At 43.6% G+C, this 50,798-nt stretch overlaps 1 protein-coding gene across 1 annotated transcript; it reads right to left on the reverse strand.

The window, feature by feature from the left end:
* Nucleotides 1-22,008: 22,008 nt before the first annotated feature.
* Nucleotides 22,009-47,550, reverse strand: mrc2 (mannose receptor, C type 2). Its single transcript, XM_061090314.1, has 29 exons — nucleotides 47,430-47,550; nucleotides 41,028-41,435; nucleotides 37,953-38,126; nucleotides 37,631-37,795; nucleotides 36,562-36,675; nucleotides 36,235-36,378; nucleotides 35,949-36,140; nucleotides 34,959-35,113; nucleotides 34,724-34,828; nucleotides 30,122-30,237; nucleotides 29,801-29,943; nucleotides 28,406-28,623; nucleotides 28,145-28,287; nucleotides 27,958-28,054; nucleotides 27,715-27,844; nucleotides 27,488-27,520; nucleotides 27,200-27,366; nucleotides 26,711-26,879; nucleotides 26,477-26,619; nucleotides 26,232-26,340; nucleotides 25,889-26,055; nucleotides 25,679-25,787; nucleotides 25,348-25,586; nucleotides 25,080-25,242; nucleotides 24,811-24,960; nucleotides 24,430-24,543; nucleotides 23,802-23,981; nucleotides 22,327-22,350; nucleotides 22,009-22,229 (listed from the first exon to the last, which is right to left on the reverse strand). The coding sequence occupies exons 1-29, from the start codon at nucleotides 47,548-47,550 to the stop codon at nucleotides 22,009-22,011; spliced, it is 4,413 nt and encodes a 1,470-aa protein (XP_060946297.1).
* Between the last annotated feature and the right edge of the window lie 3,248 nt (nucleotides 47,551-50,798).

Consider the following 50,798-nt stretch of genomic DNA (forward strand, 5'->3'; position numbering starts at 1 on the left):
ATGTGAGTGTGCGGTTCAGGCCCCGGCATGCAGGCACTCCGCACCGCAAGGCTCAGCTTGGCTGCTCTCAAGTTTTGAGGTTGTGGTCCAACACCCGGTTGAAAGCCTTCTGGACTTTGACGAATGGACCTCGACCGTCTCCTACCTAATCACTCAGTGTGTGAGAGGACTGCTTGGACATTCTGAGAGTGTGGGTTTCGAAACTTACAAGGCTCTGGGAATTACCCACCCCAGAGTGAGAGCACGAAAGCACCCAGAGAGAAGCTCCTAATGCAGTTGGAAGTGTAGTGGGTTTGTTTGTGACTGCAAAGTGCCAGTGGTGCAGCATCTGGTTCAAATCCTCTAATCCTCTAGTGCTTTGAAAATACTAGCTTGGCAGGGATATCCTAATGCTTTATTTACTTCTTCCAATGCTTCGAAAACCCTGAGTGGAATACATGGGCAGCAGAAGCAATGGCAGCCATGCTGGGTTTCCAGATGGCGTTGATGGCCTACATGTGTACTCAAAGGACACAAGATGAGGGGGTGGAACACTGATGGGCCACACCCTGGAGACACAGGCGTTGTTACACCTGGGCGTCCGAGGCTACATCCCCAAATGTTTTATGGATAGTCACAGATCAAGAGATAGAGAGAAAGGAGGGAGCACACAAGATACTTGTCAGTGTTGGCATTTGGTGGAAGCTAATTCTTGGGTATGAATGGAAGAGGCTTTTCAAAAAGAAAAGGGGAAGAAGACATTGTTGCACAAGAGGAGGTGGAGAAAGAGTGTTCTCCTGTTGCCGTGGCAGCTGATGAGTCACGACGTGAGAGAGGTTGGCGAAGAAGAAGAAGAAGAGGGCTCTGTGGCAGGCCAGTCTGGCTCGGTGATGTTGTTGGCACAGGGCATTGATGAGGTTAGATGACATTTTAGAAGACACATGATATTGGAGGACAGAATCCACTGATTACACTGCGGTAAATCATAAAAGTGCAGATTTATGATTAACTTTTGCTGCATTTTGTTTGCTGCAATATTGCATATGGAATAATGAGCACCTATGGGATCTGATCATGCATAAATAGTCAGATTATTCCTGATACAATGATACATACAATGCATGTCGGGACAGAGATCATTTAAAACAATCGTTGGCATAGCCTGATATTAATTTCCTCTGAAATACTGGATGACAAGATTTCTGGGCTGGGCTACGCCAAGGTTTTAATATTTACAACACCTCTGTTTGGAGAGATGAGGTGTGAGAATAAAATCAAATTAGCTAAAAAAACAACAAGGCAGACACATCTAAAGCAACTGGCAAACAGACAAAGTGATTCCCACTGGTCCTCCTGAGAGGAAGGGCCAGGCCTTCTCTCTCCATGTGTCCACAACACAACCAAGCCAGACCCGAGGACTTCAAAGCAGCCACACAAACGCCACACACTGGGTCTGTCTGAGACATCTCCGGTCATGTGACTCCACACCAGGTGCACTCCGACCGGGTCGCTGGCAAAGCAGCGTGGTCGCTGCCCCTGTCAGTTTGGACCGGCAGCCAATCAGGGGCTCTCCGTCCTTAGAGGGGGGGCGTTTCGGGGGCTCAGGCCACCTCCCAGATTGGCTGAGCACCTGCTGCTCTCCAATATGCCCACCCGCTCCCCACGGCGTCACAACAGGCCTCTCATTCACACTCCCTCAAGCACCCCCTCCCCATCCACTTCCCCCTGCCAGGTGGGAGCAAACACATGCCTGCTGTCCAACAAACACCAGGACGTGCCAGCGTGGCTCAGTTAGCTAAGAGGAGTCCAGAGAGGCGTCAAACTATCACAAAGACTCGTGCCGGAGCCAAACTGCTCAGGGAGGAGCCAAAGAGCTGACGTGCAGAACAAATCCCCCAAAACTTTAAAACACAACAGCAGAAAAACCTGTGGACAGACAAGCAGCAGGCACACACACACACACACACACACACACACACACACACACACACACACACACACACACACACACACACACACACACACACACACACACACACACACACACACACACACACACACACACACACACACACACACACACACACACACACACACACACACACACACACACACACACACACACACACACAATGAATCAGATGATTGGAATAACAACGCAGCAGTTGCAAAGAAAGACAGAGAAATGGCCAACAATCTGCAAAGCAAAGACCTAATAAAAGATTTTCAGCTTGAATAAACACGATACAGAAACTCTCCAGACCATATTTATAAGCGGGATGAAGGGAGGGAAGGGCAAATGAGAAATTGCCTTTCCCCCTTTGTTCGTTCATTTCCTGCAAAGAGGCAATGATGACCAATATGTCTGCTCATCAAACCATAGCACCCTCCTGAAAACGGCCATGTGATGTGGGCAGGGGCGGCGGCATTAGGAGCTGCAGCGGAGCCCCAGGCCGGCTGATAGAGCCAGAGCGCCCCCCCCCCCCCCCCCCCCCCCCAATGATGACAGACACGGGGGAAATCAAGCCAATCATTCACTCCTTCACATGCCTCTCTCTCTCTCCCTCCCTCCTTTTACCTCTCAATAACCACACTCCCCCACTTTTCTCTTCTCTCTGTCGGTATCACTCTCTCAGCCTCGTCGTCCGCCATCCATCTATTAACCCGTCCCTCACAGCAGAGCTGGGGCAATCTCAGCCATGCAGAACCTGATCGTGTAATGCTCCCCACTTCAGCTAAGCTCCAACTGGAACTCTTGAGCTGGAAATGACATTTCCCCAGTTTACTAACACTGAATTAATGACAATTATAATGGGTGTTTGAGCCGAAGATGCGGCTAAAACAGCCACTTTAAGCCGAATGAGCCAAACGTCAATATGACTCCAGCTACATTTTTGTCAGCTGTAAATTGCATTCAGAGCAAAGTCTGAAATTCCATCTCACCTTTTCCCTCCCCTGTGTCTTCTCAACCATCTGAAGTGGTGTCAGATATAATTAGAAAATATAGAAAAGGGACATCGTGGCAATAAGGAGACATCATCAGCATAAATGTATAAATGACAGAGTTCAAAGAGTGAGGAGAGGGCCGAGGACGACTGACGAGCAGAGTCACAGAGCTCTCCTGAGTCTGGTGGAGAGATTCGAATAAATGGAGAGAAAATAACGGCACTTGGGATGGAAGTTAATAGTGATAAAGTACTGTGCTGGAACAAAGTCCCCTCCAATCCATATAGCTGAGGCTGTGTGACTGCCTCAGACAGAGAGGGGGGGGGGACTAAACAGTTATTTTTCCAGAGTTGACAGATTTGCAGTTTTTTGTAAATGTTCCATGAGTGTTAACTATTTACACACAGGCACACACACAGGCACCCACACAGGCACACACACACACACACGCACACACACACAGCATCTTATGTTTACCTAAGTGTATCTGGAACTATTAAAATGTTGGACAGGATTTACAAAACTGCAAATCGAATCTGGACACGTTCAAGCTAATTTTATTCTCGTATTTTACGAGGCAATATTTTGATTATGGTACTGTGATAACTATAAACAGTACCAGTCAAAAGATTGGACACACCTTCTCATTCAATGGTTTTTCTTTCTTTTTCTTTCTTTCTACATTACAGATGAATATTGAAGACATCCAAACTATGAAGGAGCACATATGAAAGGATGTGGTAAACAAAAAAAATGCTCAACAAACCAGAATATGTTTTACATTTTAGATTCTTCATAGTAGCCACCTTTTGCTTCGATGGCAGCTTTGCACACTCTTGGGCCTTCTTTCATGCTGTAAGTCACATTATTTTCATTTTAACCCACAGTGAGAACATTGTCCTTGTAATATTGGTTTTAAAAAAAAGTCATTCGTGTTCAAGCAGTTCTCCTGTGTGATGTGTAGCTGAAATTAGAACTGAAATATCACACATTGTGTCGTCGAGTGTTGCCCAATTCCACATGATGATCACACCTGTCATTGACACCATCTGGAGCCGCCACGTTCTGCTGCTCAGATTCACGCTCGCTCGCTCTCATCCCTCTCCCCGGCTCGCATCTCGCCACGTCCACAGCCTTTACCTTCACTAGTTGTGTGTGTGTGTGTGTGTGTGTGCGCGCTTTTGATATATCATTTATAAACCAAGTCAAGCAGGTCAGGCATCATAGCCTGCTCTGATGATGGAGACGCTGCATATCTCTCCTGAATTGCAATAGAGCAGATATTGGCGTTGCTATGCAGCGCTAAAGTTGCTGTCGATGTTTGCAAAGAAACGGCCTTCAAATCCAGATTACCTTACCTGTCATGTACTTTAATGTCATTATTAAGATTAAGATTAAGATACATTTATTTGTCCCACACACATGCACAGGCACACTCATGCAAGGGGAAATTTAACCTCTGCTTTTAACCCATCTGGTGCAGGACACACAGAGCAGTGAGCAGCCATGTACGGCGCCCGGGGAGCAGATGTTAGAGGAGTAAGGTGCCTTGCTCAGGGGCACTAGACAGGGTAGGGAGAATCCTCTTGGATTTTTGGACAGATCAATCCAGGTTTGTCTTTTTGTTGTTTCTCCGTGGAGTCGAACCAGAGACGGACCAGAGACCTTTTCTGCCCATAGTCCAAGTTTCTGCCACTAGTCCACCGCCTCTCCAATTATGCGTTTTATTATGCGTGTGTATACATTTGTTTGAAACGCACTGATAGAGAATCAGAGTGGGGGAGAGAAACCCCGGGCCCTGATGTGTGACGGCTCATCTCTGTAGGGCCGTGTCGTGGATGTACACAGCTCATTAAAATGAGTAGCGATAATGGGGACAAGCTTGATTATCTGGCTAATGGCATGTTGTCTCGTAAAGAGGGAGCTACAGCAGATGGATGAGTGTACAACACAGCGCAGAAATTTATATTTCAGACTCGCCTCTCGGATCTTAATTGTTTGGCTGTGGACAGATGAGCTCTTCTAATAAACGGTGTTTTGTAAACAAGAGCCAGGGGTCACAGTGTCACCTCTGCCAAATGATCTAAGAGTGGATTTTCTAACAAGTGGTATCCAGTCATGCAAACAGTCTTTAGCAAAAAGAAGAACTACAGGGTTCTCTCTCATGCAAGCTTTGGGCTAATTGTGAGATTTTGCCGTAGCCTGCACGCGGCGCAATAACAGGTTTCTGCAGAAGGTTCCTGTTGCAGCGAGCACAACACTCGCCTATTGACTGAGAGGCTTCCGTGGGCCAGTGGCCGTCTGCCCAGGAGCAGAGGGATGTTTTTTGGGTGAGTGTGTGTGCCCATTTGCTCTCTTCCCCACACAGAACCTCTATTGTGATGTTTCTTGGCGCTCTGCAGCAGCATTTGACCAGGGGAGGTTGGGCTCTGCCAGTTCCCTCGACTGCCTCTGTCTTGGGATTTAAAGAAGACAGACAGGTGAAGAATCACATACTGAACTGCTTCTCCTATGAAGAGTGTGAATCAGAGTGGGGGAGGGCGAAGGATTTGCGGTTGGTATACTCATCAGACATCAGATTTTTCCTCTATATGTGCAGCCTCCGGACATCTTAAATATCAGATTATTCTGTTTGATTTTAAATTGAGGAGCTATAAGGTCTCATTATCTTCACATCTCCGGTGCGATAGAGCTGTTGACATTTGGGATGTTTCAGCCGTCAGACTCTTCTTTGAGACCACCGAGCTGTGGGATCTAGAGTCAGCGCAGGTAACCCTCTCTCCTTTCCTCCCAGTGGTTCACCCATCTCCTGCCCCTGTCAGTCAACCCCTCTCCCGCTGAGTGATGGCTCTGTCAGCTAGTGGCGAGAAAGGCAGGACTGAGCGGGTCCAGTCACATCTGTTGTCTTACAGGCGGCCTGTTTTCAGCCCCCGGGATCTCATTATAACCTGGGCCTGTCGAGAGAAGCGCTCATGAAGCGTTCAGCCAGACAACGATACACAGACGCAAAACAAGACGGCCATGCTTTAAGACTAAAATACAGCCATACGATGCTCGCGTTCCCTCAATGTAAGACATGCCAGTTTAACCAAAAAGCTTAACAATGCAGGCGATAAGAAGGGATAAATGAGGAATGAATGACAAAGCAAAAGAGAAATTGCGCCTCAGTGCAGCACACGCCATGCAAAACAATGAGTGACACCTCTCAGTATTCACTGCTTGTAGGCTGCTGTCAATGTGGAATTAAACGTTGCCTGCGAACAGACACCTAAGGTGAGCGTTCAAAGTCAGAAAGGCAGCGGTCAGGAGGCGGAGCTGCTGCTGCTGCTGCTTCCGACCGACCTCTCGCTCAACGTCACTTCTCCATGAGCCCATGTTGGCTGATTGGCGTCACATCGCTGAGACTCACCGGAGTGACGGGCACAGGGGTCCATGCAAATCAGCCGCGTCTGCTGTGTGTGAGAGTGAGTGGAGAGGAGGTGTGAAGGATATCATGGATAAAACCAGCGTGCATGCTGGGATATGCATGTTGATGCAAGTCATTGTGTCACTCTGGTTTTCTGGGGATGGAGGCTACACATTAACCCCCCACTAGTTATTACATTAAGCACACACACACACAAAATATGCAAATCTACTGTCCGATGGGCTTTTCATGTAAATAAAATCCTATGAACATATAAACAGATGATTTTTGTTTCTTATTTTCAATTTTCTGTCACACTCAAAGTAACTGCTGAGAATTGGGAACATGGCAGAATATTTATAAGTAAGATGGAGCAGTAAATAAAAGCTTTCAGTTGATAGGTCACTTTGTAAGAAACATTTTAACATTTTAACCTGATTATCTATCACTTTATTTTCAAAGAAAAACCAAATGTAATTTACATAATCGTAAATATGAATCCCTCACAACTACAGGAGTTTGTTTTCTCCTCCAAATAAGTTTGACTAAGTCACAAGATTTTCTGACAAGGTTTCCCATACACAGATCTTTGTAAATTATTCATGACTGTATCTGTGTTATTTCCTCCACTGAGGAGCTTAATTGTTTGTTTGTTGGTTTGTATGTTTTTTTGTAAGATTAGGGATAAACTGCTGGATGCTTTACCTCGAAAGCTCCAGGAATTTTACTTCACCATATTTTAAAATAGCTGTTTTTTGATATTTTCCCTGGGAATAATTCATGGCTCTTGAAGGAAAAAAAGCCTGGTGCCTGTAGGGAACTGATATTTTAAGCGTGTGCAATTTGGTGCAGTTTCAAGGAACTATTGGGTCTTGCCTTTTGTTCGAGGTATGCGTTCCAATTATCCTTTAAGTGAAAACCTAATGTGAATCTTGTATAAGCTAAACTCTGTCACACTTTGTCTAGAGACAAATTCAAATCAGATGATATTCTTATGAAGGAAAATATTCAATATCATATTCAACACACACGGTCCATTTTCTTTGAATTCTGATTCCCACCTTATTCGCCACTCTACCTCTCAATGTCCGTTTAATAATTCAGCACCCTCATCGCTTTTAGTGAACACCACTGACCCATGCTCCCATGTGCCGCAGGGTTTTCGACGATACATCATGCGCACGCTGGTAAAGTACATATTTTAGCCTTTGAGATTTTCAATCTGGTTGGTCAGAAGGGTTAAATAAAAATTCACAAAGGAGCGCATCAAATCCAAAGGCATGTCAGGAGCGGAGAGAGAAGATATGAGTCGATAAACGCGGCAGCCTCGGGTCAACACACTCAAGACAACCTGCCCCGGGCCAAAGCTGGGCCACTGTCATCTCAGTCAACTCACCTGGGCTCGCCGGCGGCATTTATGTCGGCACAGTCAAGCCGAACTACCTCCCAGAAGGGCCTGGAATAAAACATCACATCTCCCAGTATTTAAGCCTATCTAGTTACTCAGAATGGCACTGAGCTGCAAACTGCTTCATTAAGACAAATAGGTTCTGATGGTCCTTGTGATGCAGCTGCAGCATATCGACCTGCTTGTCCGAGTGGAGAGGAAAATAAACTTTCAACAGACTAAAACTCTGCTTTAAAAGAATCCCAATGTGCAAACTAAATTGTGTACAGGCAGAAACTGCCCTCGATCTGATGCATGGCTGCAAGGCAAGCTCCTCCACAGTTTCCAATTTATAATTTAATCACTCGCCAAAGGCTACACACCAACTTAGACAATCCTTTTTAACCAGCTTTTTATCCAGCCACTTGTCCACCCTGCAACACTCATTTAAAGACTCTTTACTCCTCTCAGCAGGAATTAGCTGCTTGTTTATAGTTTTAAGGCTGATAATTGCTCTTTAGAGATATAATTACTTCCATTTATGAGGATATCCTAGCTTTGGTCCGGACCATAGACAATATACAAATATCTTTACAGCGTATGGTCAGAACGATTTATTTTTTTGCACAATTTAAAATATTGAAAATCTTGTTAGGTATCAGGCATAATCTGAGCCAAATGATTATGGCCTGTTGAAGGATTGGCCTCTGGGAGCAATGAGCAATTGGCTCCTGGTGTACACAGCAGAAATCTGGGCCAAGACTCTGTTTGCAATACACTGTTTACAGTCCGACTAGTTTCTTTTATCACAGGAGCGAACGTTTCTCCACACAAAACACAAACAGTGAGAGTATTGTAGGGATTTTAGGTCCAGATGCCATTTTGGCAAGTCTCTATTGACAGCCAAATGAATGCTCGAATGTGATTGGTCAAACTACTGTTAGAAACGGAAACCAGAATTTCCGCCCCTAAAATCTTGTGCCTTGCCAACAGTTCTTTCCTGGAAAACAAGTTTCAGGTCCACACACACACAGTTGTTATATAAACATGACTACACTGTATATAAAAGTGAAGATTTTAAAAAAATGCACAAAAGAAGGCATTGATAAGAGAATTACAAAGATGCAATAATACATCTGTAGTAATTTAAGAACAATCTAAATAAAACTAGTGTGAATCCTTTTACTTTCCAGAAAATTATCTATGTTTTATATATCCTGACACAGTTTATGTCATTATTCTAGATAATATGTACATTGCTTGTTTACTTGGATATGAGTGTTGCTGGCTGTTGACTTAAATATCTCCAGATGGAGGAGACAGATTTACATAAAATGTGACAGTGTATGCATCATCATCTCAGTGTAAATCAACCGTGACGGAGAGAAAATATGGCAACAAAGAGTAAAGCACATATAGTGTCATTTACACACTCATCAGTCAAATATAAAGCTCAGGCACAGATAATATTCAGTCGAGAGCAAGGAGTAGTCAACATAGATCGTGCTCTCATTCTAATAACATCCCTCTACAGATGTCGATACTGTACGCAGAAGGTGAATATCTGATGTTGTGTGGTGGCGTGGAGAGGACTTTAAAATGCTTGATCAGTTCGGTTCACAGTCACTTTCAGAGATGGCTCATAAAAATGCTCAATAAAACAAGCCAGTCGATTTAAAAGTTTTTCTGCATTCAAATCCTTAAATAAAACCTTCACCATCTTCTCTTTCGCACTCCTGCTTTTTGAAGGTTTTATTCCTCATGAATCGATCCCTCGCCACATATTGAGGAGCATAGAAAGGTAAGAATGAGTCGTGGAAATGAGCCCGCTACTTAGGCACCGCGTGACATAGCTCCGCGGAGAAATTACCTTTATTAAGTCTACAACGACCATATCGATTTCCTTTTGTGCGTCTGCCGTGATAATGAAGACGGCGGATGTCGGAGCGGCGGCGGTGTAATCGCTGTGTATTCTTCGACAGCCTGGAGTGATGAAGAGGAGAGAGGCCGAGCTGTGACGTGGAGCCGCCTGGTGGGCCTTCCAGATTACAACCGATTTGACCACTTAGGGAAACAAATGAGCTTCTAATGTGAAAGCTGTCGTCCGACTTTAATGTGCACATTATGACAAACACACAGCATCCGGGGTTGGGTGCTGCTTAAGATTAAATGTGAGGTAGTTACAGAGGCATATCCAGCTATTCTATTGATTCCACTCCTTCTGAAAGCTGGTGAAACTTATCACAACTTCCATATTAATAAATCCATGTATACTTTAGAAAAAGAGTTAGGACAGAACCTTGTCAGACACAGAGCCAAGTCCAGCATCGCCTCATCAATTAGCTAATGCTAAGCTAACTGAGTTTGCCACTGTTACACAAGGCCACTTCCTCAGGTCGCCGAGCGCAGAAAAAGAGATTTATTCACATTATCCGAGCACGGTATCATGAGGCTGCGACTAATGTGGATATTTTCTGTCTGAAAATGTATTGCAAAGCTACCAGCTAAAGGTGAAAAGGCCAAATAGAGATTATAGGAAAGGGATGTTGGAGGGGGCAGCCATGAGATCAACTTCAGCCATCTCCTGTAAGCCTTTTCTGACACATGCACCCACGTAGACACATTCAACGCTTACTATTCACAAAAACACACTGAAGGCATACACAGATCCATGCCCACACAATCCCAAAAAATTGAGGATTCTGGACTGGATTCCTCACACATTCATATGCTATGTAAATCTGCAGCTCCTTTGCATCCCATTGGCACCGTCATTCAGCGCTCCTGCAACACTCGCCACGGGACACATTTTTAAAGCGGACGAGGAGACTTTGATCCTGCTGAATTCCAATGATGACACGGCTGGACAAAGAGACCTTTCACACGCACCACGCTGTCATGCCAGGCCGTTGCCTTGAAGGCACGTGGTGGTCACATTAGCTACACTTGAACCTGCTAAACCGCTGAGAGGTGCTCGGCCATGCAAGGACACACTGAGCACGGGAAGACATAGCATGCAGGGATGTTCTTGATTCTTGCCTTGAGATGAGACAACCAGTCGAAATATTGATTAGTTGACTGACATAAACTTAAAAAATCACCTTTGGCAATTGATGAATCATTTGAACCTGAAGCTTCAGGGATGTTCATCAGATGAAACAAGCAATCTGAAAACTTGTTTTCTGTGAAGCCGATTATTCCCACTATTTTATGACATGACAATTACACTAACTGACTGTGGAAATAATCAAAATGACACTTTGCAGCTCTTCCTTTTTAATCCTCTGTTTCTTCTGCAATAACAGATGAAGGAGAAGTTGCACTTGAAAGAAAGAAAAGAACAGTGACCTGTTCTTACAGAAGGGAACGTTCTCATACATCATGTTTAAGCTTAATGGACAGAGCACTCTTCTTTTGTCTCAAAGCTCCTTGAAGATAAGGGATGAGAAGAAGACAACCTTACGTATAGAGGCCTTGCGGACACGGCGTGTGAAGGTTCAGAGACGGGCGATATATATTCACATTGGCTCCCTGTGACTTATTGCTCCTCTAAAGCCTTTTTATGTAGTGAGAAATCTTCATGTCTTCTACCTTGATGTGCAGAGTGCCGGCTCCGTGGGAGATGATGGACAGTCGGTCTGTGAACTGCAGGCAGTCCTGTCTGCTGTGTCTCGACTTCTCTGCTTCGCTATCCGTCTCCCCGGATGTCTGCTCTCTGCAAGAGGGAAGCAACATCGCCTTTCATTGTTTCCTCCCCGGTTTCATCTCACTGTAGCTTGTTCCATCTCAGCAGTCGTGACATTTTGAGGGTTGTTCTTACTGTGTTCTAGGGGTTGAGCATCCAGACATTATGTATATACACCACCTACTTTGCATTTTTGTGCTATTTTCATTTTGCCCAGTGTCTAAACAGTGGGGTTTTGAATCAATGTTTTCAATTATATCAATGCATGCTAAGAATTCGGGGCAGGTAGCTGGTCTCTTTCATGCTTTGGATTTTGAAGAAAAAACTAGATTAGCATAACATTATATTAATGTTTCTTTAAGAGGATTTCTGCCATTTTAGATAAACATCATGATTGACAGTTGAGTTTGACGCAAAGTAAAATAAGCTGTCTATGTGTATTTACAGTCATTGGGTGAGATGAGAGGTTTGAGTAATAAAGAGTTCAGTTGCTCAGCCGACAGCAAAACAGAGCAAAAGGATTTATGATACTTTGACGCTGGATTGTAAAATAGAATGTCATCAGAATGAAAATCTGTTTGTTTAGTCACAACAATCCAAAATATAGTATTCACACACAAAGTATCTACTAGCAATGTTCTTGCATATATCTGAGTATGATTAATACTTAGTTTTAAACTTTTGTTCACTAATGAAGTTAAAGTTTAACTTTTGCAAGTCTTTACTTCTGACATATTTCTTTTGTTACATATAATTTGATGATTCTCACTTTGCACTTGATTGTCATTGGTCAACATTTTAAGTTCAAGATTTAGTAAACCATTGTCCTGTGTGATGGCCACAGCCACATGTTACCGTGATCATGGTGGGAGGTCACTTCCTGGTTCAACAAAAAGCGTGGCTAAAGGCTCAGGACACTTAAAAACTGGGGCCATGTGATTGGATTAAACCATGTGCTGCCATCCCATGGGGGGGATTTGATTCAGTTAGGTTTGCTGAGTTATCAGTTGTGTCCATCGTATTTGTGTATATTGGTCAAACCAGTATATATCGTCCCTCAAGTATTCATCTGTGTCATTATTATTTTTACCAAAATAATTATGAACTTCCTTCTGTATTTTAAGAGGTTGAGGAGCACTTTGTACTTTGTATTGAAACGTGATCTTACATTAAAGTTGGTATTAATAAAATTATATAATTATTGGAGGTCTGTTAGTATTTTTTGGTTGATATTGTTTTTGCATTTTTGGGGCAAATAAAAACTTTTCATCCAGAACTCCTGTTTCCTCTTTCCTCACTGCTTTCCCCCATGACATAGTAATTAGCTTAATTAATAACAGAAATAATGATTACTGCTGGGTCAGAACGGGTCATCAATGCATTGCCCACACTGCAAGTTGTTTTGAATGGGTCACCTCGTGAAGACAATCTGCTGTCAGAGCATGACTTGAAAACTTTCTCCCTGTTTGGTAACGTACACATCACAGTCACTTCTCACCGGCCATGCCCCTCTCCTTTAATCACCACAAACAGGAACAACAGTTCCCCTCATCTCTCCGCCACTTCTCCCTCTCGTCTCCACTTCATAGCCTGGCCCACCCCTCGCTCTCAGACAGAGAAACTCATTATAGCTGAGGATTAGATCGATCAGTGGGGTGGGGGGGGGAGAGGGGGTGATGCCCAGTCGAGAGGCAGCATGCCTGGGCCAAGCAATTTATGCCAACAATGGAGCTCATCTCTGCATATCCTGACTGCTGCATGGAGGAAAACACTCAGCGGCAAACACACACACACACACACACACACAGAAGCAGCCGTGGGTGCACATTTATTTCTGCTCAGTTTATTTCAAGCAAATTGGCGGGGGATATACTTATTAGTGAAAACAGCACCTATAGACATCTGCAGATATAAGACGTGACATGTCAATAATGAGATTAAACCAAGAAGCTTATTGGTTGAAAAGCAGTTTTGCCTCTTTTATATGGCTAATTTTAAAACACTCACACGCACGGACACGTGCAGTCTGCATCATCCCATTCTGAGAACCCTGCTGCACGCCGGGGAAAAATCGGTCCTGCTAATGTAACACCCCCCAGCACCGATCCGCCCACCTATCATTTTCATTCTGAAGGCCGACATTTTCTCCTCTAAGTGGGTTTGCCTCCACGGGAAAGCAGAGCCTTCTGCCATCGCCCTGGAAACCGGTGAGAGTAAACACAAGTGGGATTGGGTTGTTGCTCTGCGGCGCGTCCTCGCACTGGCCTCATCTCACTCCTCAGACTATCTTTATTTCCCAGAGGGATAATGTTGGCCTCAGTATCTGGTTCCTCCTGACTCAGGAATCCTCAGCTCCTCAAAGTGTGCATGCATGAGGAGCTGTGCAAGTGAACGCATGTTCGTGTTAGTGTGCCTAATGTTGACGGGGTTAATAACGGATTAGGCATCAAAGGGGCGAGCCTCCGAGCAGCCAAGCTTTCCATAAATTAACTTTACCTTTTGTCTCTATTTCTTCCCTCGTTTGTGCTTCTTCCCAATTTTTATTATTTTTGGGTTGAAATCCATGCAAATGAGTCTGTGTCTAATCCCGTACACAGTGGTTAGTGACGATACTGGTACCTTCTGTGGTTTACAGTAAGGAATTAGCATCAGGCAGGTGGAGGAGTGGGCACCTTGTGAAGTGATCCGGTCACTGCTATTTTGCTTGTCTTCATTTTGTGACTTCAGTTAACACAAGAGCACTACTGATGAAGAAAAAAAGCTCAGGAGGCAGAAAATGGCAATGAAAACAGGAAAATCCACTAAAATGGCACTAGAACGCAAACGTAGATGATGCTTCATGTGTTACCCTAGATCTTATCTGTTTAATTACTAATATCTGAAATCTGTCTGTGTGTCTTTGGCTCGGATACGTCGAAAAACAGTGTTTAATTTGGTGCGATGTGGACCAACGATTTGGATCAATTCAAAATAAGCTTTTGACCTCATGAGTCTAGGTGATGAAAACAGGCATGTTCATCACAAAGACATGACAACTGACTCTCCGGTTCAGGGTTCTGTGTACTGAGTCGAGCTTCACTGAACTTTGTATAAACAGGTGAACAGCTCTTTGTGCAGCAGCGGGGGGGCAGCTTCATGGTTCTGTGGACTGAGTCTTGAGCAGGTCTTAACTTTCCGCTGCTCAATTCCTGAAGGTCACTTTTACATTTTCAGAAAGAAAACTGCAACCAGCGTCACCACAGACCAAACAACAGCCCATTCCAAACAGAATGAATTATAACTTTATAGAACTTGCAACTAATATTAGAAAATGAAAAGACAAAGGACGAAGTCTAACAATCTGCACTAAATAGTACAAACTCATAGATCTCAACATTATAAATGTCTTATTTCTCACATCAAGATCCAGAAGGTATTTCATGAGAAATTCAGACAGTGGTTGAACATTTTATTTTAGAGAATTCCTGCACCTGCTCCAAAACGTAACGGATTCTTTTGTCACCTATTCCTCATCTCTTCATTCAGTTTAATTCAAATTAGGTATCTGCTTTTTGTGTAATCACACTAACAAACAAACAATTTCTGATACAAAATAAAACATGAAGTGAGATACTGTCCCTCAGCTCCTGTATCACTTTATCATTTGAACATAATAGCATTTACTTTAGAAATTAACGCCAACCATGCAGGCACTAATTAGGCCCATTAAGGATGCTAATTACACAACCACGCCAAAAAACGAAAAAACAAACAAGACGACCAAGTGCAGATCCCAGCTTCCCCGAAGACAGAGGCCTGGAACAGGTTTCCCATAATCCCTTTCAACACACGGACGCTGTCCTTGGCCTGAGACGGAGCAGCGTCCCACGGGCAGGGACATGTTCTCACCTGCACAGAGGAGATAACCACACCCCACCCAGGCTCAGCTCCTCCGCCACCACCAACCTGCCTCTCCACACCATCCGTTCCCCTGGCCCCTCCATCACTTTCTCCCTCTAACAACTGTAGATCACAGCACGCGCTCACACAAACTCCACGCTGCTGCAAACTCACTGGAAAGACACAGAGAAGGAAGAAAGACAGGAGTTAAGATGAGTTCAGACAGCAACTCCAGTGTTTTTTTTTGGTTTCCCTCTCTTCCTCCTGCTCTGGCGTTGGCGCCCTGTGTGTATCTCTGCCGATCCAGTCACTTTGAGGCGTACAGCGTTTGACTTGGACAAAGATAAGGGAATTTGAACCTCCTTCTTAGGGAGCCGGCACACAGGGGTTGTTTTCGTGGCCATTAAAAAAAAAATTCGGACTAAAAATCAATGTCAGATTTCAGACGGGGCTTTGTCTGCTCAGAGGGAAGTGCATCATCACTGGGTTTGTCATTGCTCCCCGCGAAGTGATTATCAGGCGACCCGCTGGCCGAGGAGATTATTATATTGACTCCACACTCACAGTTCAGAGGAGTTTGGTGATGGGGTGACAACGGCTTTCATACTGAATGATGACACACCAGAAGCAATCTCAGCCAAGAGCTCTTACCACCACAAGATAACAGAGGCGGCGACACCATCATCTCTCTAGTGTCCTTTTATAAAACCGTGCAGGTGAAGTGCAAGTGCACCGTGACCACTTAAAAGCATAACATCAGGACCGCACCCCTTGTAGGAGAATCCCATTGATTAGAGAGTCGCTTCACTCAAATCACACGTAACAATGTTTTATTTACTCTTATCCACATTGTTTGAGTTTCATTTGATGAAGATTTGTTTAAAATAAAGTAGTCACTAACCATATCAAGGAACCACTGCTTTGTTCCTATAGATGCACTGTTGCTTGAGAGTTTTTCTGAAAGTCACACCAGGAAACATTTCCATTCACCATCATGTTGTTACGAAGATGTTTACTGTTAGATGATAGAAATATTTCACCCTTCAAAGATTTTGCTTTTTTCCTCCATGTAAAGAAAGTGAACTTTTTAAAATATCTCATTCTGTTAGTGTTTTGTCGGTGATGTTGCAAATCAATGTGCAGGACGGACTTACAGGAATATAGAGTTTAGTTTGAGTGATTTGATTCAAGTCAAGGTTTATTTATAAAGCACGTTTAAAGAGAAAACACAAAAAGCAACCAAACCTTAACCGTAACCATCCTATTGAGCCAGTTTGAGCTGAGAACTTTACTGTTTCTTCTTTTTAACAAAGAAAAGATAACTATCACAATTTACAGTTATCAAGATACTGTCTGACTCGTGCACGGATATCAAACCAAACAGCGAATCACACACACTGATTGACAAATGCCTCAAAACTAACACATGGTGGTAAAGGTTACATAAACATTCACCTGCATTATTGTTGTTACAATGCATGTTGTCCATTTTTAATAGGCGCACATTGTTATGTTAATGAATTCAGTGAAGTTGCTGTGTGGTTATGAGAATAAGCTGTTTGCTGATCATCTGCATATAGTCGGTCTCATCTGGCTCTTAGGTGCCCTTTTGGAAAAGAAGTATTAAAAACACTTGATTATATAAGCAAGCAGGTCTGACTGCAGAGAAAGTTTATTATTACTACTTTTGACTATTATTATTATAGGCAGCTTCTTTTGAATAGAACTTAATCTGCTGCTGGTGTTAAGAGGTTTCTCTCTCTCTCTCTCTCTCTCTCTCTCTCTCTCTCTCTCTCTCTCTCTCTCTCTGTCTCTCTCTCCTACTCTCTCTCTCTCTCTCTCTCTCTCTCTCCTCTTTTGCCAGCCCAACAGCTGCTTCTCCCTTGGCCAGCCTCCAAATGGATGACTGAGGAGAGTGAATGGGTTTTTAATTTCACTTGTTAACACTGTTTTCTCTCCGTTGCTCCCCTCCCTCAAACCTGCAGTGGCAACACAGTCAGATAGGAAGTGGGGGGGCATAAACAACAGTTTGGGACAGACACAAGAGCAGAGTCTCAATACCATCCTTCAAATTAAGAGGACATCGATTAGGCACGGGCTGAAATATTTGAAGGGTTTCATTTTTCTTTCTCTCTTCTTCAGTGGGCTAATTAATCCTGAAGGGTTTACTTTAAAACTCAAGTATCTCAGAGGCGAAGCTGTGATATTGTTCTGTTAGTCCCACAGCTGAGACCTCCATCGCCGCTGTCTGTCTTTCAACTCCAAAACCACAGACAGGTGCGTTTTAAAACGCCTCAGGCAAGATGGCTGCTTCCTCAGCAATGGAAGCTGTACATGTGCGAAGAGGAGGACCCCAAGTCACATTAGTTCCTCCTCATGATTCAACCTCTTTCTCGTAAAGCAGACACTTTTACACTGACCGATCAGTGATGCATCACTGCATCATCACAAGAGGGAATAAAGGGAGGAAATTTAAAAGATGTGTCACTGAGGCGAGAAGAGAAACATCCAAAATCAGATTGATAAATCAGAAACCCTTGTCACGAAAAATAATTCACATGCACACACACATATACATGCATGCACAGACCCCCCCCCCCCCCCACACACACACACAAATGCACAGATGCACAAACATAAACACACCCATGCAGTCTCTCTCACTATCTCTGTCTCTCTCTCTCACACACACTCTCAGTCATCCAGATGTTTTTGTCCAAGCAGAGTTAAATTGAGGGCGACTGGATTTGGTTTTATTTGTGTGAGGAAGCCTTTGGATAAGAGGTGAAACATCTCAGAGCTACAGCCAAGTCCAGTTGCCCTCAAATCAATTCACCCCTCCTGGACTGAGGACAAGAAAGTAAAACACCAAGGTAAGCTGGATTCAACACAACAGGACTAACAGGTTGCAGCTGCAGCATGCAAATAGGTGCTGATAGAGGTTGAGCTGTGGGTGTTAATCAACCCAGAGAGAAATTGTTGGAGAAATTCTTTGAGGATAAGTTTCTCACACTGGAGACGCATTAAAGACGACAGGTGACTGGGCCGGGAAACGTACAAACAACTGCTGCAACAAACAACCTCAAGATTCTTGAAACAGAGTGCCCCCGGCTCGCAGTAGGATGGGTTCTGACATCCATCCTAAGTGAGACAGATTACACTCATTTAAATTACAAGCAATTTACTGGCTCAGATGTGATGCTGCAGAGGAGGAGGCCACTGGCTTCCTTGAACCTTGGGTTTAAAACTCTCGTCCCATTTATCGGCCTTTACCTGTTTCAGCATGTCGAGCCAGGGGCTGGAGGGGATGGAGCAGGAAGCTGCTGCGTCTGGACCGACTCTCAGGCTTTGGGTTCCCAGCACAGGTCAGATAAATGATTAATGTGGGGATAAAAACAATTAACGTGAGCTAACAAGTATAATAAATTACAAACGTAGATCTAATCCTCCATACTCCACTGGAGATTTAAAACAATTCTGTTGGTTGATGTTTGTTTTCACCTCTCTTAAAAAATAAATCTTGATATTAATGATAAATGGCAAATGGTCTGTGTTTATTTATCTTACTGACCACTCGCTTTTAAATCCAGTTTTACATTCACACAGTCACACACATATATTCATACTGTGCATCTATGTGAAGCACTTTTCTCTAGCAGAAGGGGCAATTCGGGGGTTCAGTATCTATCTAGTAATATAAAAGGACACTTCGATCAAACCGCTGACCTTCTGGTTTGAGGACGACCTCTGTAACCCCTGAGACACATCCAATGATGTCTGAAGAAAGAAGTTTGGCCTGGTGATGATCCAACAACCAGTTTGTCCATAGATCCTCCTTTCATACCTTTTAGACTACTTTTTGATACTTTATAGTGATCATGTGCAATATGCGTATATGGATATGGAATGCATTTAATTATGTGTGTGCATGTGTTTATGTTGTGTTAGTACACTGGATTGAGAGCATTGTCTTTTATTCTGTTTTCTGTGCATCACTGGAGCAGCAATTTCATATTCCGTTGTATTCGGCTGATATAATGACTATATAGGTTTTCTATATAGTTAAATAAATGTGTCCCTATTAATTGTCTTATCAGGCTCAAATCTCTCATAATCTCAATTTAACAGCTGAGGTTCAGATACAGTTACAATTAGATGTAGTAGTCAGTCAATCTGCAGTGTAAAATCATTATACAAAAGTAGTCATTGTATGTTGGGTTGTTTGCCTCTGTAAAGACAATGGAAAACACACACTGACCCTGACAGTGAGAGTCAAGGGAAACAAATGTTCACATCAGCATGAGGCATTCACAAAGAGGGTGAGGTGTGCCCTCTAGTGGAAAAACATGAACATCACAGTCCACGTTTAATACATTACTTCCTCCTTATTTAAATTTCGCGCACATTGCTTTGAAAACTCAACATAAAGGAAACTGAATTACAGACAAATTGAGAGTAAACTTGAGAAATAATAAAACTATAAGAGCATTGGTTTTTTCAGAACATGGACTTTATTCATTTCATATAAAAATGACACAAACACTCTTAAAAAGTCGAGCAGGTGCTTCAGGTAATCTTCACAGGGACGTGAGCCTGCATCGCAGACTCCATCACACACACGAGGGCCATTGCACCTCCACATCATCACCACCTTCAGGTTCACCTCTCCTGCACCCGGAGGCCCGACCTGTACAGTGACCCACCAGCAGAGGCCGGGGTAAGCCTCTGACACACCACTGAACCCTCTGCACTCCTCCTTCCCTGCTTCCCTCTCTTCCACAACTCCTCCTTTTTCCCCTTTTCTCCTTCATCTGGTCTTCCTTTTTTTCTCCTCCATCGTCGTCGTGACCCTTCATATCCCTGAGCCCAGCTTCTCTGATTGGTTCCAGACGTGCCACTGAGCTCTTCTTGCCGACTCAACATTCCACAGCTGGAGACTGCACACACACTCTATCACACACACACACACACACACACATACTCTTTCTCACACACACACACACACTATTTGCTCCCTCTCCTCCTACCTTCCCCCTCTATCTTAGTCCAACTCAGAGAGCAAAAGAAACGTTTTTTTTTTTGTTTTTTTTCATGGCAGTTAGTGAGCCTCAGACTGAAAAGGCTCCAGAGCATTCCTCCGAGCAGGAAGACAGAAATGCACTCAGAGGCAAGAGCCGCAGGAAAAAGAAGAAAGTTTCAGGAGGCAAAAGAAATGCTCATTACGGTCATTATAAAGCACAAACGTGAAATCTTAAAAATGACGATGGAGGTTTTTCTCTTATGAAAAGAGTATGTTTTCGCTAAACAATCTCTGGCTCTCATATTTAAAACGTCGTCATTTGCATGAGGGATGTTTTCCTTTGCGGGGGCAAGTGTTGGCGTTTATCCCATAACAGAAGGAAAGTTTCCAAATGTCTTCACCAGTTGTACTTAAGCGAAATTGCACAATGAAACCTGCATCATCGAAAAGACGAAACGAGAGAGAAGCATACTGGCGATAAAACATTACTGAGACGTGAATTGTGGGGCATAAAAGTGATGAATCGGACAAATATCAAATTGCAAAACCTTTTTTCGTGGCAAGCACAAAGAAAATGACTGTCCATAAAAACGCTGAATCAGCTCCAGATGGTGGCACGAGGAGCCAAAACAAACAACAGAGCAGCGACTGTATCTTAAGTATAATGGTAAAAGGCCGAAAAGTGGTGGAGACTAAGACTGATTTAGATCGGGATAAGAGTAGAAAGTGCCAAACTGTACACAAAGCCATAGATGCTGAAAGTCTAATCATTTGATGACAACTCTAAGTCCTGCTGTGCCACAAAGACAATGAAATCTATTTTAAAGACCAGCTTTCAATACTAAGTTCTAATTATGTGCACAATTTTAGTGTGCTGCCCTCAGACGGTTTGAGGTCACTGGTCCCTGTCACCTTCCACACATTCACATTTGGACTTCTCCCTCCTCGGCTCAGCTGGTGCTGACGTGTCAGACCCGAGCGGAGGAGAGAGGCAGGCTCACACAAACCACACATGCATCATCAGTAACAGTTCTCTGCGGCTGCAGAGATAACGACAAATCAACAAGGAAGGACGCACAAATGCAACGAAACAACAACAAAGACAAAAAAACAGACCTCAAGTTCCGGTAAATACTGTCATGGCAAAGACCCTTACAAAACTGAAAAAAAGGAATTTGGTCCTGAAGAAGAATGGCTGTGTATTTAGAGAACGGAGACAAATGGTTTTAGTTGATCTGTGGCTGTGTGATTGTCTTTCAATTGAAATGCGGAAAAGGAAGGGAAATAAACACCAACCAAATATTTATGTTGGCACCAGCGTAAACGTTGAGGAGCTGTTTCGTAAAACTGACTTTATGTTGAACTTTTCCGACTGCGACAAAATGAAGTTCCCAGTAGATCCATAAATGGTCTTCATGGAAGCTTTGGGGGGAAAACTGTACGTAAAAAGAATGATCTGATTGGACTGGAGGGGAAATAGCTTGAGTTGTCTTGACAACAGAAAAGACAAGGGGTTCAATTATAAATCTAAATATCTGCTGCGCTCTACACAGCCCTTCAGCACTTAAAAAATCTTTTTTGGTTTCAAAAGAGACGACATAAACGCCACAATGGGTTTTTCCTTTTTTTTTGAGTCCACGCCTCTCCGGCGTGTGGTCGGCTCCAGCCTCGTGGCTGGTCGGATTGTCGGTCCAGGCAAAGCTCTGCTACTCTGGCTGCTCGTTCAGCTCCATGTCCGACACCAGGATGTTCTTCTCGGCCTGCTCGGAGAGGCTGGAGCTGGTGCGGCTGTAGCGAGCACCGTCGTACGACCCCCGCGACCCGACATTTCTCCGACGGTACAAGTAGATCACACCGACGATCAGCACCACCAGCACCAGGCCCGAGACTATGATGACTATCAGAGTGGGCAGATGGTCGTCCTCCACTGGGCAGAGACACAGGATGGAAATGTGGATTAGCAAAACACACAAATACACACAAATGGTGCACACACAAACACGGCAGCTGATGATCATACTTACTTGTTACAGCTGAGGTCTCAGCACCTGTAAATGGAAGATGGGACATTTTATTGATTAATTGATCACGATTTTCAGCAATAATTTATAGGGCTGTCAATAGATTAAAAAAAATTAACTAATTAATCTCACATTTTGAAATTCATTAATCGCGATTAATCGCGATTAAAAGTTTGTTTTTCTTCTAAAGACTAAATCTAATGAATTAACAAGTAATCACTTCAGACAGCCTGCATTTTACACAATGCTGTGTTTTCAAAGAGACTCAGGCCTATAACACCTACCTATAAAGTGGCAGCCAGGTCGTTTAATATCATGTATGATAAATTGTGTAAAAAAAAAATATTTAAAAATAACAGCTGAAAATATTCCCAATGTCCTTGGAAACAATAACACTGCTTCTTTCTTCAGTGAAACATCCAGATTAGTAAAAGGTAAAAAAAAAAAGTGTATTTGAGACACCATTACGAATATGTATTCTCCACATCGGCTTGAGTGAAGAATACGTAATTTACCCTCCACACCCGACATTGAACGGAGCAAACTGCGGAGAAGTTCTTAGGCTTAGTGAAACAGTTTAACTTTATTTTCTGTAACATACAACGGGACACAGTCACAGTTATCTACAAAAGAAAAGTTCCATATTACTAAACCAGTTTCATGCACTAAAATAACCATTAGAAACTAACTAAAACACTAACAGACAGAGCGACACAACTCACTCAGACCGGGGGAAACTGCTTCTGTGATAGTAAAGGGTGCGCTGCTACACTAAAACCCAGAAGTTCCTGCTGTGGGCCTTCAAAATAAGACAAACACGGCAAAATAAAAGAAATATAGTTCAGCCAGCGCTGAGCCAGGGTGGCAGCGAGCGGACCCTTGTTTCGCTGGATCCGTTTGATAACCTCCAAGGCAGAATTCCACCGGGTGGCAACATCTTGAACTAGCAACTCTTCCTACTGTCCTTGTGCAGTTTGCTGTGCTTTCATTCAGACGGGCTGTGTTTGAAGGGCGACGCTGGCAGCTTGCTCGAGGAGCTGAATTTTCTTCCGCACACCGGATGTAAACAAAGCTGCGTTAACTTCGTTAAAATATTTTATCGCATTAATCTAGGTCACAATAATCTCATAGATTAACGCTTTAACTTTGACAGCCCTAATAATTTATAATAATTTTTATTGTACTTCCGAGTGAAGTTTTTCTGTTTTTCTTTATTTGGAACCCATGCAAGGGTGGACATTCAGTTTATATCATTATTATATATATTATATAACACAATCAACGTTTCACCCTTTTATCAAACACTGAAAAAATGAAATCTTCTCTTGTTTCGTTGGCTCGTCTGCGAGTCGACTCAGACTCGACAGACTCAACTCAGATGATCGGTCTTCTGTGTGTGTGTGTGTGTGTGTGTGTGTGTGTGTGTGTGTGTGTGTGTGTGTGTGTGTGTGTGTGTGTGTGTGTGTGTGTGTGCTTACTGCGTGGTCGTTTGCAGATGACCCCGTGCGTGCGATTTCGGCACGAGCCCGGCTTCCACAGGCCGCTGTTGCTCTGGATCCAGAAGCAGGAGTTGGGAGACAGAACGGAGAAGGCCAGATCGCGCACCTCCCAGTTGGTGTAGGACATCTCTGTGTCCTCGCTCCACACGAGTCCACTACCTGCAGCAGGGACACAAGCACACACACCCCGAGACGTAAACACTCTTTCACTTCATCTGAAGGAGAGCACGTTGTATAGCATGAGTCATAAAGGTTTCCAAGATTGGCTTTAGTTCTTTCCATTAGCTTATCTAGCATGTTTCTGAGCATGTCAAATTATAAAAATTGAGTCATAGTAATTATGATGTTTAAATTAATTAACTTGTTGAAGATAAGGCCCCTCGCTATCACACTGAGAGAAACAGTCTTTATCATGTTTCCTCTACTTAATTAATTCTTTCATGATTATTCTGTAAACGATCTCATAATTAATCCAGTAAAATTGACTAAATAAGTTTCAAACAGAGCAGGATAGTTCAACTAAAAGTGGCACAAAACGGTAAAGTTTGGATTTAAACTTTCTGAAGGTTGATAAGTCTGCTGCTGTGGATGTTGTTTGAGGTTGGACCTTTCACGCTGATGCCCAGCCAAGCTCCGTGTGCCTGCTCCGCAGAGCTCTGGATGTGTTCCCACACAAATCCGTTCTCCGTCTCGTCCAAGACCGAGAGAAGCTCTGCTCCCTCTAGAAGAGAGGGAAAGAGAAAGGAAAGGACAGAAATGGAACAAACAAGAATTGATTGTGCAGGGAGCTTCACCAGTGGTGCGGCAGGCTCAATGAAACACTTCTAAATTTAGACATATTGATGCATCTGGTCAATTGTTTGCAGCGGAGAAGGTCAGAAGTGTTGCACTTAATTGGCTTTCAGTTCAGTGTCGTGAGGCCGTGCGGGCAAACGCAGCAGGAGTCTGAGAGGAACGGGATGAGTGTCTCCTGCAGCTCTCCCCTTACCTTTTTTACAGGACATGCGAGCGTCCTGCTGCAGTCTGAGTGTTTCCAGGTTGAAGGCATAACAGTGGTTCCTGAAAGACACCCAGCCCCAATCCCCGACAGAGTTGGGACACTTGCCAGGGTAGATCCATTGGTGACCCACAGGCTCGTCTGGCAGGGAGAAAAACATCAGGGATTAACTAAGTTTAGTTTAACTCATATGAAAGTCAAGTTTAGGTTTTTATAATGTATAGACTGTTGTATATTGGTGTTATTTTACAAATAAGTACCACTAATTTGACAGATTGCAGCATCAAGCTTAGCATCGCAGGGAGTCATGGTCCACTGCCCAGTAGTGGTCATGTGACCGCATCCAGCCATGAGATTGGGCTTCCCATCATTCCAGTTGGAATACGACACTTTCTCTTCACCCAGCCAGGTGAAGCTTCGTCCCTGAATCAAAGAAAGTATAAGTTGAGTATCACTGCCTCCTGTAGCGTGGGAAACACTGTTGTGACTCGTGTGACTCTAGTGATTAAGTTAAGTTCTCAGGCTCACTCCGTAGTTGTAGAGAGCCACCCAGGCCGGCCGGTGCAGGCGGTTCATCAGCAGCGTGAGGTACGCCTGCTGGTAGGGATCCTTCACCGTGGCCAGAGTCCCATTCAAAGACTCACACAGATGCAAAGCTCCGGTCCAGTCCAGGCGCTTCTCCACCACCCGGTACGTCACTCCACCCAACTCCACAGGCTTCGACAGGGAGGCAGGAATCAGGGCGGGTGCCGGAGGGAGACTTTGGTCTGAAGAAACAAGGTTCATCGTGCGTCAACACACTTCTGCAAGTCTCCAGTTTTAAAATCACACACGGTTGAGGTAATAATGAGCTCCACACCTTGATGCCTCTGACAAACGTAGCCATTAGTCTCCATCTCACAGGCTCGGGAGGCCCACATGCCGGCGTTCTTCTGCGGGTTCCCGTGAATCATCACCACGCAGTTTCCCTGAGAGGCGACAGTGACATGATCAGAACTGGGACAGAGGCGAGGACAACACCAAAGCATCAGAGCTGCGATCGGTGGGTGTTGTTGTGAGTGGGCTGTACCCGCGTCTTGTTTTGGTGCGGTCCACTGTTGTCGAGCGGCTCTCCGGGGCCCCAGTTGGTGTAGCTGAGCAGGCCGGCCTTGGCCCATTGGAAGTGACCTTTAGAGTCTGAGGTCAAACCCACCCAGAGGTCAACACTGGCGTTGTTCAGCAGGGTGGTGACGAAGGCTGTGGGGCGGAGAATGGATTGGGTCACAGTGAGCATGAGCGTGGAGAGACTTGGGTACCGAAATTCAGAAAAGGTTTAAAGTTAAGGACACGCAAGTGCATACCGATGGATAGACAGATAGATTGCTTGGGTCTAACCACCTCTCCTCTGTTTGTGAGGGTTCTGCTGTAATTACCTTGCTCCAGATGATTGGTCACCACTGCCAGCACACCTCCCTGAGTCTCACATCTCAGCTTGGACGCAGACCACGTGACCCGGTACGACTGATCGAACACCCTGAAACACTTCACACAATTCAGCTCAGGTCAGTTTGCGTCCGGACAATTAAAGGTGCATTAGATAAACTATTACTCTTTAGTTGCTATGCCTATCTGCCTGTTTGCTGTACAACCAACACGACAAACACACAATGAAATCTACCTTATGCTGATAGGACGCCCATTCATCCGGGCAGCCTGCGGGGGGGTGGGGGGATGATGGAGTCGGAGGAATGGTGCCTGTGACGTTCACTCTCTTGCAGATGGAGGGCAGGTCAGAGGGGCATTTCTGATCGGCCCAGTCCGCTGTTGGGAAGTGTCAAACACAAGCGGGCGTTAAGTGCACTGCCTTTTCATTAAGCCTCTTGAGGTCTCACATCCCGGCTGCTTCTCGTACCTTTGTTGGCCGACATGTGAACACATCTGCGATCACGGCTGAGCGGATGCGGCCTCCCGAGGGCCCAGGACACGTAATTGAGCACAGAGTGGTCAGACCAGCGGAATCGGCCGTCGTTTTCGTAGGTGTGAAGCCCCAGCCACCAGTTATCACCCTCTGCTCTCACCATCTAAAACGTGAGAGAGAAACTGTGAACAAGGCTGCAGTGACCTTGAATATACGAAGTTTGTTCAGAAAAAAGAAAATACTGCAGGTTTATACCACAGTGTTACTGTAAATGCACAGTTATTTCATCCTGAACTGTAGTTACACAGTGTGGTGGTGATGCAGAATGCAGACACCATAATTAGTGGTGATTTAAGGTCAGTGTATCACGTCGTTGCCCAGATTAAACTGGACCACTTGCAGACACCATCGTGATCAATTGCCTCTTCGGGTTAAATTAACTCCTATAAAGGATGATGAAGATTTTGATAAAGTGTCCAGTGCCTTGCGTAAAGTGCTGCCCAGGAAAGCGTCTTCCTCAGCTGAGTGGACGGACGCCAGCGAGGAGTCAAACAAGGAGCAAATCATCTGGGCCTGGTCCCAAGTGGTGCGCTGGTCAAAAAATTTATATTCAGCCTCCTGGAAGGGAATCCACTCGGGTGAAGAGGTGCCTGATAGAACACGTGGCGAGAAACATGGCCAGACATCACAGGAAGGTTTTCAAATACACACTTTTGAGATTATTTCATTACATTCAGTGGTGAAGTTGAAAGCAAAGAAAATATAACTGACCTTCAGAAACTTCTGGTTCCTTCTCAACACTACCTAAGAACACAGGTGCAAGGGAAAGGTGTGTTAATGACGTGCAACATGAGCCAGGAGGGGGAAATTACTTAAATACCACAAATCAGAAAACAGTATTTCAGATGTGGAATCTAAATATGTCCAGGACTAAAATACCAATTTCATCCACAGGACCATTTAAATATTCACAAAGAAAAGGTCTGGTGTAGCTGTACCTCTGGGGATCTTGCAGATCCAGTCCATCTCTGAGTCACAGTGCATGGCCAGCCACGTCATTGTGCCCAAGTCGGCCGCAGCACACTGCCGAATGTTGTAGTAGTACCGTCCGAAGTTCTGGTACGTGACCTGAAACACAAACGACAAACAGATTCTGTTTCAAGCATCATTTAAAAAAAACAATCTGGACAATCAGTTTTTCCCTTTTAAATTGTTTAAAGTGATATCTTTTCATTACTTACAGCCAATCCATCGCTCCACTTCCAACTACCGTTGTCCATGGGGTTCCTGCGGTTGAGGCCAATCCAAAACCAATGCTGCTCATGGTCCTCGGATTCCCTGTGGACCAAAGCTTCATCATCATCATCATCGTCATCATCATCACACTCATCATCATCACCTATCAGCTGGTCAGAGGTGCCCACCTACCCGAAGGCCTCATGGAGGACCTGTAGGACGAAGTGCTCCTCGTCCGAGTCGCCGATGCTCAGCAGGTCGGCGCCGTGTCTCCGGCAGAACAGGTGAGCCTGCAGCCAGCTCAGCTTCTGCTCCAGCTGCGAGTATTGAAACACCTGCAACACAGGTAGTGAAGAGGTTACGACACTTTTAAGCACACATCGTAAAGTTTAACTTCCCTGCACAGACCCTCCCAGCAGAGCGCTGACAGTGGGAAAGGTTTCTGGGACGAACCTTGTAGCAGTAGCGCAGGTTGCTGTTGCTCTTCCAGCCGGTGGGACAGGAGCCGCTGAGACTCGGGGTGGGCTGGGGGACGGGCGGCTCGGGGGTCAGAGACGTGTCCTGGTTCTGTCTGCAGATGAATTTCGCCTTCGATGACGCACAGTCCTTCACCTCCCACAGACCTGTTGCGAAGCCCGTCGCCATGGAAACGCAGCCGCCATGGACGTTGACTGAAATAGACACCGGGTGAAACATAGGTGAGTAAAGAGAAGAAAACAGGCCGCACTGATGAAACATGTGGAAATACAGGAATGATGAGGAAGACTGTGGACATTATCTTATGAGCCAGTGAACTCTATTGCTGTAAACTCTCTTACCCATCACCATTAAGGATCATATTTTCTAAAATGCTGTGTGGTCTGTTAGTATAGGGCAAACACATATTTACTTAAATAAATTAAGAAAAACTGTTCCTAAGGCTTTTCTCACAAACCTTCATGATACAATCACAGGCTTCAAAGTAAAGGTCTTGAGGTTTAATAATAATGATGATAATAATAAATCATGTCAAAATTCAACCAACGGTTTCTTCTACAAGTCAATCATTGTTCACTTATTTTTTGTATATACAGTCTATGGTACTCACCAGTGTCAATACAAAAACGATCATCCTATGACAAAAACCTTCAGTTAAAGTTTAACAACGTCGGCCTCCATCCATCAAGCCAATCCGATCGAAGTAACAGACTCTGGCTATAATCTATCCAGAGGTCAAAGTCCAAATATCTGGATCTATCAGGCCAGAAGACTTGCCTGTGACCAGGTTTTAAATGTCTAAAAGGTCTGGTTTCATGATTATCTGTATAAAAAGAACATCATGATCACATTTCCTGCCTCATTCCTGTGCTGCCGCCATCACAAAATGTCGTAAGACTGTTTCGCAATTTCCTCAATAAATGGTTCAGATTTTGATGCATTAACCTCAGAAACCCTCAGGTTTTGTCTGATGCGCTCGGATAATCAGCTTATCAATGCTTCTGTATAGAGCAATCAGCATATCAGCATTTAAAAGAAAACAAATCCAGAACAATCCAGCTTCTTCTTTGAATTGGATTAAATCCCAAACTTGCTCTTGTTCAGAATGGACCTCATGTTTTGGGCAATTGAAAATCCACAGCGATGGATTAGAGGAAACTATAATAATCCCCTCAGGGAACTGAACTCATCAACGGTAAAACAGATCTACGAGGTTTAAATAGATTTTTCATCAATATAAAATTGAATCTGATTCCTCATTTATATCCTTTACGACACCCTGATTTTGACCAAAAAAAGTTGCTTTTTTCATGTTGTTTGTTTTGAAAACTTAACCCAGAGTTAATTCTGTAAATCATGTTTTTGGGCTACCTGGCTCGTCCCGATTCCAGTTGGTGTAGGTCACTTCGTCACCACTGAGCCAGCGGAAAGAGCCGCTTTGATCATGGAGGCCGATCCAGAGGGAATCTCCCAAGCGACCAAACAACAGGCTGTTGGCGAAGGCCTGCTCGAACCTGCGGAGGTTTAAAAAGGGGCTTCAAGGAAAGCAAGCACTGACAAGGCAGACTGTGATGACTTTCAAGGTAAAGTGTGTGTGTGTGTGTGTGTGTGTGTGTGTGTGTGTGTGTGTGTGTGTGTGTGTGTGTGTGTGTGTGTGTGTGTGTCCAGGTGTGTGCACACTGCTGTACACACCTATTTGTAATGGTAACAAGGAAGGCTCCGTGGGCCTCACAGGATTTCCTGGCTTCATCAAAGGTGGATAGGTCTTCTCCCACCCAGTAACAAGCTGGACTGTGCCACTTCCAGCCCTGAGAGGAGAGGAAGAGGAAGGAAAAGAGGAAGAGGAAGAGGCAATTAGACAGATATGGAAAGTAACCACCTTAAGAGAAGAAACTCAGTGTTTTGGTGGATCCAGATCAGGGGACAGATACAACAAATTTCAATTTTTTGCACTTTTTTAACATTACAAGATTTTTCAAAATTTTCACCTTTTTCCAGGAATAATTAATGGATCTTAATAAAAAAAATCGAACACATTAAGGGAACAGATATCTGTGAGCGTGTGTAAACTTTGGGTGCAGCTTGATTGTATTTAAAAGGTCTGTGAGGCCTTGACAAAGGTGTCTGCTCTGTCCCATTCTGGATCAATAATTTGTAATCACTGTATGGGCTTCAAACTACAGGTGAACAGCAATTATGCTAATATAAATGTAAGTGCAGTGCTACATTTTAAACAGCTCAGTAGCAGCACAAAATAAGGGACTATGGCAACAACTAACTGGAGCAGTTTAAGGAAAACAGCATCAAATAACATTCAAATTGTTTTGGAGGGCGGAGGACGTAATCGCTCCACTTGAAACACTAACCACATCATTCCTTTGCCCTTAATCTTCCACTGAATTTCATTCACATCTGTTAAGAACTTTAAAACACATTTTGCTCACTAGCTGACCGACAGAAAAACAAGGGAAGTGAAAATTACAAACGATTTCCCAGAAAACAAATTACTTTATCACTCGCAACAGAAGTCAGTCCACTCGTACGACCGGATTTTATCCTGAATGCAGAATACAAAAAAGAACAAGTCTATGCACGCAGGAATAACTTTTCCCTGGCCTCGATCCCTCCTGTCGGCTCTTGCACTGTAGTCGTGGAGGTGCGCAGATGCAGCTAACACGCCAGGGGTCACGAGGGGTGAGATACTGAGTGAGATCGGATCGGAGAGAAAGTACAGCTTCTTGTGATAAGCTACACCTCAGGCTTTTTGCACAGTTTGGCATCTAGACAGAAACCTCAAATATTATACCTGCTGGAGAGGCCTGATCTCACATCTCCTTAAAATAGTATTACTCTTTTCTGTCTTTATTTTCTGCAGAACATCAAACATCTTGAATGCTTTTCCATGATTTCACCATTATGACCAAATATGCAAATGTATTTTCAACCCCATACCCTCAATTTGATTTTACAAGAATCATTTGAAAATATACAGAATTTTGATGGAATGCCTTGGTCACCGAGTGCAGTTTCAGGGTACATGCATTTTTTCCACAGACACCTGGTTCACCATGGCCTTTGACCTTTGACCATTGAAATTGAATGAGTAATTTTTTTAGTCCAGGTGACACCTCATCAAAAGTTGAAGATATTCCCTAAAGGCACACAAGGGGCCAAAATATGTTTGTTGTGTTTTGAGGCCACCGTGACCTTGACCTTTGACCTTTCACCACTCGTATCTAACCAGTTGATCCGTCAAAGTGAACATTTATGAGAAATTGGAAAGGATTTTTTCATGATGGTCATAAATTAACAAGGCCAAAACTAAGAGGTTTGAGAGGTACCAGAGACCTTCACCTTTAACCTCTAAAATATAATCAGCTTATCTTTGAGTCCAGGTGAATAGTTGTACAAAATTTAAAGAAATTTTTCCAAGGTCTTTAAGAGCTGTTTCTTTTACAAACCAAACATATCAGAGAAATCTTCACCTTTCACCTTTACTGGCACAGAGGCATAAAACCGACAGACAGTATCACCCTAAGCCTTTTTTTGAGTTAAAAAATTATATTTGTAATTTCAAATCCAACAATCTCAAAGAAATCTGGTGTACTATTCTGCAACTGTGTCCTTAAACATTAACAAAAATGAACACAGGAACCGAGGGAGTTTGCATTTTCATTATTTTCGGCCCCCCCTTGTGTCTGAGGGGCCTCAGCAGCTGCTGACACCACAGGCTGACTCCGACTTTAGCGATCAATCTTTTTCTGATCTCACTGTTTATTCGCACATGAACCAGCTGCGTTACCATCATAATAAAACCACTATCCTTGGTAGGTAGATGGAAGAAAACAATAGTGTTAGGAGCTGCTGCTCAAAATGACCGTGTCGCAATAATGAGCAATCTGTTGTGTTTTTTGAGGAATGAGCTCAGGATGGGGTAAATGGTTTTGGGGATCGTGTGGTTGGATGTTGCAGAGACGGTCAGCAGGCTCCCATTGTTGTTTCACATGTTGCGTGTAGTGAGATCATCTGCTCGAAAACAAGCCGTGCCGCCGCAGGGCCCTGCAGCGTGCGCCATGCCAAATGACCCCTGTCACATGACCACCCATGACGCCTCGCTCCCCGGGGAGCCGGGTAAAGATTCATTACGCCAAACAAATGGTCCATCCATACAGGGATCTTTGTTGAGAGCCGAGCAGCTGAGATCCAGCCCAACCCTCAGCTTCAGATCATTTGCATCATGAGTCAACACATGAACACACAAAGATGTAACACTCCTTCATATATAAAGACACATACTGTGATATCTTTTCTCACTGTGATAGTCCCCTGTAAGTCACACATCACTGATAAAGAATCTACTGAATTTAACGTTAACGATTTTCAGGAAGCAGGTAGAAGTCAGGTATGATCTGCTGTATAATCTCATATGGAGAGAATTAAGTAGTGTGGAAACAGAGACAGATGTAGATGGATCCTCCAGATGTGGTTCACTTCATCATTTGGGAGAAGTAGTGGGCGCCACAGTGCACGTCACTGTATGAAGTCAGTGCTCTTACTGAATGAAGAAACAAACGTCTCAATTTGATTTGTTTTTACTTTCGCTTTGACTTTTTAAAATTATGCATGAAGTCAAAGTACTCTGTGTGTGTGTGTGTGTGTGCAGTGTTGGGGAGTAACGGAATACATGTAACGGCGTTACGTATTTAGAATACAAATTATGAGTAACTGTATTCCGTTACAGTTACAAATTAAATAGATGGTATTCAGAATACAGTTACATTGTTGAAATCAGTGGATTACATGACGGTACTTCTCTGTTTCACGAGTTTAATCACTGTCTCGTAAATCCACCGGAGGCAAAGCCCCCAGGAAGCAGCTGGAGACCAGGGCTGCCGTAAGAGCGCCCGGACCCCGGCGGCGTGAAGAAGCCTCACCGCTACCCGCTCGGGACCGTTACAGGCCCCGGGACCTTGGCTCTGAGAGAGTTCCGTCGCTACCAGAAATCTACGGAGCTGCTGATCCGCAAGCTGCCCTTCCAGCGCCTGGTGAGAGAAGACCGACCTGCGCTCCCAGAGCTCCGCTGTCATGGCTCTGCAGGAGACCAGCGAGGCACGCCGGGTTCACACCGGACGCTGAAGCGACGCTAAAATAATATCACCCGTTGACCCAGTAGTATAAAAGCATATGGTCACTTGTTGCTCCAACATTAACTGCAACAGCGTCCCAATTTAATGTCATCCATCTTCAAGAACTTCTCCGCTGTTTGCTCCGTTCAATGTCGGGTGTCGAGGGTAAATTACGTATTCTCCGCCCCCCCCCCCCCCTCTCTTTATTTAAAACTCCAGGACAACAGAAGGGGAATACAAACTAGACCAAAAAATAAAAAAATAGACCCGACGCCGAAACGATCGCTGCACGGCGCGAGGCAGCCTTGGCGCAGGGGGGGGTTCAGCCTCCGGTGAGACCCGCACAGAGGTGGGAGTGGATGGGAGCCGGACATCCAGCGGCCCGCAGCATCGGTGGAGAGAGAGTTTAAACTGCTGCTGCTCCACTGACTATAACAACGCCGCAATCATACACTTAAAAAATGCAATACAAACCGGAAGTATTCCAAGTATTCAGAATACGTTACTCAGATTAGTTAATGTAATGGAATACGTTACAGATTACATTTTTGTGCATGTATTCTGTATTCTGTAACGGAATACGTTTTGAAAGTATCCTTCCCAACACTGTGTGTGTGTGTGTGTGTGTGTGTGTGTTGTGTGTGTGTGTGTGTGTGTGTGTGTGTGTGTGTGTGTGTGTGTGTGTGTGTGTGTGTGACCTCTCTAGGACCTTGCCCACTAAAAACCCTGTCCTTGTCAGGACCAATTAGATAGGGGAAAAGGTTTGGGTTAGGTTGCTCACAATGAATGAAGTCAATGCAGTGTCCTTACAAGGATAGCTGTTTAAAAAAACTTATTTTAACTCTTCTCTCTTGTCTTTCCAGTGAGTTTGCAGAAGCATTGAGAGTGTGTGTGTGTGTGTGTGTGTCTGGTATGCCTGTTAAACCTCCAATATTAAGGGAGTGATTTATGTTACAGTTAGAGGCTCAGGGCAGACGAGTGGGCCGGCGGACGGGTGAGAGCCGGGCTGCAGCTCTGGGAAATGGGGTCAAAGGTGAAGAAATGGCTGAAATATTATAACAATAACAGTAATAGTTATGTTCCCCTTAACATTGCAGACTGTCAGCAGCTGGAGTGAGATCACTGATCTGTTCTCAGCAGAATCTTCAAGAGAGGAATAGAGCCCTACTTGTTTGCACTCTTGGTGTTGAGGTTTCCCATCGCTCTTTGTTCCTGGCTTCTTACAGATGGAGGGCAGGGTCAAATTACAAGGGCTGTCGTCCCAGCGGCCGTCCTGCACATGCAAGCAAAACACAAACCAAACAAGAGAGCACAGCTGTTGAATATATACAGATGGAGGAGAATTGCTGACAGTCGTTTGGCTTTGGAGAGGGGTCAGCGTGAGGGTGAGGGTGGTCACTCACGAGCCCCCACATAGAGACGCAGTCCTCTTGGGTGTTGCGGAAGTTGTTGGGTTCAAACGGGTGCCAGTAGGTGAAGATGACTGGCGTGTGGTCGGTCCACTGGAAGTCCATTTGCATTACGGTGTCATGGAGCCCTATCCACAGCTGTTCGATGTCTGACAGATAACACACACAACACAAGAATGCAGTTATGGAAGAAGTTGGCTTAAAAATAGGATTAGGGCTCAAACTATGGCCTTCATATGAAATTCTCACTTTTTCCAAGGGGTTCAAGAATGAAGTTGGAGAACATCGATGACCTAAATATTTGATTTCTCACTTCATGTGCTGTTAATCAGCTCAGGAAGGAAGCTGGAACTGTCTCGGTTCCACTACATTTGAGCTTGGTGTGAAGACATCGGCTAAAAAACACAACATAATCTATATTTTTACCTCCGTCAAGAACACAATTATGGACGGGATTACCACGAAACATGATGGAAGGATGTGGTTTGTGTCAGGGAGTTATGTGTTCAGGTCGTCCGTCCAACCGTCCCGACATTATCTGAAGAACTTCTAGAGGGAATTTCTTCAAATTTTGTACAAAGATTCAGTTGAACTTGAATTTAGTTTCAAACACTGACTTGAATTTAGTTATCAAAGGTCAAAGGACAAGGTCACGAACAAACAAATTAGAGTTGTAATTGTTATTATAGATGTGAGTGTGTGGCCTTCTCCTGACCCACTGTACTTCCGAACATTTAAATTTTGTGTCTTCGCTAAGCCCTTTTTCTTCTTCTACATGTATACAGTAAATATTAATACAAATATTGTACATTTCACTCCGTCAATCTAAAGAGAAGATTAAATCCCTGTGGAGCAGCCATAGAGCTCTAAGAGCAGGTAACAGAAGTCCAGTTTAAGTTTGAAACACAAATCTGACATGTCACAGTGAATAAACACAGACGAAGTGAAAAGGGAATGTGATTTGCTATAAAAAAAAAAACTCACCTTTTTTCAAGTTGTGAAGGATGAACTCCAGCTCAGGTAGGGTGTGGAGGCTGACCAGGTTGGCCTCCATCTTCTGGCAGGTTTTCTGAGCCGTATCCCAGTCGCTCTTCTCTGAAGTCACCTTGTAGCAGCCGGCCTGGAAGGCCTGCCAGCCCATATCACACTCGTACTTCTTATCATCTGTCCAAGAATCTATGGGAGCAGAAAAAACAATCGAGCTGTGGACATTGGCACCGTGGCTGGATTGTTACTGCTGTGTTTTACTTGAATGGACGAATGCACAGACCTGTAGTGAAGGGGTCCAGGGTGGCATTGGGCCTCTTCTTACAGACATACGGCAGAGCACCAGAACAATCGCGGTTTTGCCAGCGACCTGATGACTCAGTCCTGATCACAGCACAGTTCTCCTCATCTTCATGACTCGGCTGATCTGAGGATGAGACACACAACCCATCAGAACGTCTCTCAGGTCCTCGATCGAAGCACACAATACTCAACAGTAAAAGACTGTGGCTGTGTTTATTTGAATTAAAAATGAGAAGGCCTTCTGTGGGAAGCAAATGTTTCCAAAAAAATATCAGGCTTCAAGCTTGACTTTGTTTTCCAGGCTAACCTTGTTCCCAGTTGAGATACTTGAGCGGTGAGGAGTCGGCCCACTGCCAGCCCCCGTTGATGTCCAGGTCATTGAGGCCAATCCACAAAGCAGCGCTGTAGCCGGACAGAAAACCTATAACAGCAGGACAATACCTTTCTCAGATGGTTTTCTCTCTGCACTTTTGAGAGGGAGGACAGAAAACAAGGCAACTTTTGCAACACTGCTTTCACTTATAGGCTGAAGAGCCTCTCAAATCAGTGAGGATTTTAACTATCAACACAGGATTGAATAAAAAACAAGTAGTTATGTAAGAATAGTGAAAAAAAAGTGTGACGGGAAGATCGAATAAGCAATCCAGACAGACAAATGTTTGCCTGTAAAACGTTATGCTGTAAGCACTGACTTTTGAATTTGTCAAAGGCAACCTGTGAAACTAAAGATTGTGAGGTCTCACAGGAGGTCTCACAGGCCCCCAGAAATAATTAAAGTTTCAAGAAATCAAGGTACAAATCATCAGTGATTCTGAGAGGAGAGGGTGAAAACTGAAAATTAAATTCCAAATGATTTCCCATTTTGTATAGTGTGTTAATAATGAGTTGATAGTAGATTTGCAGTTATGTTTTGTGATTTGTTGCTGTTGTCTGGATTTGCACTTCAGGGCCACCGTATATTTTCTCCATGTTGATTCATTTGTTGACATTTCTGATTTATTTCTGATGTGTTTTTAGTTTTGCTGTTGTGCTTTCTTATTTGCCATTATTTTTCTGTTGTTGTGTTTTTTTTTACTTGTTAATCTGACTTGCACTTCTGGGCCACCATAGATTTTCTCTTTGATTTTTGCCTCATATTTCTGAAGTGTTGTGTTTAGATTAACAGCTATATTCAGTGTAGAAGCAACATGTGTACAGACAGTGATAATTGTTTATATATCGAGGATTAGTTAACAGATAAAATCAACAGGAAGATTTCATGGAATAGATTCAGACTTTATCAGTACTGTGTCACAGAACTTGTAGGCAAAGGGAAAAAAACACATTTATTTCAGAAGCTTCAACAGATGTGAACACCTTCTTCACACTGACGTTACCATTGATTAAGGTCTGCTCATGCAGCTTGGTGATGCTCAGCAGGTCTGCCCCCTGCTGCTGGCAACTGATCCGTGCCTCACTCCATGACAACGTAGCGTGGATGTTAAACTGGTAACAGCTGTCCGTCAGCGGGTCACTATCCCAGAAGGTTTCACAGCCGCTGCCTGAGAGTGAGGAAGAGACACGAGGAGTCAGTCAGAGCAGAGGAGAAAGTAGGAGGACACCAGAGTTGACATGGCTGAAAAGAAGCTCAGTGAGATAATAGGGTTCCAGTGAGCTGAGAGATGTAACAGTCCTGGAACTGACAAAGTGATCACTCACTCTTAACAGGACAAAACCCCCAGCTCTCGTCCTTGCCATAGTCAAAGGTGGTGGCGCACCAGAGGTGACCGTCCTCCCGGCCGATACCGGTGCAGCTGTGGAACCACTGGTTATCGTACAGGAAGGGCAGGTAGCAGGGGCGGCCGTTAGAGCTGCCCTGGATGGTGTAGATCTCTGTGAGGAAAAGAGAGGGGGGGGGGGGGGGGACTGTAAATCCCTGACTAGCTTGAGTTGCCTAAAGTTATGGCTGCGAGCTGTGCTGAACTGAAATACCTTATCTGTTTTCTCAGCGACTCGTATAATCAAACAGAGGATAATATTCCAGTCAAAACAATACAGTCAACCAGTGGTCAGCAGAGGGAGGGGCAAACAAATAAATAAAGGCAGGTTATGAGGAAAACTCAATATTTTCTTTTCTGAAGTTTATGTGAAAATTGAATCAACAGCTGTGGATGTGATCCCACACTGCTTCACAACTTCCTCATATAGGTATTTTGTTATTGTTTTCATCGATATACATTTCATTTAGCTGACGCTTTTATCCAAAGCGACTTACAATAATTGCATTCAAGCATGACGCTACAAACCCAGAACAGCAAGAATCAAGTAAGTACAATTTGCTTCAAAAAAGCCAAACTACAAGTGCTACATGTAAGTGCCATATAAGTACAACTAAACTTGTTTTTTATTTATTTATTTATAATATAAACATGACTATTGTATCTTTTGGAATATTTGTATTTCAAAGCTGGATCTTTGAGCAGCTTTTTAGACTACTTTAAAGGGACTCTTACCTTTGTTGCATTTGAGAATTACAGCACATTCAAATCATCCCGCCTTCCTCCAATGCCCCACCCCCTCGTTCCCATCCGCGGTGTTTTTTTGAAGAAAATTTATTTACAAGCAGACTTAACCTACTGCCTCCGCGCACGCACGTGAGTTTTTGTTTACCAAAGCAATGGATTCGGTAAGTTATATACATTTACATTCACATGCCTTGATGACGCGGGCCCGAATGCGCCACAAGAAGCAGACGGAAAACCTGCATGTCCATGCAGCAAACAGACAGGTCTGTCGGCCAATAAGGTCCTTCGGTCCGAAGAATTTTATTGGTTGAAGTTTTCACTAAATATTATGAGAGTGAAATAATTGTTTGTTTTTACTCCTGGTGGGTCTGTCTTGCATTTTAGAGTGTCATTACCTTATTAATACCAATTTAACCTTATCCAAAAAAAGTGTAAAAATGCAACAAAGGTAAGAGTCCCTTTAATGACCTCCATCATTAAGGTTTCGTCTGTTTGTTCATCTGTTATTTAGCAGGAATACACACAAACAACCAAACAGATTACCGTGGAATTTGGTGGAAGGATGTGGTATGGGTCAAGAAAGAACTATTACAATTTTTTTCCACATCCGGATCAGAGGCAGGTAAAGTGAATTTAACTGAGGGAAGATATCGCGCTCTACTCTGTGCTATTCTAGCTTATATCGGATTTCTGCAGTTTGACAAAATCGTCTGAGGTCCCCAAAATACAGGAGTCCATTTGTTCTTTCCACCAGTGTAGTTTGGTGTGAAGAGAAGGCCAACAGTGACGGAGAGAGAGGGAGAGAGAAGGGGAGAGCTGGAGAGAGAGGGGGAGCCTGGATCTGTAGTGTTACCAAAACACTTTAGGCCAATGGAAAGTAGGGCAGACATGTTAAATGAGGGAGGAAAGATTTCTGAAGCTCCCTCCCTGACTTCCCCTCCGTGCTCCACCACTGTCTGGCTGCAGTGGAGCTGCTCCCCCGGTTGACTAATGTCAGAGGTATTCCTCTCCAGCTTCGAGTTGATTCCACAAAGAAAACTTGCGAAGATCGTCACATGAAGGTTAAATATGTCATTGGATCAAGTTGCCACAAAACAATGAAATAAAAGAGGAGAGGAAGAATAAAGTATAAAGTATAAGGAGAGTTTCTGGTCTTATATTCTTGGCAGATCTGGTTTTAATCACTGTCGAGCTGAAAGTCGTACAGCAACGGCGAAGTTTGTCAACGAACGACCATGACATTCGATACGGGTAAGAATGGCACTGACAGCGGAAATGAGGCTTAGCTGCAAACCACTGTGGTCAGATTTAATCCGGAGTGAAACTATAAATAAATACAAATATAGTTGAGGGCAAGGACAACTCTGAGTGTTTACTGGAGTTTACAAACACCGGCAGTGTTTTGCTTGGCTTTCTGACTGGCAGCGAGCCGCGTGTCCTGGAAGATTCCGTCACAGCAACGTCCAGTTGATCAGAAGCAGCTGTGGCGCCCGCAACAGTAAGACTATCTGCCGCAGAGAGGCAGCACAACACACGGGGAAGGAGCAGCTCATTGGTCAATGCAGCCTAATGGGAGACGAGATGTGCAAGCCCTAACCCTAACTCTAACCCTAACTCTTACCCTTACCCTGTCTGGTATGTCATTCCTCGCTTTTGTTTTGCTGTATCATTTGTATATTTTTTTGATTTATAATTACTTTTGAAGATAAAATATGTAACAATTCTTCATTAAATTGTCTAAAAACAACTGGACCCAGTTGTAGTGAGAGTTATATATTTTGTTGTATATCAAAAATGTTTTCAACAACATTTAAACCCAGATAAATCCCCAATACTTTTCAAGGTTATGGCACTTTCATTTTGGTTGCCTTTTTATTGTGTCTAATCCACTTTACTTATCTGCTATGACTACCGGGGAAAGTGGCAAACGCCTACAAAAGTGAAATACATTGCCTTATCCGTGAAAATAATTTGCGCCCATGATTCAACACTGCTTCACTACGTCATCAAACTTTATCTTTGTTATTGTTTTGATTGCTAGGCCCAAAATGATCTTATATGTTAAAATTGTAAGTTTTATTTGGTTTAATGAAAACAATCACATTCATATTCCTATTCTTTCTCTTACCATTTTCTATTTAACATTCAGCATTGCACAGGATTTATGGTTTGAAAATGTTAATGGGAATCTGGAAGTGTTATTATTTTTAAAACCTTTTTGGATAAGAGAGGTAAAGAGAATAAGAGCTACTGTGATCCTGCTTCTTACCACGATACGCTTTGGCACACAGGTCCTCCTGCATGCCACCATGCAGAGTCCATTTCAGCTTGGAGGGCGAGGAGGCGGCGGAGGAGTTCAGAATCGACGGCGAGGGAAGGTAGTTGTTGAGGTTCTCCAGCATCTGGCCACAGGTCCATGTCCAGCGTACTCTGGGGGGCTCCCGGTCGCATGTGTACACGCCCAGAGGAGACTTGTCCGACTTGGAGGTGAAGTTACCGGTGGTCACTCCCAGGCAAAGTGAGGAGCCCAGGTTGAACAGGCGTCCTCGGGTCACCCACTTCCAGCGCTGGTTGTCGTCCTCACAGGATTTGGACAGGGCGAGGGAGTGATCCTGCACCCCCAGGCACCCGCCGGCTCCCTCATGGAAGAAAGCAAACTCATCAGAGTCCAGTGTCTCTGTGGAGAGAGAGAGAGAGAGAGAGAGAGAGAGAGAGAGAGAGAGAGAGAGAGAGAGAGAGAGAGAGAGAGAGAGAGAGAGAGAGAGAGAGAGGGAACCAGTAGTGTGAGTCAATAATGCTGATGAAAACAGGATCCCTAGTTAGCAGCTAGTGTGGCAAGAGAAGAGGTCAGGGAGAAGATCGATATCTCCATTACTGGACCTGCTGCTGGGTTGCAACTAGTTTGAGTCGTGGACTCTGACGTACTTGCACTTCAGTGGTATTAATCCTCTAGTAATCCTGTAATAACCTTAAAATCCTGAATACACATTATACGACAGGGGTCTCAGCAGGAAGTTATTGAGATGACATGCTATTAACAGTGAAAGGGGGCTGCACATGTTTTTAATGTTAGGTTAGGAATCAGGGTTGAAGTATTTCACAGTGCATCTCAAGAAAATATCCCCATTCCCCGGTTTGACCTGGAAAAGCCTCTCTCCTTGTTCACTATACAGCTTGTGGTGTCTATTTCTTCTGGGTTAAACTGCGGAGAGAGCGGTGCATGAATATGTGACGACACCATCATGGGAATCAGTACAGTGACTCATACATGCATTTGACTCTTGTAAGCGAATGTTAACAGGTCTGAATTTGATTAATTTGATGAAACTGTAATGGCCCTCAGGGATGAAATGGTAACTGTTTTCACGCTGCCGGCTTCTCACCAAAACACACTGATGTCTTTTACTCGGGTCTGATTCTCCGAGGAGCTATATCTGCTTGTGAGGTGTTACCCACAGAGCCTTACAGTACTCTCCTGCATGTTCCCGACACCCAGAATAAATAAAGATGTTAACAAAAAATAGCGAGTTACTTAAAAAAAATGTGTTGAACTTGACACATCCGCAGCAGTGGCTGGACGCCAGGCGCAGTGACTGGAATTTCGGGAACAAAACCCGACACCCTTTCTCCATAAAAATATGTGGTTTTCCTTCAGTTCTGTTTTTCTTTTCTCTCCTTTTCTTTTTTTTCTTGCAGGATTTAGAGATTGGCAACCAAAAAGGCCAGGACTGTGAATGTGCTGGTGTGGGGTAACGATTGTGTGTGAAGTTGCAAGACAGGAAGACAAAGAAATATATTTCAGGCCTGTAGGAGTGACTGTAAATTGAAACAACTTTGGAAAAGAAAACATATCCCCAACATAAACATGAAGCTCCTCTCCCTGACGTGAGATTCAGAGGAGAGACAGTAAGACCCGCTCCTGTGAGAGGCCAGGAAGTGGGGAAGGTGGGAAAGATCACTGGGCATTTGCTTGAAAAACACGACTCTCATGTGTGGGTACTCCAGTCCGCTCAATCCCTCGTTTCCTACCCCTCAGCCGAAACACTCCAACCTCCTGCGCTGCTTTTATAGACACACAGACAATGGAGTCTCATCAAAGGCCCCCATAAAAACAAAATCCCTGTAATCTGGAGGAGACGACCGACACGCCCCCCTCTCCTCGCACTCGGGCTCTGTGGTCGAGTTTCTCAGAAGCAGCGTTAGCTCGTTTGGTCTACAGCAAACACTGCAACACAGCCTCGGTGGCAGAGCGGCTCCGAATGAGTTTGAAAAAGTGCTCTGTGTATAATCAGATATAATAACCACCCTGTTCTTTTTATAAAGCCATCCATCCTCCACTAATACCCAGCTGCTGGGCCTGTTTGCAGCCAGTTTATTGTTTTAAACTTGAAAGACTCAAATCAGAGCAAGTGTGTTTTCTGACAGGGACATCAGAACCTTTGAATCCCCAAAAATAAAGTGTGTCAAACTAACACAAACTATCTTTCTATCACGCTGATCTGTTCACATCAATGCAGGACTGAGGAAAAAGTCAATAATCTAGAAAGTCCCACCAGTCTCCTTATGAGACCACATAGAAATTGACTAGATCCAGAATCTGTCCCCTGAGTAGTTTTCGTAGCAACGCTCTATGAATTCAACAAATCAATCAAATCAACTCCCTTTCTTCCGATGTAAAAAAAAAGTGTAAAAATAAATCAAGGATCCACGCCTTCATCCGGATTCACACCAAAGTTAAATGGCATCTTCTTCGCATCCCAGACCCTTCGTAGAATGTCATGGTAATCTGTTGACTGGTTTTTGTTTCCTCCTTGTTGGAGGTAAAAATGCGAACACCTGCAGCAGTCCCCAGTGAACTCCTAAACCTCACTGACCTCTACCAGATCAATACATTACCGTTGATTTATTGTATAAATATGTTCCTTGATTAATTAAATTAATTGTCAGAAAAGAGTGAAAATCAGACTCCCTGTTCTGATTGGCTCTGCTCTGCAGCTACAGTGTGATTTGCCACGACAACCAATAAAATGGTGATACGCTGTAATCTCAGCTCAGGATTTAGCTACAAGTGAAACCCATGTGGATATTTGTTTAGCCAGACACTTTACATGCCAATAAATCAGTCACTTGGTAATTTTCAAATAAAAGCATTTGAAGAAAACAGACCACAAATCGGCTTTTCATACTCGAACCCCGCTTGTAAAAACCAGCAGAACATTGTGTTGAATCCACTTCAGTGTGCGGATGTGAGGCTCAGTATTAACTACAATATGAGACGTTCCTGGTGAAAAGCTACAGAACCACTCGACAACCTGAGGCTTAACTTCCAGACAGCAAGAAGCAAATTCAAAAAGAGGTTTTAATGCCAGTCGGCGCGGGGGACACGATGGGATGTTTGATGTGAGAAAACTCCCGGGCAATCAGAGAGAGTGCAGAATTCCAGATTAACTTTAAGCCATTGAGCTCTGTGAAGGCTCAGCCACAACAGCTCTCCAGCTGTGATCTCATCCTCTTCTCTGCCCTGTCACCCCCTCTTTTCCTTTTTTTTTTCTTCCTCAACACTGAAGACAGTTTTCTGCTGAAGAAAGAGGCCGAAGCCCACGGCCAAGAACAACCAGCAATACTCGCCAAGAGAGGCCGATATTCCCAGAACCTCCACCTCCTCAACACAGTCATCTGTTGCATCAGGTTCGAGAACAATACTTAGGACTGTGGGTGATTAATCAATAGCATGTTTTTTTTTGTCAGATATAGTCTTATAAACTTTTAAATTTCACCCTGTTTGGTAGGTGAGTGTGACTCATTGTTGCAGCCAGATAATTACATTTCAGTACATTGTTTTGTCCCAACATTCCTTCTGTATATCTGATCTAAAGATCTAAACTGAAGCACATGCAGAAAGAACTGCTCTTCAACTGGTCAGAGTGACACGGCGACAAACAACAAACAGGCAGGAAATTCCAGCCTGCTGTGTTTGTGTCTTTGGTGTTTTATGGTGGCCTGGCCTCTGAGGCAATCCAGACCGTGGATGGGTTTTACCTCATCCAAGGAGCACAGGGGGAGAAGAGCGAAGGGGGGCGATTGAAGAAAAGGTTATATTTGCATTTTGCAGCCACACTCAGAAAAAAGAGCTAAACCGGAAACCTTTGGGAAAAAGGGCAAATCAAATTTAGAAAACAGAGTCAGACTGAGCGCACACTGTCGAAAACTTTCCATCACTCCCACACTTATGCACAGTATAATGGAGATAACACCTTATCATGCTGCATGTTTAAGCATGCTTGCAGCTCAGGAGGAGCAGACCGCACAGCAGATTAAAGGACATCTTACTTTACTGTCTGGGAACAGGAGCTGCTATAGAAACAAAACTGTCATCACGATAAAAATCCTCATTTCAGTTGATATCGATTAATGCCAAAGGATGATTTATTAGTTTAAATGTGTTATACCTCTCACCATACTTGTGCAATCCACAAGCATCATGGTGAGTTATATTGATCTACATTGAACTTATATTCAGATAGTTGTTGTGTTGTCACTCGTGCTGCCCAACTGGAGACTCAATGTCATCCCACAGCAGTTCAAATGTCTCTCAATCCCAAATAAACTCTTCTGCTATAGTTATACACCAGGATCAAATTTCATATAAATAATCCTGAGTATCATCACTGTCACAGTTCAGCTTTCCTTCATTGTTTGCCACGGACGAATCAAAGCAGAAATCTTTTCTTTTGATCATAAAACAGTAGAAGAAAGTTCACAGCAACAAGCTGAGCTGCTGCAGATTCCAGATTATATATATTCACTGTTAAACTCTGGTGGGCGGCAAAAGAAAAGAACAAATCCAAAGAGACAATATTTCGTAAAAACAAAGGAACCAACCCTCGTCTCCCTTTGCAGCTCCACCATTTGGTTTTCGAGTGATGAAAAGAGATTCTCAGATTTAGCAAAAGGGGAGTTTGTTGGCAGATCATTTTAAAATGAGCCCTTGATGTAAACAGCTTCAGATAACTAAGGATCTGTTTATTTTTATGAGAAGGGAGTGTGAAGAGCAAGTGTGTAAACCCACATTGACTCACTGTTAAAAAATACATGATAAATTAGCAAGATAACTAACCATGTAAACAACGTTAAATCCTTCTTAGAGATCAATGTGACTAAATGACAAGAGATTAGAAAACATGTGGTTAACAAATTTGTTATATGAAAGCTGCCTGTGTTACGATGACCAGAGGTGACCTAGATTTTACGGTATAAAATAGTTCAGTAGTGACTCTATATTAACCTTTATCTGTTTATGCACATGTATCTATACACATACGCAAATGTACAATAACAATCTGTGTAACATGGACATATTTCACATGCAGAGTAGAACCTGGATTTAAGGGACATATCGCACAGACATATTGCAGCACATGTATAGAATAAGTCAATAGTTCATTGTATATTGTTGTCTATAACATTTATATGTTTGCATCTTATTTATTTGGATTCTGTCTCTTTTTTCTCTTACTATCTTCCTCCCTGTGCAACCACTTGTCATGCTGCTGTGTCAAATTGGATTTACACTACAGGGGATCGATGAATGTCTAATCCAATCTGACTGTTTTAGTTATTTCTATATAAATACACATGCATGCATTTATAAATGCACATTTACAATAACAATCTGTATTTCATGGACACATTTCACATGTAGAATCTGGATTTAAGGGACTTGTTGCACATGTAGGTCTATTTGGTATTTTATTTACATCGATTCTGTTTCTATTCTCATTGTATGTCTTACTATATTTCTCCCTATATATATATATGCAGTTTCAAATTGAATTTGCCCTATTGGGATCAATAAAGGTTCAACCTATTCTATCTTATCTAATCAAATGCAATGCCCTAAAACAATTCATGCAGTCCACTTCATAACACAATTCCCTCACACTGCAGTGGGAAAGTCAATTAAAGTTGGTTCAAAAGCTGTATGGATTATGAAAGTGCTCTCAATTTCCAATCTGATCTTTGCCAGTAAACATAGTGTGGGTGGCTTGCCCCTGCACCCCCCATCCCATAACACTGTAATGACTGTAGTTGCTGTTCACTGGACTGAATGTGTTAATTGCAGCGTCTAACAGGATGTAAAGGTCACATCTGCCCTCAGGTTGTCTGATGAGGCGTCACTCCACGTCACTTTTTTTTTTTTTTTAGTGTCGACATAAAAAAAAAGAAAGAATCCGGAACAGAACCAGAACACAAAAAAGGCGAAAGAGGCCCCTTCACCTCGCAGCTTTAAATAAACTTTTACGCATAGAATATAAATCAAAACAGATAAAGTAGAAGCCTGCAGCCCCAGCTCCCTCCCTCCCTCCCTCCCTCCTCCTCCCCCCCCCCCCCCCCCCCCCCAGCTTCTCCACATCTGTTTCCACTCACTGCTCGGACTTTTGGTTCGTGGCATACCAAAGCACCAAATACGCACACACACGTAGAGAGAGAGGGAGATAAAGAGCTGCTTTTTTCCCTACAGTTTTATGACAATAAATGGTTGCCTGAACTAAAGCATGCACGATAGCTTCACCGTGTGGCCCCGTCCCCCCCCACCGCGCACACACACACACGCACACACACACTTTAATCAAGAATGAGATTTAAAGCGAGAGTAGAGATCTTTACGCACCGGAGTGGCTCCTCTGCAGCTCCACACTGAGGAGGAATAAATATAAAGTGCATCTGGACAGGAGAAGTTGCCGGCTCGTCCATGTTCCCCTCGGTTCCTTGTTTCGGTCGCTGCCTTGCATGCTCACAACTGGGCTACAACACACACGCAGACCCGCACACGCATATACACGCACACATGCACACACACACACACACGCACACGGGCTGCAGGGAGGGAAAAAAAGAAGAAACCAGAGGGAGGAAAGAAAGTGAACAAGTGTCCGAGTGTTTGACTCAGAAGACGGAGGCTGCAGAAGAGTTTCGCCGCTAGAGCTCCGTCCTCCTCAGTCAGATGAGACTGGAATGAATGGAGCAGCGTCACCAGCGTGTGTGTGTGTGTGTGTCTGCGTGAGTGTCAGTGTTTGTATGGTGTCCAACCTGAGGTCCGGGGACCTCAAGAGGCCTCCTCTCATGGGGGCTGGTCAGAGGGTTTCAACTCCAGGGAGAACCTCCTCTTTCTACATGTTCTCAGGCTTGTTTTGTAAATTCTGGAAAATATATTTTTTTAAAGAACTTCCACTCAAAATTTTTGGGTTTGTGCAGTACACGCTCACGACTTACTCTAGAGCTGTGTGCCAATTCAAAGAGGTGGCGACTTAAGTATCTTTTCCACTGGTCAAATACACACTAACATCTGGCTTCTCTCTGCAGTGGGAATGATACAAGCTGCATTTTTATCAGCAGTGATGAAAACATGACAACCAGTTGAAGGAGCCGATTTCTTCCCCTATTTATAATGGCAGTCTAGACGCTGACGCACTTTCTAATGTGCAACATTACACCCAAGCCACACTGATGCATTTGCAGCGTGTGACAGCTGCGTGTCTGCTACACAAGGTTTCTGGTATGATAACATTATTTCCTCAAATAAAAGTAGGCATATTAGGCAAACCAAATTTTTGGTACATTTGGTACTCAACCAATTGCCGGACTTTACGGTATGGAGCCACACATCTTCCAGTACTGCAAAAATTTGAATAAAGGCTATTTAAAATGAATGGTTTCAGTCAACAGAAATGGAAATAAAGTTTTTACTTTGAAACCGGTGTAGTAAGTGTTATAATAATACAATATTTATGTTTGTGACATATTCAAACGAAGAACTGAGAAAACCGGACAAAACCCTGATTGGAGAAGTGAGTCTCAGGTGCATCCCATGGAAGCAGTCGGGCCGCTCCAACCCGAAATGAAAAGCGAGACATTCTGCAACAAACACACGCTGGTCACGCACACCGTGTGGCCCCGACGTTAGGCTGCCCATCTAACTTGTGGGCGTTGGGAACGACGTGCAACAGCAAGTTTTTTGTTCATGTTGTGCATGATGCAACAAAGGCAAGACAGCGCAAGTTTCCACCATGTATGCCACGTCAAACATGAATCATTGAGGAAGAAAGCAAACAGTAAAGGAAACTTCTGTTTTGGCAAAAATAAAGGAGTCAATGGCGTTTTTGCGATATAAACACCCAGGTATGGGATTATACCGATTATACCTGCACATTGTTGGTGTGAAGGAGAGATGTTTCACAGCTATCCCATTTCGAAGCCTCCTTCAAGCACGGATGACAAATAGGTGGATCCTTCTAGGGCCAACCCATCCGAGGGCTAATTGTGCAGTGATGAAGCTAATGAGTTGTTTATGCCGAGCTGCAGCGTGTTCAGCAGGTAAGAACAGGACAAGCTGCTGATGAAGACAGGGAATCCTCCTCAGACAGGCCCTTCCCATTTTGATTTGATCTTTTAAGGATGCAGCCCCTGAATTACACAGCCTAGAATGAATGTGGGAGTTAGAATCACTTTGATGGTGCAAAAACATTTTTCAGCATATTATATTAATTCTTTAAATATAAGGGGTAGAAACGACAGTTATCCTTCAAATATATCGGATGTGCACATTTTCAATCGTAGCGAAAATACTTTTATCTAAGCTTTTTTGACATCACACACAAGAAGCCGATTAACAGCATTTGTCATTTTGGAAGATTTAACTCAAATGTCAGTCCGCTGCCAATAAGCAATAGTTAATAATTATTTGAGTTTGTTTAGCTCCATTAAATCCTATTTATCCATGAGCTTTTATTGTTCCTTATTGTAGGAGGAACAAACTATTATGAATGTGATGCACATGAAATTTCTGGGAAACTTTTTTTGTTGCCAGAGCAAAGAGGTGAGAACTTGAAGTGTACTTACTGCCTGATAAGGTCACGCTGACAGAAATCAATTTATAACCAGATATTTATAACAATGTGTGGATATTTTTTTCTTATAAGACAGCAGATGTGTGAAGTGTTTTTTCTGAGCTGCACTGTCACACACCCTAATTATAGAATCTTTGCACAGTTAAAACAGCTGTAAATGTCACCAGTCCACATTCTCTGTAATAAACTGTCCCTCCATTTGTTTTAAAATCATATTACACTACATAACATTACATTTCATTTAGCTGACGCTTTTATCCAAAGCAACTTACAAAAAGTGCATTCAACCATGAGGGTACAAACCCAGAACAGTAAGAATCATTTAAGAACATTTGCTTTAAAAAATAAGCCAAACTACAAAGTGTTACATGTAAGTGCAATATATAAGTGCAACTAACTATTAATTATTATTGGGTATAACTAGAACTGCAAAATGTTTCTACTTAACTATAAAAACTTCTAGTGATCTTTGTGTAAAGCTTTTTGTCCCAGTCAGGACCCTGTAGAGACAATGACTTGCATGTTTCCAGTGATGTAAGGGTTTCAGGAGTTTGGCTGTTGGCTTTGCTCCGATAGCGTGAAGTAGCCGTGCAGCTATGGTGATTTAACCCAATTTAAACTGAGCAAGCCTCCTCTGAATTAATCCCAATCGAAAGCTGGATCATTGATCCAAAAGCATATTTCCTCTCAGACAAAAGAATCCAGAATATTGTTTTAGGCAAGCTTAGCCATTCTTTGCTAAAATTTGAGCTTTAGACTTTTTCCCATCATTTCGATTACTGGTCCATTTGTTTTAGCCAAAGACTAAACAAGATAAGATACTTTCAAAAGATCCAATATGCTGCTCGTGCTAAGTTCCCTTCTCTAGAAACTATCTATCATGGTTTGAGGATGTGTTATTGATATGAACAAAAGTTAAAGTCTTTATCGTCTGTGTCGTTGACCAATGAGTCCTGACATGGAAGAGTAAAATTCAATCACACAATTGTTATATTTTAGTTAAGTGCTCACAGCTTATACAGTACATTTATCATTATTTGCCTTTGTATTAGTGGATTTGAATCTTGCTAGTGATGATTTAGTACCACTTTCAGTGATTGAGTCTTCTAAAGCTTTCTATTGACAAATATAGT

Source organism: Limanda limanda, chromosome 17 (genome assembly GCF_963576545.1).
Source record: "Limanda limanda chromosome 17, fLimLim1.1, whole genome shotgun sequence".
NCBI classification, from domain to species: Eukaryota; Metazoa; Chordata; class Actinopteri; order Pleuronectiformes; family Pleuronectidae; genus Limanda; species Limanda limanda.

Coding starts and splice junctions, on each gene's coding strand:
- mrc2 (XM_061090314.1), bottom strand. CDS start 47,550: ATGCAAGGCAGCGACCGAAACAAGGAACCGAGGGGAACATGGACGAGC. Junction 36,676..37,630: donor TGAGCAGACCTTAATCAATG/GTAACGTCAGTG, acceptor CTGCTGTTATAG/GTTTTCTGTCCGGCTACAGC. Junction 28,055..28,144: donor GTCCTCCATGAGGCCTTCGG/GTAGGTGGGCAC, acceptor TTTGGTCCACAG/GGAATCCGAGGACCATGAGC.